The following is a 72089-nucleotide window of genomic DNA, read 5'->3' as shown; positions in this document are numbered from 1 at the left end:
TTTCTTCGGTCATTATATACAGACGAACGGATTAGGGAACTTTATGTTAAAATTTTCCCAAGAAGAGATTATGGTTTACCGCTGTGACCAGCCATGACTAAAAAAAAATACAAGTTTTTGTTTTCAACATCTTTAAACTTTTCTCAAATTAAGCCAGAATCCCTTATCTAGCAACGCTATAGTGTAAATATAGCCACAGCCTTTAATTTAATTACTTATTTTGGTCTCAAGCACGTTTTAACTTGCGCGTTTTGTCGCTTCTACCTTTTTCTAGACCTTTGTTATGTTGACGTGTATTGTGGTCAAAAATAAAAAATAATTTAACTAAACTGAACAAACTAGTTTAAAAACTGATTTGATGGGCAGTTTTGCTTGTATTGAAAATGCGTAAAATTCTTTTCTTTATGACCGTTTTTCATTCTTCATTCATTCAGACTGTAGCGCCAGAGAGCTCTGTCTCTGATGTCACGCGCTCCACGTCACTAGAATTGTATTCCAGAAGATTCTGGCCCTTGAGCAATGAGCACATACCGCGGACTGTTCTTCACGTCTCGAAAATTCAATCTAGCAATCAACCTTTTGTTAGACGCTTTGCCGAATTCCAACTGTGTTTCATCGACGCGTAGATTTGCCGTTGTTTTGCGTTATATGATCGTGTGTAAAGCTCGCAATTCCAAACCAGAACCTTTCTTAAGAAGCTTAAACCATGATTCTGCATTAATTATTTTTACTATTATTATTAGGCTACTAGACTGTTGTTATTGCTTCTATTTCTGCGGCTACTAGTATAACGTTCTTGGATCAGTAGCCTATAGTATTATGTTTAAAACCAGTAGGATATGCTATGATTTTGGTGCAGCAGTAATATGATTTTTGACTCAAAACTCAATTCTCGAGTCAATTCCGGTTGTAATCGAGCTAAGTTAACAATGTAGAAGCGACGACAGATTGTATCCAGTTTTGGTGGTGGAGTGTTAGTCATTCGAGTGTTTTTTAATTTTGGTGCTACTGGAGTAGTAGTAGATGCATGGTAGAGCAAGTAAATGTACTAACCCTTAGTACGAACTGGTAAGACCCCTCGCTTGGTACGAACCCTAGATCGCATCCTTTGTGGTACGAACCGAAGATAAGGTTGTTTGGTCTGAACTTTGTGGTACGAACTTGTAAGAACGGATGTTATGACGTAGCCACCGGTACGAACGGATGTTATGATGTAGCCACCGGTACTAAGCCTAGTCGGTACGAACGGATGTTATGATGTAGCCACCGGTACGAACTTGTAAGAACGAATGTTATGACGTAATGATATGTAAGAACGACCGGTAAGAACTCTATGAACGAACTTGGTATCGAACCCTCCGTGATTCGGTACGAACGAGTGATGCTAATAGGTTATGTATTAAATCTAAGTACGAACTTTAACTAGAAACTACAAGCTTACTTGCTGTATAACTTGGTTTACTTATAAAAAGCAACAAATAAATATTTTTTCGTTTGTGGTCTGTAAAGAGTGATTTTTTTTAAACGCAATAAAAATGAAAAGTTTCATACATTAGATGTCTTGTTGGTCTGTTGGTGTGCATGCATAATCACAGTGGTTGCAATAACTACAAGATATAGAAAAGACTTTAAAACATAACCAGCTTATTTTTATTAATTCACAAAGCAACCTTTTTACCTGAAATTAAAGCGATATGACATTGAAAAGACTTCAAAACATAACCAACATAATTTTAGTAACTCACAAAACAACTTTTTAACCTGAAATTAAAGTTAACAAACTCATTTTTGATTTAACATCATTGTGGGTTATTTTAATGTTGTTCTAACTGTAGACACACAGCTGGGGACCACTGCAATAATCTAACTTCTACCAAGCAAATAACCTAACACTTAGAACCTAACACCTCGTATGCTAGTCAATAGGAAAGTCATTTTTGATGTCACATTATTGTGGATTCTTTGATTTTGTTTAAATTTTATAACTGTAAACGATGTAAAGTTCATAGATCGGTTAATATACAGGGTTTGTTTATTAATGTGTGGGTTAATATGCGGGGTTAATTTTATAAACGTTTTGTTAACTTTTTGTCGGATTGGGTGTAGCTATGTTTTTCGCAAAGGTGTTTGCTTGTAAGAATAGAGTTTTCACTATTATAGGTAGGTCTATTCGCTCGATTCTAGATCTTTCCAAATGCTGTGTTTTGTTCTTGCTGAATTTCGGTAAATCAATGAGGTTTCACTGCTTTTTGGTTTGTATAGGTTAGTTAATTTCGTTATACTTTGGTTCTTTTAATCAGTGGCTTGCTTTTAGTTTATTGTAAGGTAAATGGTCAAAGGGGTGCTTAGTCGCTTATTAGTTGGTTATATATAAGACTTATTATAATCTATGACTGGTCTAAAAGCTTAATAAATACTGCATTTTAGCATCTTTATTTCGGTTAATCTTCGTTTCGGTTTATGTTGGTTTCGGTAAACCTTTATTTCGTTAGGTCTACACTTTGCTAAAGCAGTGTTTTTTTACTAAAACTTTATGGTAATGTGTATTAAATGTTACTAGTCTGAAAAATTAATTTTGTTGGTATAATATCACTTAAAGGTTGTGAGAATCATAGCTTGACCAAAATGACCTAACTTTAAGCTTGTCATGAAGGCATAACATTTACGGTTTTGTTTTATGATCTTTACAACAACTGCACTACTCCATGATATTAACATAAAGGTACAACTCAACACACAAGCAGTACTGTAAATTGAGACATAGAACCTCCTGTTTTGGTTGTGTTCAACTTAGATGCATGTCTCTTATCGTGTTTATCTTATCATTTTGCTAAGCATCCATTTCATAAAGATCGTTACAGCAACGATTTTAGCTAAAACTTTATGGTAATGTTTACAAAATGTAACTAACTTGGAAATTATTTTTGTTGATATAGTATTGCAATGGTTTGGTCAAAACAATGTAACTTTTGTTATTTGTGTTTGCATAAACAACTTTTACGTTTTTTATATGATGCTAATAACAGCTAAACATTTAACGTTGTCTTTTATGGAATGAGAACACCCAAATGAACAGCTATGAAACCAATTGTTGCAACACATAATCACACTTGATGATAATAACACACAAACAAGATCCTGAACACAAGTTTTACTTTGTAATTATGAAACAGAAACTCGAAGGTTGTGATGTTTTGTTGTAGTTTCTATAAACTTGTAAAAAAAAACATAACATTTGTTAAACTATTTTTCAGTTTGTGAATTATGGAACATAAACTTTGTAGTTAGTTAATAATATTTTTTGATTGTTGGTTAGTGCAATAAAAACTTTGTGATTTGTTGAAATTATTGTTCAGTTTGTAAACAAAAATTTAAGTTGTGATTTAAAATAATTTTTTGTGTGTATGTTATTAGAATAAAACTTTTAGTTTAAAATTTGTCAAAACTACTTTTTCAGTTTGTAAAACAAAGCTTAACTATTTTGGTATTTAAAATAATTTTTCGTGTGCATGTTATTAGAATAAAACTTTTAGTTTAAAATTTGTCAAAACTTAACTATTGTTTTATTTAAAATAATTTTTCATGTGTATTTTTTTAGTAAAACTTTCATCATGTTTCCTTATTTCACATTTATTAACTTTACAAAATTTCATGTTATGTGAATAATTATGTATATAATGTAAACTTCATATTTGATTTAACTTATAAATTAATTAAGATAATAATAACTCAAATTGATAGTTTTTTTGTACATAGTTTTGTTTGAAACAAAAAAAAATTATGATAATGTTTAGTTTACAATAACTTATTACTACTTATTGTGAATAAATGTGAGTTATTCTCAGATTGATATTTTGTTTTCTTATTTCTAAAAAATAATACATCGGCTTATCTATTTTTTATATGTTGCACAATTCAGTTTTTAAAGTTTTAGAGTAAGAAATCAAGATGAGGTATTCCAGCAACCATATCGGAGCGCCTGAAACCATAAAATGTATAGCTACTCAAAGCGCACTTATAATTTGCAAACGCTTCAAACATTTTCGATGTGTCACATTAGACTTTTAAATGGCAACACCGTTTTACTTAAGGTTTCACCTCCATTCTGTTCTGAAGTTTTTATTGTTGAGCTGTTGGTTCCGTGATCGATCCCATGCTTCCATTTGTAAGAAGTATTAGTTGTAAAGAAAGGAGCGTTGTTCCCGGCTATCAGCACAAGGCTGAGCACTCACTAGTACAGCGAGCAGTTGCGATTCGCTAACCATATCGGTGTAGCTTTCACGCTTGTTAATACTTGGGTCACAGGTATTTTTTCACATTTTCAACCCTCCTGTTATTTTTTGTTAAACACAAGCATGATTTACTTTGTAAATGGTAAAATTTTCATGCTGGTAGTTTTATCAAGCATATTAGAATATAGTACAATTCATCTGTAAAGATAATGATTGCCTAAACTTACTGTTTTAATATAGCAATGTAATATTTTTTAAATCGTGGTAAGTTGTATAGTGCATAAATCATTTTTTAAGGCCTTTGTGTTTTGCAATCTCCGGAACCACTGTAGGCTACAAGATTCTTTTAAGAAGCTAAGAAAGTTATGTTCTTCAGCTTTTTGTAATTATATCTAACCTAATAGATAAACATTCAACCTCTAACAGATATACTAAACTATTTTATTGCATTGAAAGATGTTTTCTAGCAACCCATCGTTTTACACGTTCTATATGCCTCTAACTTTATGTAATAATTTTACCATATCTACTTATAGCTTAATTTCAGTGAGGTATATTTAAAACAACAACTTTTTTTTTTACGAGTATAAACCCACAACTAAATTGTTTCACTTCTATTCGTTGGTGGGTGGAAGCACACAAGCAGGTCTTGGAAACGAAAATTTATTTATGCCTGTTCTAATGCATTGTCTTGTATCCAAACCACACACTTGATCTGTTAGCCTACACTGATTGATTTGTATAAAAACGAACCCACATTTCCTTAATTCCTATCAAATTCGTATAACGAAGTGTATCATACAACTTAATCGCTTGCTTTAATTGGATAACACCCTTTAATAAACTGCTAGCACCTCGTGTTCGAATAGCTTAGGCACCTGCTATAGCTTATAATTTCATGATCACAAGTTTTCACAGTCGAATTATGTCTTAAAAGTCTTTGTTTTATCACAGTCAAAACATCTTTTAAATGAAATTACAATAAACTGTTTTATGTTGTTTAAAACATACCTAGTATAACAAGTTTTAGGTGGGTCATGCGTACTGAGCACTTGTTTAGGCCACAACAAACTAGATTGACCGAGTGGTTAAGGTGTTGGTCTTAAGTACCAATGGACTAGCGTCCGCGTGGGTTCGAATCCAACATCTAGTATTTTGATTTTCGGTTATTTTGTAACACATACTTTGATTTATTTTGTTTCTTAACATCACTTCAGTTGCTTGTACACACGGTTGTATTTTTTTCTCAGTCATAACAAGGTTCCTTTTTCGCATAAAAACATAGAAATCTAAACATTTCCAATAAGTCACCTTTTGTTTGCTCAGATTTCAACATAAATAGATGAAAAATCTGTTTACCTTTGATCTATTTGACTATTTTCTGACAAATAATAACACTTTTGCAACAACTTATTAGGTTTTTACGTGTGTTCTAACTACAATCTACTTATCACGAGTTTACATGGCGGATAAAAAATAAAGAAACTCAGCTTAGAATGGTGTAACCTTCGTGATTTGCGATAAGTTTGTGCCTACAAAATGTTAATTTTGAAACTGAACCAAAGTTAAGCACATATAACCATAACATCTTACTTATTTGTATACAGCAATACCAAAAGTAGTAATTATTTCCAACCATATAACATCATCCATTCTGTTAGAATCGATGTAACCTATTTTTTAAACAAGTCTGAACACGATTTATATTAAATTAGCGCTTTATTTTAAATCGATCACAACATCATTTCAAATTGATTCTCTGGTAATTAAGTTTTTTTTTTAGTTTTTGGTAAATGTTTATTTGTTTACATCATGCAAAGGCACATTTTTTATTTCGCTGTGTTATTGTTTGTTTTGTTTTTTTGTAAATATCTCCATCTTGTGTGTAACTTTAAGTGTTTTGTAAGATCTAAACAACACTCAATCAATGTGATACATTTCATGGTAGCTTTTGAACACGTCTAAACCGGTTTTGATGAAAATATGCTTGTAAACACATGATGATGCTTTATTAAATGACCCACGTATATCAATCACGAGCCAAACCAATTGCAATAATTTTGTTTCACAACATCAGAAGACTTTGTTTTCGTAGATTTTAATAATTGTTTGGTCTGTAATCGACTTTACCGGTTTGTTTACCATCAACTTACGTTTAAACATAAGAAAATTATTTGAACATTCTACTTCGTTACATAGTACTATAGCATTTACGCGTGATGATTTCTTGTAAAAACTACAAACCAGCAATGACACCAATTTATTTAACAGAACCATCAAGTGAAGATTTGTTCATCATTACCGCAACTATTTCTAACGCTTTTCTTTTTTTTGCAACTATTTCTATTGTCTTTTCACCATTCACCATTGAATCATCTCCTCAGACTTTCTTTTGTCGTGTGTTATCATCATCATCAGCCGGTCATGCCACTGTTGGCAGATGGCCTCCACATACATGTTTCCACATCATTCTGTCTTTTGCTGTTCTCATCCAGGTGATGCCAATCTTTTCTTCTATGTTATCTCGCCATCTTCTTTTTGGTCTCCCTCTAGTTCTTCTTGCATATCTTGGTGTCCATTCTGTGGTTATCTTGTCCCATCTGTTATATAATGTTTAATTCTTAAAAATGTGTTATTTGAACAATTTTCCGCTTTTATGCTTATCCTCATCTCAAATAGATTGCTTGTGAAGACAGTATATTTTAATTGTTTCCATATTATAGTAAGGTAAAGATTTCCATGTTTCATTTAACTCTTTTATCTTGCTCCTACATCTAAACTTATTGTTTGGTTCCTCTTGAACTGTCTTTCGGTCACATGCTTCTGGTGCTTCATCTTTATTACCCTATCTCACTTAGAATACACTGGTTTGTGGTTAGACTTTGTAATACCGACATAATATGCATATTATGCACTTTGTACTGGTTTTTGCTTCCAGACAGTAGATTCGACCTCTTTATCTTCACTTAATCTTACAGCACAACCGCTTTAATTTATTCCAAACACCTCTTCTTTAGTCTTTCTCTGATCTTATTGGCTCAGAACTTAATAAGCTTACCAACTCGTCTTTCTGTCTTTACATATCCATGGTATTTTACCACCACTCGTGTGTCTTTTCGCAGATATAAATCCAAAGGTAAAGCTTTAATTTTGTGTAACATTTTCAAAATAAATTCAAACGATTTTTTAAGACATGCCCAAAATATCATAAAGTTATGTTTGAACCTAGAAACAAGAAGAAAAAAAATGTATATCTATGTAATACTTTTCACTAAACACAGATGCAAAATTGTTAAATCACCCAGTTTTGATGATGACTGTCTGTTACACAATAACAATCTATCTTTTGCTTGAGAAAAAACGCTTTTCTTTTAGATAAGTCACATATCTGTACACACTTTTCCGCAGTGATTGTCTAACAAAGTGGTGCTCCTTCCACAACACTTACTCGAGATGTTTGTGGTGACGTACTTGTATTTAATATGATTATGTTATGCTAACTGCAAGCTATCAAACAAAATCTAAGACAACGCAAAGCATTCACCAAAGCACATTTGTCAAGAAAAACTAGAATATACTATATATAAAAAAATACTTTAATTTATTCTATATAATTTTTAAAAGGTATAATATGATATATATATATAGTAAGAATATAATAGAAAGATATAATTTTATAGGATAATCTAGTTATAATATGTTTTTCTTGACAAATGTGCTTTGGTGAATGCTTTGCGTTGTCTTAGATTTTGTTTGATAGCTTGCAGTTAGCATAACATAATCATATTAAATACAAGTACGTCACCACAAACATCTCGAGTAAGTGTTGTGGAAGGAGCACCACTTTGTTAGACAATCACTGCGGAAAAGTGTGTACAGATATGTGACTTATCTAAAAGAAAAGCGTTTTTTCTCAAGCAAAAGATAGATTGTTATTGTGTAACAGACAGTCATCATCAAAACTGGGTGATTTAACAATTTTGCATCTGTGTTTAGTGAAAAGTATTACATAGATATACATTTTTTTTCTTCTTGTTTCTAGGTTCAAACATAACTTTATGATATTTTGGGCATGTCTTAAAAAATCGTTTGAATTTATTTTGAAAATGTTACACAAAATTAAAGCTTTACCTTTGGATTTATATCTGCGAAAAGACACACGAGTGGTGGTAAAATACCATGGATATGTAAAGACAGAAAGACGAGTTGGTAAGCTTATTAAGTTCTGAGCCAATAAGATCAGAGAAAGACTAAAGAAGAGGTGTTTGGAATAAATTAAAGCGGTTGTGCTGTAAGATTAAGTGAAGATAAAGAGGTCGAATCTACTGTCTGGAAGCAAAAACCAGTACAAAGTGCATAATATGCATATTATGTCGGTATTACAAAGTCTAACCACAAACCAGTGTATTCTAAGTGAGATAGGGTAATAAAGATGAAGCACCAGAAGCATGTGACCGAAAGACAGTTCAAGAGGAACCAAACAATAAGTTTAGATGTAGGAGCAAGATAAAAGAGTTAAATGAAACATGGAAATCTTTACCTTACTATAATATGGAAACAATTAAAATATACTGTCTTCACAAGCAATCTATTTGAGATGAGGATAAGCATAAAAGCGGAAAATTGTTCAAATAACACATTTTTAAGAATTAAACATTATATAACAGATGGGACAAGATAACCACAGAATGGACACCAAGATATGCAAGAAGAACTAGAGGGAGACCAAAAAGAAGATGGCGAGATAACATAGAAGAAAAGATTGGCATCACCTGGATGAGAACAGCAAAAGACAGAATGATGTGGAAACATGTATGTGGAGGCCATCTGCCAACAGTGGCATGACCGGCTGATGATGATGATAACACACGACAAAAGAAAGTCTGAGGAGATGATTCAATGGTGAATGGTGAAAAGACAATAGAAATAGTTGCAAAAAAAAGAAAAGCGTTAGAAATAGTTGCGGTAATGATGAACAAATCTTCACTTGATGGTTCTGTTAAATAAATTGGTGTCATTGCTGGTTTGTAGTTTTTACAAGAAATCATCACGCGTAAATGCTATAGTACTATGTAACGAAGTAGAATGTTCAAATAATTTTCTTATGTTTAAACGTAAGTTGATGGTAAACAAACCGGTAAAGTCGATTACAGACCAAACAATTATTAAAATCTACGAAAACAAAGTCTTCTGATGTTGTGAAACAAAATTATTGCAATTGGTTTGGCTCGTGATTGATATACGTGGGTCATTTAATAAAGCATCATCATGTGTTTACAAGCATATTTTCATCAAAACCGGTTTAGACGTGTTCAAAAGCTACCATGAAATGTATCACATTGATTGAGTGTTGTTTAGATCTTACAAAACACTTAAAGTTACACACAAGATGGAGATATTTACAAAAAAACAAAACAAACAATAACACAGCGAAATAAAAAATGTGCCTTTGCATGATGTAAACAAATAAACATTTACCAAAAACTAAAAAAAAAACTTAATTACCAGAGAATCAATTTGAAATGATGTTGTGATCGATTTAAAATAAAGCGCTAATTTAATATAAATCGTGTTCAGACTTGTTTAAAAAATAGGTTACATCGATTCTAACAGAATGGATGATGTTATATGGTTGGAAATAATTACTACTTTTGGTATTGCTGTATACAAATAAGTAAGATGTTATGGTTATATGTGCTTAACTTTGGTTCAGTTTCAAAATTAACATTTTGTAGGCACAAACTTATCGCAAATCACGAAGGTTACACCATTCTAAGCTGAGTTTCTTTATTTTTTATCCGCCATGTAAACTCGTGATAAGTAGATTGTAGTTAGAACACACGTAAAAACCTAATAAGTTGTTGCAAAAGTGTTATTATTTGTCAGAAAATAGTCAAATAGATCAAAGGTAAACAGATTTTTCATCTATTTATGTTGAAATCTGAGCAAACAAAAGGTGACTTATTGGAAATGTTTAGATTTCTATGTTTTTATGCGAAAAAGGAACCTTGTTATGACTGAGAAAAAAATACAACCGTGTGTACAAGCAACTGAAGTGATGTTAAGAAACAAAATAAATCAAAGTATGTGTTACAAAATAACCGAAAATCAAAATACTAGATGTTGGATTCGAACCCACGCGGACGCTAGTCCATTGGTACTTAAGACCAACACCTTAACCACTCGGTCAATCTAGTTTGTTGTGGCCTAAACAAGTGCTCAGTACGCATGACCCACCTAAAACTTGTTATACTAGGTATGTTTTAAACAACATAAAACAGTTTATTGTAATTTCATTTAAAAGATGTTTTGACTGTGATAAAACAAAGACTTTTAAGACATAATTCGACTGTGAAAACTTGTGATCATGAAATTATAAGCTATAGCAGGTGCCTAAGCTATTCGAACACGAGGTGCTAGCAGTTTATTAAAGGGTGTTATCCAATTAAAGCAAGCGATTAAGTTGTATGATACACTTCGTTATACGAATTTGATAGGAATTAAGGAAATGTGGGTTCGTTTTTATACAAATCAATCAGTGTAGGCTAACAGATCAAGTGTGTGGTTTGGATACAAGACAATGCATTAGAACAGGCATAAATAAATTTTCGTTTCCAAGACCTGCTTGTGTGCTTCCACCCACCAACGAATAGAAGTGAAACAATTTAGTTGTGGGTTTATACTCGTAAAAAAAAAAGTTGTTGTTTTAAATATACCTCACTGAAATTAAGCTATAAGTAGATATGGTAAAATTATTACATAAAGTTAGAGGCATATAGAACGTGTAAAACGATGGGTTGCTAGAAAACATCTTTCAATGCAATAAAATAGTTTAGTATATCTGTTAGAGGTTGAATGTTTATCTATTAGGTTAGATATAATTACAAAAAGCTGAAGAACATAACTTTCTTAGCTTCTTAAAAGAATCTTGTAGCCTACAGTGGTTCCGGAGATTGCAAAACACAAAGGCCTTAAAAAATGATTTATGCACTATACAACTTACCACGATTTAAAAAATATTACATTGCTATATTAAAACAGTAAGTTTAGGCAATCATTATCTTTACAGATGAATTGTACTATATTCTAATATGCTTGATAAAACTACCAGCATGAAAATTTTACCATTTACAAAGTAAATCATGCTTGTGTTTAACAAAAAATAACAGGAGGGTTGAAAATGTGAAAAAATACCTGTGACCCAAGTATTAACAAGCGTGAAAGCTACACCGATATGGTTAGCGAATCGCAACTGCTCGCTGTACTAGTGAGTGCTCAGCCTTGTGCTGATAGCCGGGAACAACGCTCCTTTCTTTACAACTAATACTTCTTACAAATGGAAGCATGGGATCGATCACGGAACCAACAGCTCAACAATAAAAACTTCAGAACAGAATGGAGGTGAAACCTTAAGTAAAACGGTGTTGCCATTTAAAAGTCTAATGTGACACATCGAAAATGTTTGAAGCGTTTGCAAATTATAAGTGCGCTTTGAGTAGCTATACATTTTATGGTTTCAGGCGCTCCGATATGGTTGCTGGAATACCTCATCTTGATTTCTTACTCTAAAACTTTAAAAACTGAATTGTGCAACATATAAAAAATAGATAAGCCGATGTATTATTTTTTAGAAATAAGAAAACAAAATATCAATCTGAGAATAACTCACATTTATTCACAATAAGTAGTAATAAGTTATTGTAAACTAAACATTATCATAATTTTTTTTTGTTTCAAACAAAACTATGTACAAAAAAACTATCAATTTGAGTTATTATTATCTTAATTAATTTATAAGTTAAATCAAATATGAAGTTTACATTATATACATAATTATTCACATAACATGAAATTTTGTAAAGTTAATAAATGTGAAATAAGGAAACATGATGAAAGTTTTACTAAAAAAATACACATGAAAAATTATTTTAAATAAAACAATAGTTAAGTTTTGACAAATTTTAAACTAAAAGTTTTATTCTAATAACATGCACACGAAAAATTATTTTAAATACCAAAATAGTTAAGCTTTGTTTTACAAACTGAAAAAGTAGTTTTGACAAATTTTAAACTAAAAGTTTTATTCTAATAACATACACACAAAAAATTATTTTAAATCACAACTTAAATTTTTGTTTACAAACTGAACAATAATTTCAACAAATCACAAAGTTTTTATTGCACTAACCAACAATCAAAAAATATTATTAACTAACTACAAAGTTTATGTTCCATAATTCACAAACTGAAAAATAGTTTAACAAATGTTATGTTTTTTTTTACAAGTTTATAGAAACTACAACAAAACATCACAACCTTCGAGTTTCTGTTTCATAATTACAAAGTAAAACTTGTGTTCAGGATCTTGTTTGTGTGTTATTATCATCAAGTGTGATTATGTGTTGCAACAATTGGTTTCATAGCTGTTCATTTGGGTGTTCTCATTCCATAAAAGACAACGTTAAATGTTTAGCTGTTATTAGCATCATATAAAAAACGTAAAAGTTGTTTATGCAAACACAAATAACAAAAGTTACATTGTTTTGACCAAACCATTGCAATACTATATCAACAAAAATAATTTCCAAGTTAGTTACATTTTGTAAACATTACCATAAAGTTTTAGCTAAAATCGTTGCTGTAACGATCTTTATGAAATGGATGCTTAGCAAAATGATAAGATAAACACGATAAGAGACATGCATCTAAGTTGAACACAACCAAAACAGGAGGTTCTATGTCTCAATTTACAGTACTGCTTGTGTGTTGAGTTGTACCTTTATGTTAATATCATGGAGTAGTGCAGTTGTTGTAAAGATCATAAAACAAAACCGTAAATGTTATGCCTTCATGACAAGCTTAAAGTTAGGTCATTTTGGTCAAGCTATGATTCTCACAACCTTTAAGTGATATTATACCAACAAAATTAATTTTTCAGACTAGTAACATTTAATACACATTACCATAAAGTTTTAGTAAAAAAACACTGCTTTAGCAAAGTGTAGACCTAACGAAATAAAGGTTTACCGAAACCAACATAAACCGAAACGAAGATTAACCGAAATAAAGATGCTAAAATGCAGTATTTATTAAGCTTTTAGACCAGTCATAGATTATAATAAGTCTTATATATAACCAACTAATAAGCGACTAAGCACCCCTTTGACCATTTACCTTACAATAAACTAAAAGCAAGCCACTGATTAAAAGAACCAAAGTATAACGAAATTAACTAACCTATACAAACCAAAAAGCAGTGAAACCTCATTGATTTACCGAAATTCAGCAAGAACAAAACACAGCATTTGGAAAGATCTAGAATCGAGCGAATAGACCTACCTATAATAGTGAAAACTCTATTCTTACAAGCAAACACCTTTGCGAAAAACATAGCTACACCCAATCCGACAAAAAGTTAACAAAACGTTTATAAAATTAACCCCGCATATTAACCCACACATTAATAAACAAACCCTGTATATTAACCGATCTATGAACTTTACATCGTTTACAGTTATAAAATTTAAACAAAATCAAAGAATCCACAATAATGTGACATCAAAAATGACTTTCCTATTGACTAGCATACGAGGTGTTAGGTTCTAAGTGTTAGGTTATTTGCTTGGTAGAAGTTAGATTATTGCAGTGGTCCCCAGCTGTGTGTCTACAGTTAGAACAACATTAAAATAACCCACAATGATGTTAAATCAAAAATGAGTTTGTTAACTTTAATTTCAGGTTAAAAAGTTGTTTTGTGAGTTACTAAAATTATGTTGGTTATGTTTTGAAGTCTTTTCAATGTCATATCGCTTTAATTTCAGGTAAAAAGGTTGCTTTGTGAATTAATAAAAATAAGCTGGTTATGTTTTAAAGTCTTTTCTATATCTTGTAGTTATTGCAACCACTGTGATTATGCATGCACACCAACAGACCAACAAGACATCTAATGTATGAAACTTTTCATTTTTATTGCGTTTAAAAAAAATCACTCTTTACAGACCACAAACGAAAAAATATTTATTTGTTGCTTTTTATAAGTAAACCAAGTTATATAGCAAGTAAGCTTGTAGTTTCTAGTTAAAGTTCGTACTTAGATTTAATACATAACCTATTAGCATCACTCGTTCGTACCGAATCACGGAGGGTTCGATACCAAGTTCGTTCATAGAGTTCTTACCGGTCGTTCTTACATATCATTACGTCATAACATTCGTTCTTACAAGTTCGTACCGGTGGCTACATCATAACATCCGTTCGTACCGACTAGGCTTAGTACCGGTGGCTACATCATAACATCCGTTCGTACCGGTGGCTACGTCATAACATCCGTTCTTACAAGTTCGTACCACAAAGTTCAGACCAAACAACCTTATCTTCGGTTCGTACCACAAAGGATGCGATCTAGGGTTCGTACCAAGCGAGGGGTCTTACCAGTTCGTACTAAGGGTTAGTACATTTACTTGCTCTACCATGCATCTACTACTACTTACTGGATTCTATTCCTTGAAAGCGCTATTCAGTCAAAGATTAAAATCAATAAACAAATGCACTTGTAAGCAAGCACTATTCGGTTGAATTTGAATCAGTGGACAATACAGCAGTAAAGACGACTTCATGTCCGATCATTCCTCGCCGACTTTGCCCAGGAATGTCGCCGTCCTACTGGTGGCTATGTATGAGCGTGTATGCTGAACAGCAGCGTCCGCTGCACAGACCGTTTTCCGTCATTTTTCAAATTGGCGCAAACTGGATCTGGATCGCAAATGTTCAATTTTGCAATCTTGCGCTTTTTTTTAATCGTGCTTTTTCTGAATTTGCTGTGGCAGCATTGCAGCAAGGTTATCTAGTTGGTCGGCAGGGTATGCGCAGTGGCCTCCAACCTGTGGGTCGCGACCCCAAGTGGGGTCGCCTTAACTTTTCCTGGGGTCGCCACAACTCACCATATTCAATTTGTTACCGTTTCAATTCATTACCGAAAAAAAATACCGATACTTTTTGTTGTAGTTCGCATCCTTTGCCGGTGTTTTGGAGTACAGCTTGCCTTCTCATGTCACAAATAAACCATTGTGGTGCAATAATCAAAAACAGAATAGTTGCGACAAGTAGGACAAAGCAAAAGCATTCGCGATGCTAGTTTAGACTAACTAGTTATTATTCAAGGCATGATTCAAGTTGACTCCAGAACGAGCGAATAGGTATTTATGCACGTGCAGTGTGCAGACATTTCATCGGCTGCTTACGGTTTGCTTTGCATGTAGTAATAGTAATTTGTAGCTGGTAAGTATAGCTAAATATTATACAAAAATAGCAGCAAAAAATACCAGAAAAAGAACTTATGACGAGGCTTTTTCAAAACTTGGTTTCACTGAATTTAATGGCAAACCAAAGTGTGTAATCTGTCTTAAAGTTTAGCGGGTTTAACATAATGTATTAAACACAAAACAAAATGTATAACATAATAACTTAAACGTTTTCGACACGTACGTGTGTCCTCACCAGGGATTCAATCTGCAATAATATACATAAATGAAAAATTGTAAGATAAACTTGACTTTGCACTACAACTGTAAGGACACTCTGGACTGAAAAGCACCTTTTCAGTCCAGAGTGTCGTTACAGTTACAAACAGTGCAAAGTCAAATTTATCTTACAATTTTGGGAAAAACAAAATGGGGTCGCAAGTAAATGTTGAAAAACATTTTCATTTAAATTGGGGTCGCTTCTTAAAAAGGTTGGAGACCACTGGGGTATGGGATGGAATGGAAGACGTTTTTTTCCATCTTCCATCCTGAGATTTTCTTCCATTCCATCTCCATTCCATATTAGAAATCTTCCATTCCATCGCAGAAATCTCTTCCATCTTCCATTTTCACATTTTGTGATCTCCGCGTTTAACATGCCACAAATAAACCTAAAAACCATATCTCTCTGATTGGTCAATTCTGCCTAACGACAGTAGGTTTGACAAATACGCGTCAGGCAACAGCCCGTTGGTTTAAAACGAACCGAAAATCGAATTATTTCATCAAGCAACGTAATATTTTGCATTTCTTGAGAAAGCGTTAGAAAGTTAATGATGGAAGATTGTCTTCCATCCCATCATTAAGATCTTCCATTCCTTTCCATCCTTAACATTTGCCATCCTCCATCCCAAAATCTGTCTCCCATCCCATGTTGGTAGGCACTTTAACACAGGACAGTTTTCCGTGCGAACCAGCTACCACCATTGCGCCGCGGCACATTGGTTAAGAAAGGTAAGACAATTTTCTTTATAAACTCAATTAATTACAGTCACTATACGATCCTTCTTGCACTCAGTTCAGTTGCAGAAGAAACAAGAGTATTAGCAGAGGGTGGGAATCGAACCCACGCAATCGAAATGACTATTCTCTTAACCCATTAGGCCACGCTGCTTGTGGCGATACAATATACATTCACGTAATTTTCTTTGTATCAAAAATCTTTCAAGTAGATCGGTCAGAATATCACGTGCTGAGTCACATGACTGAAATCAGCTGATTCGCAGAGAAAACTGTCCTGTGTTAAAGAGCCTACCTATCTAAGTTAGTTGGAAATCTCGTCCTTTTAAATATCTGAGTTAACGGTTCATTTTTGCTAACAAAAGGTCATAAAAACCCACTACAGTTGCATTATTTCAATGTCTTTCAAAACTTCCATCAGAAATTTCGGCCGATCAAGTAGCCTACCTATGTGTGCGATGCTCGAAACAAGTTAATGGGACTTAAACCTATTGTCAAAGAGTTGTAGCCTATGCCAGTGTGGAAAAACTTGTAAGATTGCTATTGGTCATTGGCCCTTCTTCTGCAGAAGCTGAAAAATCGTTTAGCTGGCTGCGCCGCTTAAAAACCTGGTTCCGAAGCACAATGACTGCTTTTAAGACTCAATTCCATTGCCATGTGCCATAGCCTACCCATCAAGTGTAGGCTATTCGTATGAACTAAGTGTAGATCAAATCTGCAAAGAATTTGTTTTCAGCAATGCACAAAGATTTAAAGTTTCTGAGGTCTTCTGACTGTTCTGCTTATAATAGAAGCAGAGCGCACACAGTGTTTTGTTTGAGGTGTTCGTTCATAATGTTATTTCTTTATAGTTTTTTTGTGAGATTTTGGTACAAGGTATTAGCATTTTTGTTTAGTGTTATTTCTTACACGGCGCAAATAGTAGGCCTTCCTGTAGCATCGATCAAGATGTCTCCCTATTTTCAGTTGCTGTAAACGTTAATGCATTAATTTTAGTTTTTATTTTTTTCTGAGTTGAATGTAGGCCTAGACAGTGCTGTATTCGAGGGTATACGGCGGTATACGCAGTTAGTATTTTGCAGGTTGTGTGTTCTTTATCCTTTTGGCAAATCTGACAGTATACCCTGCGATTTTTTTACGAATAGGCTACAGCACTGAGCCTAGACCCTAGAATACTGTAGATGCTGAAACTTTTCCTTTCACTGTGTAGGATATGTTATGGCACAGTTTATCGTGTTGTAGCCTATTCATGTAGGCTAATTGTAAAAGAAGCTATAGATTATACCTTTGACCTAAACGCTTTTGACCTATTAAATCTAACCTTTTAGCGTCTGAAGTGCAAAATTTGAAGGACTTGAGTCAAGGAAGAATACAGAGAGGGATTTTTGCGTACGTCCCCTCTTCCAGTCAAAATTGTTTCAAAACCTCAAAAAATGTGGCAAATGTTAAAAATCTTTTGCTCGCGATTTTAGATTCGTTGAAACAGTTCTTCCATCGTGTTTAATCAATTTAAATCGAAAAATGTTTGATCGATTTAAATCTTGCTGAAAGGCAAAAATCTTCGAAACATGCCTCCTAAGGCGCTGTATAAGAAACTGAAGCTTTCAGTAATGCGAAAGGGGGTCTGGAGGGCGACCTCCTAGAAGTAGACTATGTATGATGCGATAATCCAATAAGCCTCCTGTCGATGTCAAAACATCGTTCCCACCCCTGCTTAAATTACAACTCCCCACTCTCAGAAAGTGTCCAGAGCCCCTGAGCTAATGTCATTTTCATACAACAAAGCTATGCCGTTTTAAGTATTTTGTTGTGGTCTGTAGCCTACATATCATCACCGGATATAAGTTAGGTTGCATAAGTTATCAACTTTACTATCAGAAATTAACACAGAACTTTGTAAAACACAGCTGAGTTAATGTTTAGGATAAAATTGATGTCTTGATTTCTATACCCAGGTCAAGTCTGGTTCGAGGCTAGTGATAGACAAGCGTAGAATATCACATAGGTGGGAGTCGCTCAGCTTTGATCTCAAGCGGTTTTTGTTCAAGTTCGTAAGCAAGAACGTTTACTCACACAAATATGTGAACCGAACAAGCTCAACATTTTCTTTGTAAACTTTCGCATTTCTGGAAATTTGTTTATCCAGCTGCTGGTGAAAAGGAACGAAAAAAGATGTTGCTGTTGGCTTCGAGGTCGCAGAGAAGCTCAGTTAGCTGCAGGTGAACTAAAACCTCACCAGGGTTCAAGCAAAAAGAAGTGAAAAGCAATAAGTCTTTTACATTGCGCCAAAATCTCGAAAGCGGTCGTTGATTTTTTAGCAAAAAAATAATGAATGCTCGACTGTATCACTCATCATTACTAGGCCTATAGCCTACTCTCCAGGCAATAATAGTTGATTTAGCAATTATGACTCAACAATGATTCTAACTTTTTTCGCCTCGCCTTTGTCTGTGAGAAAATATTGCCTTCATTAATTTAAAAAAACATGCAAGTTGAATTTGTATGATTTCTGCATCTGCGAGCCAAAAATAACACATTGTGCAACTCGTGCTGGCCATGCAAAAACGTATCGCTGGCCAGATTTGGCCCGCGGGCCGGACTTTGGACACCCCTGCTCTAAGTCATTGACACCATATGCAAAGGATTTGAAAAGTTAACTTTGGCCCAAAAAATATGAGATCCTCTGGCCTTTAAGTCAAAATACTTCTGAAAAAACAAGATAGGCCTACTATTTCACAAAAAAATCTTGAAAGAAAAAAACTAGTAAAATTACTGAGCTAAGAAGTAGGCTACGGTAGTTTTGGTCGTTTGTTTTAAAGCAGTTGTTCTAAATGCATTTAGTGCAAACGCAATGTATCAACAGTACCTACAACACGGTGTTTTTTTTCGGTATCACTACCATTCAAAGCAGACAATTCAAAGCCGACAATTCAAAGCCGATGATACAAAGACGAAATTTTAAGGCAGCAGGGATCTCTGAAAGACCTCTGTTCTTCAGAGATCCCTGGGTTAAGGTTCAGTTTAGGGTTAGGGTTATTGTCTTTATCGTAAATAAATTATCGGCTTTGAATTGACCGCTTTGAATTTACCGCTTTGAATTGACGCATAACCGTTTTTTTTTCAAGCTACCGACCCCTCAGGAAAGGTTTTGGGCCTTAAACTCATCCTGAACTGGAATAAAAAATAAAACTTCTGCCGTTCCTTCAACCCTACTGATCACGTGGTGGAAGGCAAAAATAGCCAAGTCTTTGATTGCAAAAGTTATACAAGAAAGACAATGTTGAAGTTTATTTAAAATCATAAATTATTAATTGATCATTTACTTTTGCGACTGAGGAAGAGTTTTCATAGGTTTGTATTTAAATTTTTGCCAAGCGTTGAAAAGATGGTAATGGAATGTAACGGCAACAAAACCAATGACAAGTAATGCTTCTCAACATTAAATCTGTGAAGTGCTGTGTTATTGAGGAGGAGGTTAATTTTTGAAATGTGCAATATGATCACCATTCGCTGGCTGAAGGGTTAAACTTGCAAAGAGACATGAAAGTCAATCCCATTTTTAATATTAATTATTCACTAAGCGTGAAAAACTAAATTAGATTTTTTAATCTTTCATGATGTTTTAGTGTAACCTCACGTTATATTGATGTAAAACAAACCTCAATTTGACGTTAACTCTGAAGCAAAAAGCTTCAGATAGAAACGGCTTTCGTTAACAACCGAAGTAAGGTCCAAGTATGTTACCAGCCGTAGATCTTTTGTAGAATCCTTCAAAGGTTAGTGAGAAGATAGCCATTAGAGTTGCACGGGGCTTGTTTGGTGTGGTTGAACACACTTTTATCTGCTGTTTCACTCCTTTGTGGTGTAGCCTGGTGCAGACACATAACGGCCTGCAGATTTTATAAGCAAAATTAACCTGTTGAAGTTGGAGTCTTTCCAAAAAAGAATTATTTACGGTTTTCATAAATGAGAAAAATGAGTTTAAAAGAGAAGTCCTCAAAACATGACAATGTGTAATTTATTGCATAGAATTAGGGCGATTGTGATGCAGAACCGGCTGAGACGTATTGGCGATGAAATTGCGTTTGCGAAACACTCATAACATCATCAGTTGGTTTACCCTAGGCCTAGACAGCAAGTTTATATTTTTTGTAAATTTTGTAGATTTTTAAACAGTTACACTAACTAGCAAAATTAATCTTTCTATTGGTTATGATTCTAAATTAAAAACAAAGAACATGAAGTCTATTTCATAATTATCCAATAAACAAATAATTATACACTTAAATTTTCGATTAAATTAAAGGTATTTTAAAAGACTTAAAATAATGTGCAGTAAATCTGTGCTTGGAAATTTAAAAGCACAATTGTTTCTTTCCCATCCATGATTATGGGATCACGTAGGCTACATACGCTGTGTAGTTGAATCATTGTTAGTTTGTCAAATGGTTGCAGAAAATTCAAAATCAAAGCTGCGTTTGAAAGTGAAACATGAAAGCAGGTTTATGTGTTAGATGTCACTGTCAGTCAGTCCTCTTTTGATATACTGTAGCCAGCGCCAGATTTAGCTCATGGGGGCCCGGGGCACTTTTAGATCGGGGGGCCCCCGTGCAAAAAAAATTCGCGAAAAATCACCTCTACGTCTACAGTAGCACTAATCCAGCATTGCACTGCACAGCATTTTGCAGAAACTTCAAAGGCTGAAGGAGAAATATAATAACACAAAAAACATTTTTTCTACGTCGGGGGGCCCGGGGCACCTGCACCCTCTGCTTCCCCCACCCCCCTAAATCCGGGCCTGACTGTAGCATGCGATAGATAACTGAATCCTTTTGCTTAAAAATTTTAAATTGGATAGTTTTGATTGTTATTGCTTTTCTTTTGTTGGTAGGCTAACCACTTTGTTTTGTCTTTTCCATACTATCATTTAAATTATTCATCGTACGCTAAATTATCCTTTATGGGAGCACCATAACGTGGATAACTGCTTGTTTTTTTTTGGTGCCTCTCCGGCGGAGAGGCAAGTCTCCGGTGTAGCTTTAACATGAGCAAACATAATATGTTAGCCTATGTTTTCTGTTAATGCACATTAAAATGGATGTGGAGCATAGGCCTACTGAAAATAAAGTTGACTGATTGGATAGAGAATTTACAAGCAATAATCGCAGTTGAATAGAACATACCAGATTGAATCTTTATGGAAAGATACTAAATCTAAATCGATAAAAAGCGTGCATGCAGTATGTTAGCACTTGTATTAAGTGCAAAGAAAAGGAAGTGCACTTTGTTATTTGAATATTGATCGCTAAATATATCTCACTGTTAACGAAAGATGCGGTCTATCCGGCAATTCCCTCTGGTTTTATTCGTTTAGTTTTTTGTCAGGCTATTAGAAGTGCCTTTAAAATGACAAGTAGAATTAGTCGACGAAAGTCTGTGGTAAGATTACAAAGACTTGGAATTGATTTTTCCTTAATTGAGCGAAATACATGGTAGCGTCCTCTGCCCATAGTCTACAAATCCAAATCACTGCAACAGTACATCAGCTTTTTTAATAATGTTTTAAGCAAGAAGTTTTTCAGTTGTTCGGCTGCTTTATGTCGCAGTCTTGAACTTCCAGAAGTCAAGTTGACAACCGATTTTCGAAAAGGAAAGTTAGTGTTTTCCATTTATAAAACTGTGAATGCAGTGAGAAGATAGAAAATTGCTTTTGTCAAATCAAAATGTAATTTTATTCTGCAAAGAGCGGCTCGAAATAAAACAAAACTAAATGTTTCAGTTTTCTTTGTTCAATAGATTCCTCCAGCATGCTTTTCAGTGTCCTGTAATCTGCTTGATTATGTCAAAATATTTCATTTTTTGTTCTCCTTTTGTTGGTTTGCCTTGCACCATCTCAGTCATTTGCTAATAAGTTAGTTCTTGCAATGTTTCCGAAGTGTCGTAGTTTTCTGTAGTCGATGCTGTTAATTAAACTTCAATCGTTATTTATTTGTTTGGTGACGAATTCACTTCTTCTCTGAGAAACTTAATGAAACAAACCAAAGCAGACGAATGTATTCGTGCAATTCAGACACTTTGGAAGATAAATATTTGTAGAATTTTTTAAACTTTATTTTTATGTAAATCAGTAAATTATGTTAAAATCAAGTTATGTTTTTTATTTCGATCTATAAAGTTATACTACGTATAAGACTGGATTGTCTCTGCAACTATACATCGTCAGGTCAAACCAAACAAAAAAAGTGTACTATTAGTATCCACCATATAAAGTGAGTGGAAAACTCTAATTGAATGTTAATCGGGAGGTCATGCAATCTGCCTCGGATTTAACCTAGTAAAGAAACAGATTTAAAGATGAAGAGAAGATCCAAGGAGAAGAGACTAAACTACATAAATTAAACGTTATTTTACATAAACACACAACATATTCTACTGTGGCCTAAGTGATGAATCTCCACTGTAGTAAACCAATCAAAAAAAAAAAACTTAAAAGTATCGTTGAAAAGTTTTGTCTTTAGAACTATTAACGGGTTTTCAAGACGTTACATTGTAATATGACGTCACACGCCATAAATTAAGAGGAACTTCGTTATGGGCTAAAAACTTTTCACATTTATGCAATTCCGAGACCTTTCCAAGATGCAAGTTTATGCTTGTGCGAGCAACATTGTCGAAAGAGTGCAGAGGCCATTGTTTTTTTAGCTCTTATAGCAGCCTAAGACCAACTGTATGTTTGCTTGCTGTTAAGATAAACCTACAGTCGACCTACTAAGTGTATTTAGTCTATTGCTTTAGTGGAGAGTGAGAAGACAAAAATAAAGATCTCAAATCGTTCAAGCCCATACAAGGAAACACATCCATAATAATGTCTTGGCATTTTCTCGAGCGTTGGCTGCAGAAGGTAAGCAACAGCAACAAAATTGTGACAAATTTTATAGAAAAGCTTTTTAAAGATAAATAGGTTCTCAAGTCACAAGTAAGTTTCATCATTTCATTCAGCTCCGAAAATCAGCTTTAACCTGTTGAGGTCATCCAATCGATTTTAAAACGTTTGTCCTATCCTGATTATTTTTCAAAGATTGGTGAATGTACCGTATTGCCTTTTGTCCTTTCCGACAGCTGTCGGCGAAATATGGCCGTTTTACGTATGTATAAATGTTCTAAGACTCCGAATTTGTTTGAGATTTATGTGCAAATATCGACTTTCTGCACAAAATCAGTGTTTGTTTACGCATCACTTTTAAGACGCTAAGCTGTGTCCGGTTAAAGTTGTTTAGTCACTCATGATCAACAAGTTTTAGTATAAAATATAATTCAGTTTGACAACAGACATGCCTTAGAAGTTAAGAAGCAATCTTTAAACCTGTGAGTATGTTCGGATTCAAACTAATTTAGATCAAAAAAGATAAAGTTTTAGATTTGGCTTGTTGCGGATCCAGATCCATTTTATTCCGGACAGATTTCTCCAGCATCATGTATGTCATGCCACGTGTATTTGTTTGTCCACAAAGCCTTAACAACCTGAAGAACCACGAACTAGAGGATGACTTAAAAACAAACTTGATAACGTTCATCAGAAATTTCATAAATTTCCGAAGACCCCGCAGTCTCAGACACAGCACTGCTGCAAGCTTTCGTTTTGTCCGCGATTTGCCTTCAACTGGGTATCTTTCATAAAATCTCGAGAATAGAATAGCCGTGTTTATGAGAAGGAACCCCAATTTCTAAATCATAAATTCTGATAGTTCAACTGGGGCGCAATAAATATATATTAGAGCTTAGGTTCCACAAATGGGAAAACGTCACACGGAGGTATATATATCTCCGTAGCCATACCCAGTGTACCAAATGCACTAGGGATACCAAAAGGCCGGAACGGTGTGCACTGTATTCAGCCTTCCACAGCAAAGATAGGCCTACTGACATTTTATGAACTTATCATTCTAATGCAAGATTTACACCAATACACACCAGCAAGTGTGTAATAACTCTTCCTGGCGTTTGTAGCAAAGTGTGATGCTATATTTTCAAACTTTTTCAAGTTTAAGCTGCTGATCAATACGAAAATTTGATAGATTCTTTGCAGTATTGGTACCGTACTTTGGAAATTCAAATGGTAACGTTTAGTTTACATTTTTGCAGGTAAATCAACATTCAACTTTGATTGGAAAGTTCTGGATAACTTTTTTGATTGTGTTTCGGATTGTAGTCGTTTCGAGTGTTGGAGATCGTGTGTACTCAGATGAACAAAGCGAGTTTAAATGCAATACCATGCAGGCAAGTTAACCTGGCAATCGGTAAAAATCCATACGGAAAATATTCCGGCTACTGGAAAACATTCATTATAGAAAAAATCCCGATTGGAAAATATCTACCCGGAAAATATACACTAGAAAATATCCATTCAGAAAATATCTCCTTTCTCAAAAAATAAGGCTGTTTTCGGTATGGATATATTCCGTATGCAGTTTTAGTTTTTTACCTACATTCCGTTAAACTATGAGTTTGATTTATGAATGTTTAATTTCTGTTCTACTTGTACGTCCATTCATCTGTTAAAGGACGTCTAGTTTTGCCAAGTTTGTGAGCGATAACACACACGTACTCGAGAATGCAAGAAGGCTACTCGTAACCTGTATGCAGGGGCGCCGGAACGATTTTTGACTGGGGGGGCAAGATTACGAAAAAAGGGCACTTTTGTTTACTAAAAGGCCAATTTTTTTTCAAGTTTTAAGATAAAATATAGCGATAATGATAATCCGGTATACAAAGAAGGGCGCCATGCTATGTTATGATGATGTAACCTACTGTCAAGCCTTAAAGCAGCCTGCGGCCATGGCCGCTAAGTTGTGCTTGAATAAACCGCCGGTGCTACCTCCTCAATCGGCCAAGCTTGGCCGCCGGTCTCTTCTAGCCAATTATTTAATTTCGCAATAGAATGATCGTGGATTAACTGAAGAGTGATGCAAAATTAGGTCAGCGAGTCATAATCGCCACTGTTGCATTGTGCGGGGAATATTATTTTGTTATTGATGGAATATATCCATCTGCGATCACCAGCGCTGTAAGTCTTGTTTGTAATTCCCGACGTTTATTTTAACAAAGTCTTAATCCGAAGTGCTAATTTACATCGGCTGGCAATATTGTCGTTTTTATGTCGAGTCGATGTTGTCGGACATTGAGTCGTTGTTGAAAAGAAGAACTAGGTTAGTTGACATTTGAGGGGAAAACATTTTTTTATCATATTTTGCAAAAATCATGTTTCTTTTAGTAATGTCATTCACATCATTGAAATACTTATTTTATTACCTTGCCGTCATCGTCAACACATGTTGAACGTTGTTTTTCGTTGCTAAAAAGAATTCTAGGGGAGTGGCGAACTTCTATAAAATCAGCCACATTGGAGACACTCGTGCGAGTGTCGTTTGAATAGTACTGGATTACAATCCCGATAAAGCAGTTATTGCGTGGTGCAACGATTCTATTGTAGGACGTCGCCCAGGCCCAGACTTCAACAACGCTAAGTGATCATTTTAGCATTGTTGCAAGTTTAATTCTATTTTCTTGTGCTATCGTTATTTTTATTTTGTATTTTGGCTTCCAAGCACGCAGATTTGGCCGCCGAGAAGGAGCTCCCGGTAAGCCACGATGGCTGCCGAAAAAAAAACGAGTTTTAAGGCCTGTAGGCTACTGTGTTGCAAAATTTTGTGCCGTAAATATTATTTTGAGGCAAAAATGAAAGATTTTAATTAAGCTAAAAGCGAATAACAGAAATTATTATATTGCAAAATGTGCAGTAGCTTACATAACTTTAAAAGGGCACCATTGCCCCCCCTGCCCCTCCATCTGCAGAAAATTTGAGGGCAGGGGGGCATTCGCCCCCCCTGCCCCCCCGCTTCCGGCGCCCCTGCCTGTATGATGGATTGCTGGAACTGTATGGTTTTCACATAGCCTGTATTGAAGATGTCCAAAATAAGTTTCGTTGGTGGAAACAAAACATATAAAAATTGAACATTGCTTCGTCTCCAAAAGGAAATGAAACTTGTTTTTTTCGAAATGAAATAAAACGAAACAAAAACAAAAAAAGCTTTGTTCAGAACAAAATATTCAAGAGTTTTCTTTCAAAGTAAATTCGCTTTCAACAGCTTTAATCTGCATTAAATGGCGAACTGCCTTGATTGACTCAACACAGGTCTACTTGGCAATAAGCCTCTTATGTTATTTGAGGCGTTTTTATTGTAAAGCCGTCTGTTCACTGTATGTTTCCCTTTTATGGTAGAATAAATGTGAGCTTGCAAGCGTTGGTACAAGTAAGCTTTCAAAACCAAAACAATTAAGAAATTCACTGTGCATTTGGTCACAGCAGCATGTCTTCTGAGGGTTGAGATTGATTTGTCGTTAACCTCAACAGCTGTTGCAGATGAGTGATAACCAGAAAAAAACAATCATTTTAGCATATTGTTGAACTGCCTCTGTTGCAAAGTCGTTTTTCACACAGCACGCACATTTAAATTTTAATAATGCAGCAAAGTCAAGAAAATATTTGAATTGAAATGATGAAGTTTCAGTAAAAGCATTACGGTTTTAAAAATATTTTACTATCATGATAGAATCGACTTCAGCGCGAAAGATGGCTACAAATTTGTTTATAAGTTAAAGAAACGTTTTTGAAATATGAACAAACCTGAATGTGTGCCTGCTCATCCTCGTTATTTGTAGGAAAATTAAGTCATCTCCACGTGACGGCTATTACGTGACGCTATCGTCACGTGACATGACGGTAGCCTGTGATTGCATAGGATATTTGCTAAAGAGCTAAAAGCGGTAAGAAGGTTGGAAATAGGCCTAAAACAGTTCAACATTTATTAAAGAAAAAAAACGATCTTTTGTTTTATTGCGGCTTGAGTTTGTTTTTGTTTCGTTTCGAATGAAGTTCCTTGGCAAAATATTTTGTTTCGAAGCTCCTTCATCAAGAGATGATGATGCTGTTTCTGAGAATTTGGGATAGATTGTTGAAGCTAAAAATTTATGTTTTTCGTTTAGGTTGGCTGTTCAAATGTTTGTTTCAACAAGTTCTCTCCAATATCTCACATTCGCTTTTGGTCATTTCAAATCATTATAGTCACCGCTCCGTCTATCGTCTTTATAGTTTATTCAGCGCACGAGATAAAGAGAAAGCCACCAATGACAGGAACTTCACTTCAAAACCAAATGGAATCACCTGTAAGTGAACCTAGTCTGACCTGTCTTTAGCGTTTTTTTTTTTTAGAACAACGCTCAGAGCTCAAGGGTGATACCCCGGGGGTTACACCACGGCCCACTAGAACACTGTTCTAGTAGATCGTGGTTACACGTTGCAGGTTTGATATTTTTTGCTCCATGCAAAACAGAATTTGTTACCTGGTTAATCATTAGTGTTGTTCTAATGTAAGTTGAAGTTTAGGTGGAATAGATGGCTACTGAAAGCTTTTTTTAAACTGCGTGGTTTACAAGTAGCCTATATGAGACGCTAATGAGCCTGATGAGAAAATATGCACCAAAAATATCCTAATAAACATTAATTATTATAATACTTATAATAGACTGCTACTGATCAATCCATTAATATTTAAACCGATCGATATACGTCAATTAATAAAGTAAGCTGTCTACATTGGAAATAATTTAAAATTATGCTGTCCTGTCCTTGATTGCAACTCTTGGGATTGTAAAGACAGAGAATAAAATTTTTTATTAATTTTTCTACAAGATGTAGATATCGCCAAACGACTTGCTGACTTGAATGAAAAATGCTGAACAACCTAACTGTAAGACTATACAAGTTATATAGCAATAACAATTTAATGGGCTGCAGTGCTATGCACCACGCCTAAGGCCAAGACAGACAAAAGGCCTCGGTGGATTTTTTTGACCCTTGTACCATTTATGATCATAAAACAAAAGCATGTTTTCAATTTATAATTATGTTTTCATGATCTCCTCGACAGTGGATTAATTTCTTCCAATATGGTCCTAGTTTGAAATATCTTACTTCACCAATCTGTCGATTACTATTGGCGATTTATGATCAATTTCATTGTAATTTCAGTTTTTATTGCATATACAGTATTGTTTTTCGTTGTGATAGTCAAAACACTGAACTGAGGCTACTAAAAAACAGATTTTATACATGCAAAAGCCAATGAGATTGCTACACTTTCTTTTAATTAATTGGCGAATTTCTTTAAATTATTGTGCTGCAATCTTGCAACATTATAACGATGATAAATTTACATCTCATTAGTTACTATGGCAGAACTGACTGAATGAATCGCCATGATAATTTTAAAATGGTATCTCAGTCTAGAAATTGACACAATTAACAATGTATATTGTACGTTGTTTTTTTGTTGTTTAGAACAAGAAAAATGGTGACAGAGAAGCGATTTTGAACAAAGAGGATACTATTAAACAAAAAAGGTAACATAATGAAGTCCCTAACTAAATACCAACCCTGGAAAAGTAAAAGGATAGCCAACAGAATTGTAAATTTAAAGAAATGTTTAAGTTTCGCTTGGCCAGAGCTGGAAATTTTGCTTTCCTTACAATAGCCTATTTTTATTGTAGCTATAGATAGGCAACCGCTACAGGATAACGTTGGTTGGTTAAAGATTTTAGATTAAGGCAAGAAAGCCAATCTTTGTAGGCCTATCTACCTTAAGGCATGTTAAGCGTTTTGCCAAGGACCCAGTCTTGTGCTTTCGACAGAGAACTTAACTACTTTACTACCGAGATAAATTGAAATTCTGGATTTTGTTTTTCATATTACTTTGTTTCATGTTTTATCTCGTCAAAAACTGCAACATTATTGTTAGTCATGCAAGGCCAGGTTAATAGGTTTTATTTGCCTTTCTTGCTCTTTTGTCTGATGAGCAAAACGTGTCATGATGTGTTCTTCTCACGGCCATCAACACTCTGGATAACACACCACTGCCGATCTTCATAGCAGTTGTCTGCTATTCATACAAATCTTTAAAATACACTGTATTTGATTTTACCATTTTTCTTTTTTTTTCAACCTTGAATTTGTTTGAAAGTGTTGCCATCAATAATTTGCCATCGTATCAAATTATTAATTAACGTATCTCGGCGTCAAATCAATACAGTATTAACGTTCTCTTTTTGTCGCTCTTCCTTTTTCTAAACCTCTATTACGTTGACATGCATTGTGTTTGCTCTGATGTTCAGATATAAAAACAATTGCTGGACTGAATTGATGTCGAATCAACACCCCTTCGAGCTCAGCTTAGGGGCTCTCATCACTAGCCTAACTCTCAACCTAATTGATCATCACCATAAATGTATTTTCATTTTTAGTACCGTAGGGTAACTTTCTATCATTTTTCATGTTCTTGCTTAACAACTTGCACACTTAAGTGACTGATTCATGTAGGTAGGCTCCTTATTGTGCAACAATTAAAGAGGCTTTGAACTCTTGCCTGTTTATTCATCATTGGTTGCCTAACTTGATATTTTACTTTCTTCAGATCAGATATAGTTGGGCTTACGTCAGCCTCTGATGGCATTGAACAACAAAAAACAGTCCTTCAAGAGTTGTTCGGGGATGATAAGTCGGCCTATGTGCAGCATTATATTTTGTATGCACTGTCAGTGATTATGAGAATTGGCTTAGAAATCTTGTTTGCGTACTTGCAGGTAAGCTATAGTAAAATACCGTACTCTATTATACAGTAGCCTACACTGCGTTATATATTATAAACAACTGTTCTCAATACAAGGAGACTATTTGCTTGAAGCTTTTTAGACAAACACATTACTTAGACATTAGACAAACTTTTTATGCATTACCATATAACCATTAGGCCTAACATGCATTATTGCTCAAAGACCAAACGACTACCAAATAGTAATGTTTAAAGCAAAATAAACAGAAGAAGCATTATTTTGTTTCATTTTTGAAGTAGACTAATGAAAACTAATATAATTTCCTAGTGCATAATCAATACATGCATGCACTCTTGCCTAATTTCTGTAAGTAGCCTACTCACAATCATAGCATCTTTTCACAAATTAGGACTTGGATTAATCACAAATTAGGATTTTCAGGATTTTCACAAATTAGGACTTAACTTGGATCTAACTCAAACAAAAATTAAGTCTTAAAAATTGCCCACCTAGTTTCAAACTAGGGGGCAAAAAAGGGCTAGGGAGGCAAGCAAAGGGACTAGGTGGGCAATTGCCCACCCAGTTTATATGTGGAAAAATGCTATGCTGTTGCAATGCTACCACAGGCTCTACAGCAAATTCAGAAAAAGCACAAGATTTAAAAAAAAGCACAAGATTTGGATACAAAAGCACAAGATTGAAAAATTGAACCTTTTGCGACCCACTTTGTGCCAATTTGAAGAAAAACATCTCTGAAATCAACAGCTTAGAAGAGAAGATACATGCTACTAATCACTGTTCTCTTTCGATTCGTGGTTTTTAATTAATATCACAAATCTTACAAAAGGTTACATATCAAACAGTTTTGTCTTCTTGTATCCAACTTTTAAAGTCAGGATCATTCAATCATTGACGATTAAAAAGCTTCCCGTTCATTTTAACGTGCTGGTAAATCTAATCGACTATTGTAGTTAGTAGTATCTTTTTCCTCCTGGACGCATTAATGCCGAAAAATAAAAAGATTGATGATTGTTCATAGGCCTACCACTTTTTCTTTTTGGGACTTGGTGAATGATTGTCATTATTCGATGCTGATGTACTCTTTTTGTTGCTTTTGTTATCTTGCAACACAACCTCTGAGTCTGATGACGAGCGCATACCGTACTCTCTTCAGATCAAGTTTTTAGCTAATCTTGTCAAGCTTGATAACTCAATGTGTAAAATTGGTAACTATATGCCTAAGTACCAGAAACCTTTTAGCTCCAGTCCTTAATTCTCTACCAAACTCAAACCATGGTAATTGGTAACAACGATTAATTTGACTTTGATCAAAAACACAAGATTTAGCCAAAAATCGATCGGAAAGAACAAGAGCACAAGATCAATAGTAAAAACACAAGATCTTGTGCTAAAACACAAGCTGTGGCACCACTGCCTACTCGTGTGCACTAAGACTAAGTAAAATGCATTGCAATTATTCACATTGAGCTAGTCGAGATAAAAGCAATAGGCCTATTTTTAGTTATCACTTCAAATAAGCGTTTGCAAAAATAATAATCAGAAAAATCAAAGAATAGCTTTATGAAAATAGGTTTCTACGACACCATTGCCAGCCACGCTGTTACGTGCGGGCGCGGCCCGCGGAAGGTATTAGCGTACAAGTAGGCCTAAAGCCCAAAATACTTTTCTTGAGGAGTTAAGAGCATGAATGTCTGCAAAATATTGTGAATCAACAATTCTTGCCAAGCTGATAAGCACAGCAAGTGACAGTTGTCTAAATTAATCAAAGAAAGACGGTTTTATAGACTCTCACCAAAAGGATGAAAAACCAGCTCATTGCTTTTTTAAAGGGAACACTGTTCATGAGTTACGATAGAAACGTTTTTTCGGTGATTTCCACAAGCGTTTGTTTCATGGTGCCTGGTTTCTTTCTCCTGTTATTGGAGCCTATTTTTCGCTGATATGTTTGCAGGTCACTATTGTTGCCTGTATTGCGATGTGTCAAACGTTTCCTTGTTTACTGAATCTGTTAATTGCAAGATATCTTTTGTGAAGCGAAGTGGCAACACCAATCTTGCTTAGCTATGAATATTCTGATGAAACCGCTCGCCTCGTTATAAGTGCGCACTGCGCAAGACAAGTGGCCTCGTTCATTAGGCATTGTTAAAGAAGTCAAAAGTGCTGTATTAAAGGAGCTTGGCCTGGCAGTAGCGTTGTTCAACTAACTGTGTTGCTGCGGCATTCTAAGATAAATATTAATAACATGTAACGCTGGATACTGGGTACGAAATGCGTTCTTTTCTAGCATAAGAGTCAACCTACCTAAAATTTTATTAGTGTGGCCCGCCACAGCTTTCCATGTACTAAAGTGGCACGCATGCAAAAAAGGTTGGTGACCCCTGGGCTATAGAGTATAGACTACTACTTGAAATTAAAATGTTACAATCGGTAGTTTGAGCCGTTTCTTTCTTGGTTACATTTCTTAAAGAAGAAAGCATTTCTCATTTACGATATTTCGTCTCACACTTTTCACGAAAAGATAATCTACTTTCTTAACTAAACTGGTGTGAGATTTTTGTTGAGTTAACTTTTCTTTTCAGTTTGGTTTATGTTTCGCAAAAAGTCAGTTCAGTAAAATTATTTTATTAGTTATTTTAATATAAAAAAAAATGCAAATTTTTAGGACTTTTTCCCAAGTAGGCTACATTTAATCTTCAGGTCCAAACGGCAAAAAACGTAGGTTACTTGTAACCTAGTCTATATGCTGGGTCAAAATTATATTTGCTTCAAGCTATCTAGTGCTCATTTGTTTTCGTAGCATTCCTCCGACTAATAACAGAAATCAATAACTTATTAAGATTTGTAATCGCTGCAAGGCATGGTGAGTTTTGAATGAAAAGGCTTTTAAGAATTAATAAACTCACTGAAGGTTAAACCCTGCATACAGGCCTGGATTAACCATTGTGCTAGGGTGTGCTAAAGCACAGGGGCCCCGCAGACAGAGGGCCCCACTTTTCCTAAAAATGAAATAAATAAAATAGAATAACAAATTTTGAATAACAAATAACAATAATTTACAAAAGAGTTGCTAAGAATTTCTCGTTTTTAATTGATCTTCATGCATCAAAGGAACAGATTTTACAGAGTGTCATGAATTTAGCGAAAGAATTTCCTACTGATGTTGATCTCTGTCTTGTTGATGAACTTTTGAATTTCTACCTGTATTTTAAAAAGGCTTATGGAAATAAAGCAAGTTTTAGTCATGAAAACATGTACCAGATAATAAAGAATGACAAAGTTGAAGCTGCTTTCCCTAATGTAGAAACAATTCTTAGATTGTTTCTTTGTATGATGGTCACTAACTGTTCTGGAGAAAGATCATTCTCTAAGCTGAAAAGAATCAAAAACGTACTTCGGTCTACAATGAAACAAGAGCGGTTGGCTAATCTGAGCCTTCTCAGCATAGAGTGTGATAAACTGCGACTTCTCAATTTTGCTGCTATCCTTACAGACTTTGCAGCAAAGAAAGCCAGAAAAAAGTCGTTCGACTGAATTTCATGTTAGTTTTCTAAATCCTATTGGTAGTTAGTAGTGAATGGAAGAGCAGTTTAGAATAGAAATTCAGAATAACCTTTCATTGCAATTTGCAGTGTAGTGTGCAGTACTAACAGTGGTCCCTTGCTACAATGTTTTCCCTTGCACGGTTTCGTTGATTTAGTGTGTGTGATGTTGCATCCATTATAACGTAAACATTGTTGACTTAATTTGCACATGCTTATTTAATCATCGATCACGTGCTATTTCAAAGTTATCTAACTTACCTAAGCAAGGCTCGGTTTCCTCTGCAAGCGAAACCAGCTTACTTCCATTACGCTCCACGTAAGCTGGTAAAGGCCCCCATAAAATTCATTAGCAGTTTAGCACAGGGGCCCCGTTTGACCTTAATCCGGGCCTGCCTGCATAGATAATGATAAACTGTGATTTTCCGTCGACCTAAATCGTCAGACTGAGTGACCTGTAGAGTAGGCTATATGCCAGTATCTTTAAGATTTACCATTTTAATAAATCTCAATGTTTTCAGTATGACCTTTTTGGATTTAAAGTGCATGAATTGTACCAGTGCAGTTCGGATCCTTGCCCAAATGTGGTGGATTGCTTTGTGTCCAGACCAATGGAGAAGACAATATTTATTTGGTTCATGTTCTGCATTGCCATTATTTCGTTACTGCTCAATGTAGCAGAATTGTATTATCTGTTTTGGCAGGTAATGTGAAATCATTGGGTTTGAAGCTTATTTTTCGTCTTCTATTTTCAGTAGAATCAAAAATGTTTTGACATGAAAATTTTCTATATCTAGCTTCAAGTTTGTCAATAGTTTAGTGTAGCAGATAAAGTTGTCTTCCTGTACAAACAGGGGCGGATTCAGCGAGTAGCCTTAGTGAACACAATTATGTATAGGTTAGGTCTATATTAATCCGACCATGCAAATAGGCCTACACCATGAATAAAGTTACTTTCCTGTGTTTTAGTGCAAGTAGCCTAATTGAGTTATTTCTTCCTTGTTAGGCCTACATCTTTTTGGTTTGGCGTTATTTAAATGCAATCACGTTTTAAATCCTGCAATTAGCCTACACTCTCTTTTACAATTTAGTTTATTTTTATAATTCCTGGTGATTACAGTTTTGCTTCCGCCGGATGAAGTTAGAGAGGAAACGAAGGAGGTTGGAAAGGAGGAAGATTTCAGAGGCCATGAAGTCCATGGATGTTGCTAATCTGGAGATTAATGATAACAAAGCACTTGATGTTTCAGCAACATCTTTAGTGTGTGGAAAAGGATCAAGCAAAGAGGACACAGGAGGATCATGTCCAACATCACTTGCGGTCGAAGGAAATCCGTTGGGAATATTATTTAATTTGAATGATGCAGGGTTTCCATTACAAAAATTAGAAACCCCAACTTTCAAGTATAAGAATTGTAAGGAAGACTTTTCTAGTTTTACAAAACATTCAAGAAGTCATGATTTTCTTGCTTCTACTTTGGAAAATGTTGTACCCATAGAAAAACCATACGTGGTCCGTTTACGATCGGAAAAGTCCATAGAAGACTTCAGCGGTTATGTTTGAAAACGCATAAATAGGCTTTAACTATGACCTGCTACAAATTTGAAAAGGCTTCTTTTTTTATATTCAACTGCACAGTTTAAAACAAAAAATCTTCGTTTTGTCGCAAAACTTCTTGTCTTGATTTTAGTTTTATTTCATTTCACGGTTTTTAAGGTATCATTTCGTTTAGTTTTTTGATAAGGGCAAATTCCTTTCATTGTTCACTCGAAATGCACGAGAATCCCTTAGCGCAGAAAACACATTAGGCCTATAGCGTAAGATGGGTTGGCTTGAAATTATGTTCTTTAAAAAATAAATAAGTTTTCAGGTATGGTCTACAATCCAGATCTTGTGTAGTCTACGAAAATATTTCGAAGCAGAGCATCGTTTCATTTCAAGCAAAAAAAATCTTTCGAGCAGCCTCAATAACAGCACAATGAAAGTGCAAATGTAATAGCCTTATACGAAAACGTATGAGAACTACAGCTGTATAAAACACTGTGAGCTGCGAATTGCGTAAAAAGATTCCATAGGTTAGAACTTACAAGTACTCTAAGAGTAATCATGTCAATCAATTATTCAATTTTAGTGAAATTGGGAACTTGGTTTGTTCTTAAGTCTGCTGGTTTAAAGTAGGGATAGCAGAAGTAGTATCCTACTTTTGCTGCAGTAGTATCACAAACATTCAGAGTATTTACTTGTTTAAATATTTTGTTATTGACAAAGAAGTAAAAACGACTCATTAGGAGACCTATTTTGCAGTTAGTAATCATCACTAATTTGTATGGACGCATACAAGATCAAACATTAATTTATTTTAGCCATATTAACAAATTGTTAAGGCGTAAAAATTTTAAATCAATGAAGAACAAACAAGAAATGAAAATCATTTTTAATTCGTAAAATAAAGTGTGTACAAACATCTTCCGGCGTGTTTTTTTTTTTGTAATGGAGGTGTGGAAATATGTTCTGTTTTTTAATGTTCTCTTGTGCATAAATAGGGCCTCAGGGGTTTGAACCTCATTAAGCTAGACACTTTTCAAAAATTTGTGTCAAGTCTAACTTCTTTCCAGTATTAGCCTATCCACGTTTTTCTTTTCGGTTTGTTTTTGAGTTTTGTGGCAGTGTTTTAGCTAAATAGCCTACGTGTACAGTAGCCTACCTCGCTACCCAATCACCAACTGTTTAAATCCTACAACATTTTCCCACCTTTTCCGTTCATTGACGTGCTAGTATACTGCAAATCGCAGACCACTATTTTTTTCGTTCCAGGAACGTTGACTACAAAAAATAAAATTTGATACAACCGTCACTCCTAGAAAAGATGGCGCTAGGGGGAAACGAGAGCTTTTCATTAGAAAGTAAATTTGTATCCTGCTCAGACTCGATCAAAAGTCGGTTTCAGAGACAAAATTTAAGAAAGCCAAAACGGCCATCAAAAATACCCGCAGTGTATAAACGTGTGAAATTCACGAATTAACCGATGGAGCAAATTAAACAATCAAGGAAGAACTCGGCCACCCCCACCAGCGGGGACAAAATCGAATTGGGTAATTAAAAAAAAAAAACGGAAGCCTAGACCAATGGCAAAAATTTAAATGTAGTTTCATAGCCACAATCATTTGGCCATTGGTCATACGGTATCAAAGTGAATTTTAAACCTGAGGAAATTTCTAAAACTTCGGTGACACGTCGATCTTTTCTCATGACTTCGATCAGTTTTTAGGTTATGTCTGAGAAAGTGCACAAGGACAAGTCCACCTTTGAAAATTTTTATTCGTGAGCAGCATCAATGCACAGACACCACGAAAACATTCTGCTCGTTTCACGTCGTTTTTACGCCACAAAGCGCAAAAAAGATGAAGAACGTCGCTTTATTATGCATTAAAGAAAAGCAAATGTGGGAACAAAAGAACCTGAAAATAACTAGCATCAAAAACAATACTATTTTACGTTTTTTGAACGTATCTAAATGTTGAACAAACATACGTCTGTCTACATCTTTCAATCACCAAAATACTTCTCCAAACAGCAAATTTCACCATTTTGACATTGATTCAACGTCTACGTAACAATGGCGGAGTTTGCTGTCTGAGTTGTGCCTTTGCAATGAAATATCACGTTGAATTCTAATGACGTAATCGCGTCAAAACAGCAATGGATTAGCTTGCTTTGGTAAGGCATGACTAAAGTTTCAAGTCTTGAAACTTTTCAGCTTAAGATTGGTATCAAACTTAGCTAGTTCAAGTTTGAAAACAATGACATCATTTGAAAAGAAAACTTCTATCGTTTTCATGAAATCAAATTAAGCAAAAGTTGTTTCTTAATCAAGCGGTTAAAAAAGCAAGTAGGGTAAGTTTCAAATTATACAAAGTTTTATAGCAAAAAAAAATATTTTAAATCCTTGACGTAGAATAAATTATTTTTTCATCAAAGACGATGCTGTTAACATTGTATTTTTGCAATAACGCAAAAGTATATTCGTTTGGTCACTGACACAATCAAAAAGAACAATTACGATTGAGCCTTTTTGTTTGTTTGATACAAGTGAAAGTTTTCTTGTTGCCATGTACTGTACAACAAAGCGAAAGAAAGATGCAGCAAAATGGGGAGAACTGTTGCTGCTGCTGCCATTTCACTTTGCACAGGATTTTAGGATCTCAACGTAGAATTATTAGGAAACGAGCAACTTTGGCTTATGAACGTTGTGTGAAGTCAGTTACGAATTGGCAAGTCGGATTTACTCCGGAAAGGAGCCAGAACACAACTCACGATAAAACAACGATTTTTTTCATCAATTTAATGTCTAGAAACTTCGCAACAATAGCTGGTTTCGTTGAATAAGTCAATGCATTAGCTTGTTCACTAATTACTATCCACGTCGAAGACGACGAATGCTTTTTGTGCAGCTCAGACTATAATACCCATTATCCATTGACAACGAGGTAATTTCTTCATCTTCATTTAAAACTTGAAACTTTGAAGTCAATTTTACTCCACAAAAGGTTAATTTAGACCAGAGCAAGTGACTACTTTCATAAAAGTTTTATTTTTAAACAAATTTTAAAATCCTACGTCTTTAGGTAGCCTACGAGAACGGAGATTTTCTGGAGGTCGCAAACTTATTCTGAAGATACAAAAGAAGATTAAGATCAACTTAACGTTAAAACAGGAGTTCCCAACCAGACAAAACTATCCACAGAACAATGGAGTAAATTGACAATGGGCAGATTCTGATTCTAGCATAACTGACGGAGTGAAATTACTTCGAAAAACTTGGCAAGGGAGAAACGAGAGTAAAGAGGTTGAAAACTCTTGTAAATAACTTTAAGAAGAATATTCATATTTTTGCTTGACAAGTTCACAAAAACAAGTCACTCCATAACACCTTTGTCCATGCAAAGCAAGGTCAGCCGTTCACCAGGCTGTAATGCGGTCTTTAAACGTAGAATCAACACAAAAAACATTGTTTTCCTGCTTAGTTTCACATTGACGGTACAGAGTTTCGTTGTCGATGTTCTGGCCAAAGAGAAGTAGGTGTCGGCAACTTGGCTCTCACCCTCCGCTGCATGACGTCATACATTTGCCGACAATAAAACATGTCCCCAGGATCGAGCGGAGATTCTCCCTGGATATCGGGCCGCTTAAACTGGCAAGGCTTGGTACGAGGCACGATGTTGCGAATGTCGTGTTCCTTCCATAACCTGTCGCGCCGCAACGAGGCCTGAGCCCTGCAAAACAATATTCCTGGTTGAAAAATTTGTCCTTTTTACATTGGTTTAACATCCCCATACGGCTTTTTTTATTGATGTCGGTCCATCTGCGCACGTTGGATAAAAGTAAAAAGGCTGATTTTGCTCACTGAGCTAATAGACTGAAGCGTGATCCGGCAAAAAATAAATCGAAATCATGACGAAATGCGATTGTTACCAAGATGATTTGAGTGCGCACTGCGCAACGCATTTGGCTTTGAATTGTGCGACTCTAGTCCAACAACTTGCAAAATAATGGCTAATAAACACCTCGTCTCTGGACAGAAAGCCAAAATCAAAATCGTAGCTGGTGAAAAAACGGTCAAAAAAGGAAGTCACTCTCTTCCTACATTTGCGTGACCCCAACCAGCAGCAAAAGGTACCTTACGTAACAAAAAACACAACCCTTCATTTACCTAAAGCTCAATTTAACAAGCTAAAATATTAGCCTATGTTCGGCCTTTCAGTGTTCCATTGACCAATCCAGTGGTGATTAAAAACAGAAAATTGATGAATTTTGTTGACAGGTTAATTTACATTAAACTATGATTCAGTTTCTGTCATGTGATGGTGTCGTCTGCAAAAGCGACAGTGAAATTCGACAAACTATTACTGCAGTGGATGATGCAGTATTTCTCAAGCACACTAGTTTTCGCAATTTTTACGTCAAATTGCTTTGACCTCACCAGTCAGCGGTGGTTTTTCAGCTACAAAATTAATCCTTTTTACACTGATTGAATGTTCTCAGACGTTGACACAATGTAAAAAAATTGATGTATTGAGTGGGATAGCAGTCGCAAAAAAACTGTTGCAATGTCTAGGAAAAACAACAAACAAAGAAAAGAAAAACAAACGCTTTGGACCCATGCTTTAGACCAGTGGTTCTTAACCTATGGGTAATTACCCACATGTGGGTAATTTGAAGATAGCAGGTGGGTAATCAGCTGAACCAGAATATATAGAATTATAGATGTAACAAACAATGTCACAGCTGTAAGTGGTAAAGTTGCTTTATTACTTACACTTTTTTTGATGTTTTGAGTCCCTTCAAAACAACCAAACAAGCACAGTGATATTTTATCATTTTTAAAATTGTTTCGTCATAGGAATTTATTTTCTCATCATTTTTGTCGCCAGTTTTATGTATTTTATTTTTGTGACATAATGATAAGATTTTTCTTGTCTAATCAGTTCATTTACAGTTGTTTTATGAGCAAGCTTGATGGCTGCGTTGCTGTTTGAAGTAGTATAGCCAAGTGTAGGCTACATTTAGAGTTAGTGTTGAGACGAGCGAGCTATAGGCCTATTCTTTTGAAGATGAAAGCTTGGGAAAATTCTGGGGAAAGCATATCCAAAAGTTGCGCAAAAATCACTAACATTATTGACTATGTAACCTATATATATTCTACTTATCTCTGCGAATCAGCAATTTCAAGTGTTGTTGCTTTGAAATCAAAATCCCGAAACAAGCTGTTAGATCTGGAGTCAGATTTGAGTTGTGCAGTATCCAAAATCGCACCCAATATTGCATCGATTGTACACAAAAAACAAGAACAAATGTCTCACTGACACTATTGATGTTGTTCTTTGCATTAAATGTTATTTTTGTTGAATAACGCTGTTCTATATCTTTAATACGGCAAAATAGATAAAATTAGATTTTGGGTAATGGGACTTTGATCTGGACAGAAATGGGTAATAAGGGAAAAAAGGTTAAGAACCCCTGCTTTAGACCCAACAAAAACACGTTTATGTTAAAATGCGGATATGAGCTGTGCATGATTTTGATCAAATAAACGACGTTTTTCGGTTGTGAAATGGATAAAAAGATTAACAAGGCAAGGAGGTATGATTGCAAAGAGACTTATTTGCTGGCAGGAATGCTTCTACCCAATAGAAACAATAAACATTTATATTTGAAATCAATGGCAAACCAATTTCTCTTTCTGTCGCAAAAGGACAGGTGAAACAAAACTTTCTTCCACATTTACAAAAGATCATTTACAAAAAAGCGGACAAAAAAAAAAACAGAAAAAGATTTAAAAAAAACACTTCGAGTAAAATCAGTCAAGACATTGTGAAAGCCAACTTTGACTAAAATGTCGATATTTGAATTAAATGGAAGAACGTACGAAAGGTTACACAAATGAAGGGTTTCGACTAAAAGCTGCGACAAGGACGGTCGCTTTTTGACCAGCAGTTTATGCAAAATCCCAAAACGAAAAAAATTAAAAGTTATCCAGAAAGAACATTTTTCTATGCAATAATACCACTTTGAAATAACGAGAAGAAAACCAAACCAAACCGAAAATGGTCCCTTTTCCCATCATTTCTACGTCACCAGGCATTGAAGCGGTGTAAACAGGGTACATAGGAATAACTGTTCTTCTGTGCTGTCAACCAACCCTAGCAGATGTTCAAGCAGCGTTATCGCTTTTAAGTGACGTCATTTGTAATACCAGTTCGCACCACACAAATGACGTGACAGAGTGCAGTAGACTTTATTTTATTGTCTGAGTTGTCTGATCTGAAAGGTTTTCTTTTTAACGTGCTATGTTCATCTCCGATCTTTGTAAACGTGGTGTGATTAATTTGTTTAGTTTTTTGTTTTTAGAGAAAATAAAATGATCCATACAAAATAGATGTGTAATTTTCCATTTGGGGATAGGGAGAAAAATGGATCTCATGTAATAGATCCGGTGCGACTTTTACCAACCTGCAAAATTGTGTGTAAGTCAGGACCCTGCATCGCTCCTCGACGCACGCCACACTTATTTCATCCTGGTGTCGGGAAAGGAATAATTCATCTTCGCACACACTCGCAAGTTTGGGGTCTTCAGTATGTTCGGGTCTGCAAAAAGAAAAGAATTCAGATGTTTCATTTCCGTAATTTATAAAAAAAAAAGGCCAGAATTATATGAATTGAACGTTGAGACACGTATCGTGTAAACAAACGTTTTTGTTTATCATTAAACTGTCAGAGGATAACCCTACAGTCGGGAGAACCTGGGAGATGTCGAGATTATATATGGGGGTATGTTTTACGAGCGCTATTAGAACAGACGATCAGACAGATCATTACCGATAACTGATTACGTTTCAAGTAAGACTTCTTTTCGTTTATGGATGCTACGATATTTTGTATCTAAAAAGTGGTTGTAATAATTTACATACATGTGTTGTAACATCAAACCATACATCAAACCAATCAGAAACCAATTAGAAACCAGTTAGAAAAGCTGGTATCATCTACCAACCTGTAAAACCAGACCAGGCTGAGCATCATTTCTTTGGTGTCAGGCTTCTCCCAAAGAGCAGACACCTTTGCGATGTAAGGGAGCTCATCCGAGCCACCAGCTAGGAGGAAGACACAATCTCTGACTAAGACCATGGAGGTGCCGTCCTTGTCCAACCGAGTCATCCCGGGATAACAGCATCTTTGGACATACTTTCCATTTGTCTAAAGAGATTTAAACTGTATTGTTTTAAACCAAAATAAATAAAGACTAAGTAAACAACCGATGGAAATTTTTTTTAAGTTAATAAAAATATTCTTTTACAAACTTCACTTCTAAATTTGCATCATAGAACAAATCGAAGACATACCTACGCAGTTTAGAAATCTTGGTACATTAATATGGTACTGCACAATTGTACAACCTAACTTAAGCATTACGTTTAAAAAAAAAACCAACTTACAACAGAAAAAACGAATGAAGAATAAGGTTTGCCGGTCCATTTCCATCCATTATTAGACTCTTCGGGAGTTTGCGGCTTCAACTCTGGAACTACAAGAGGTCGATCCTCATCCAGATCTTTTAGAACCGACTTCACTTTTTTCGCTTCCAGTTTCGCTTTGGCTCTTGCTTTTGCTTTTTGAGCTCGTTTAATCTCGGCAAGTAAACGTCTTTGCTGAAGAAAACAAGTTTTATGATGTTGTGACAGCAGTATGGCGTCGTGAAATTAAGTGGTGTTTGTTGAAACCGAAATGCAGTTAAAACGTTTTACGCCTGTAAACAGTAACGTATCTTGAGGTTCAAGTCTTCACTTTGAAATGTTAAAGTTAAAAACAACGCCCTTATGTTTGTAATCAATAACATTTTTTGTGCTCAACATGATGAACATCACTAGAAATCACTTAATCGTTTCGAATTCCTAGTAACATTACACAAAACACACGTTAAAGCATTGGTGTTTTTTTCACAAGTGTAGTGCAGATACAAACGATATGTTTTAGCCTGGTGCTGTGGGTTCGCTGTAGTGGTAGCGGTTTGTCGCTAGCTTTCGGAACAGCATCAGGCTAAAACAGGTCCATGTATCAACACTTGTAAAATAAACAACAATCCTGCTGCTAGAAGCGAAACTCAATCTTATCATATTGGTGTTTCGTTTAACGTGTTTTCTTTTCTTTTTTTTGTCACATGCAGGCTTGTGCCTCAGTGGCTAGCTGTTAAGTAAAACTTTATGATGGAAACAGGAAAGCAAGGTAGCCACTTTTTATATCCGCTTTCATACATCGCTATGAGTATATCACTAAATCATAACTGCTTGCTCTCAATAAGCGATAACATAAGGTCCTTTCGACCTGCCACACGGCCAACATCGTTTAATTTTCGACTAGAACATGAACAATGTTCATCAAAAATAAACCCAAGTTCTCCTCACCACTTCCACCGACTCCTCATACTCCAGAGTTCCGGGAGGAGGAGCAGCTTTGTGTCGGAGGTTGATGCGTTGTCGCTTGCAACTGTGCCGCGGCTCCAGGTGGACATCATCTACATCTGGTGATGAGCAAACGTAATCTGCATCATTGGAATACATAGACCGATCAATGACTTTTATTAACTGTTCTTTTTTCTCCATCCAGAATTTAACCAAGAATATTTCAAATTACTGGCCAATGATGTTTAGAATTATCTTCAGCCGAGATACACATCGGTCACAGTGGATGGTTACTCTTTTGGACAACTAATGAGACACATAAATACAATCAATAGTCCCAGGGCGTATATCAAGCGAATTACAAAGCATGATACAAAAGAGTATTGCTATGACCATTGACCATTTGCATAGAAAGAATGGTGTTCTCCAGCCAGCAAGGTTGTCCTTTTTCACATTGATTCAACGTCAGCAGACGTGAAACAAGACTGGTTCACTGGCTGGGTGCATCACGCACAAAAGAATGATAAAAGTTGTGCTTTTACAACGTTTCAACGTCTGAAAAAATTGCCAGATTTTCAAGCTTCCCAAACACAATTTCCAACAACAACTTGCAGTGAACTGAACAATGCTCCATCTATAATATAGTTTGGAATAGAATGTCATTTTAAAATCAGTTTCTTGTAAAATTACCCATTAGTCTTCTTGATATTAAACTTCAAAACAAGTTCAGAAATACTACAAAAGGGTGTCTAAAATAAATTTTATTAAAAAAACGATAACATGAAAGAACGTTGCACAAATTTGGTTTCGTTAATTCGATACCAAATCTTGCGAAATCTTTTTATTTTGAACAGCCTCAATAAAGAATGAACAAAGTTTTTCACTGGAACGTGCGTTGTCCCATCATTTTTTGAAGACACGGTTAACTTTCGTAAAAAACTGAACGAATGTGCTCACTAAACATAACGCTATCCGTTGGCAAACAAATACAAAGATAAAACGAAACAAGGTCATGAGGAAACAAGAGCAAACATTTCGGACTACTACTGGGTTTCTGCTATGTCATTTATAGCAGTGGTCTCCAACCTTTTTAAGAAGCGACCTCAATTTAAATGAAAATGATTTTCAACATTTACATGCCACCCCATTTTGTTTTTCCCAAAATTGTAAGATAAATTTGACTTTGCACTGTCTGTAACTGTAACGACACTCTGGACTGAAAAGGTGCTTTTCAGTCCAGAGTGTCGTTACAGTTACAGACAGTGCAAAGTCAAATTTATCTTACAATTTTTCATTTATGTAAGTTATATTGCAGATTGAATCCCTGATGAGGACACACGTACGTGTCGAAAACGTTTGAGTCATTATGTTATATATTTTGTTTTGTGTTTAATACATTATGTTAAACCAGCTAAAGTTTAAGATAGATTACACGCTTTGGTTTGTCATTAAATTCAATGAAACCAAGTTTTAAAAAGCCTCGTCATATGATCTTTTTCTGATATTTTTGCTACCATTTTTGTATAATATTTAGCTACATTTACTAGCTACAAATTAGTATCATTACTAGCTGCAAAGCAAACCGTAAACGGCCGATGAAATGTCTGCACACTACACCTACATAAATAACTATTCGCTCGTTCTGGAGTCACCTTGAATAATAAAAAGTTAGTCTAAACTAGCATCGCGAATGCCTTTGCACTGTCCTACTGGTCGCAACTATTCCGTTTTTGATTATTGCACTACAATGGTTTATTTGTGACACGAGGTACCAAGCTGTACTCCAAAACACAGGCATAGGTTGCGAACTAGAAAAAAGTATCGGTCTTTTTTCGGTAATGAATTGAAACGGTAACAAATTGAATATGGTGAGTTGTGGCGACCCCAGGAAAAGTTAAGGGGACCCCACTTGGGGTCGCGACCCACAGGTTGGAGACCACTGAATTATAGGAACCGTTGTTAGGGGAATTATACTGGTAAAAAGGCAGGAAAATTAGTAAGTACTGTGGTTGTATGGGTGAGTATATTTGCATAACTTTTGGCCTCTCTCTCTCATACAAAAAAAATATCTCAAAGTAATTGTTCTTCACAGATAAACCTTAGATGAGTCCAATCGTAATTCACTGTCACAAGTTTCTACACTGAAAGATTTGTCAAACTGTTCGTTTTCTATATTTGCCATTGCGCCCGTGGTCAGGGACTTGTATGCAAATTATAAATTCTTGTGCGCTTCAGCTTTCTTGTAAACTTATTTAAGGTCGACTATAAATGACTATTTAACAGCAAATTTGTTGTTTTTTACATCAAATGAATAAACACATCGCTGTATTGACAATACAAAGCAAAATTAAAATAAATCAAAGAAGAAACATGCGTAGACAAGAAATCATCAACTTACCGGGAGAAGGAGACTTGGATTGTTTCTTGCCGACTCCTAGACTTAATGATTGTTTTGATGATGGAGCTGGAGCTATCCGAATCTTCTTTCCGATACTTTTGAACTTGACAGTGATCAGTTTAGACGACTGCGGCTGTTTGCTTGATGTTGGAAGGCTTGAGAACTTCTTATTATCCGCACATGATACCTTTGGATTTTCTTTTTTGATCAAACGCGGGAGGTTATGATTCTGAGCAATCACAGGCTGAATGGGTGCTACAGTCTTTGGTTTCGAACTAGGCACGGTCGTTTCGCCCATTTTCAAATTCAAAGGTTCAATCTGTTGGGTGACCGGCCCTGTTCGAATTGTTTGGGTTTTGTTTAAGTTCCTGTAAGACTGAACTTGTTGCCGAGCCAAATTGGCCAGCACTGTAGCTCCAGTGCTGCCGCTGAACCTAGCTGCAGCATTAAGAGAGGCTGGTGCTTTGACAGCTGTATTCCACTGTTTACGAGCTTGATTAGAGTTCTCAATAGTTTTGTTGAAACCAAAACATTTGAAAAGATCTTGCGACGCTTGAAGAGTAACCAAAGATAAACCACCTACGTTTGGGGTGTCTCCCTGACCGACACCCTGATTAGCTTGCAAAGATACAGGTAACAATAAAATAGGGTTGCCATGTGGAACAGTCGTGGCTGGCCGCTCCACAGTAACTGTAGCTGGCTTCGGCAAGATGGGCTGAGTATTGACCAATGGAGCAACAGAAGCGGTTAACTTTTCGCCTGGTTTTGGTCGTCTGATTTGAAGGGGCTTAGTGATAGGAAAGACATGGCCGCTACAGCCCGGTGAAAGTTTCTTTTTCTTGCTGTCGACTGGTTCTGACATAGACGCGTCCGGCTGATCTTTTATAGTTGGTGGTTTGGCGGCGACACTTCGCTTGCGACCCCGCTTTGGTTTTTGGAATTTCTTGGTTGTTTCTTGTATTTCTTTTGAAGCAGATAGTTTGTTCTCAGATCTGTGACCAGTTAAAAACATGATTGAAACTTGCCAGACTGTGCGAGTCATATTTAGAAACTTTACACATTCAACAATTCAGCAAGTGAAATTTTGCATGCTTAAGATTCATTGTAACAGTTTGTCCTCCTTTGATGAATAACAAACAACATTATTTATTATTGAAGAGAACTCACTGGCCACAGCATGAAAATTACAGTTTAATAACAAAAAGGCAATGAAGGTCCAATGCCTTATAGACTCACAAACAAACAAGAAGCTGAAATCGAGCTTACAAGGTTGGTGTTTTCGTATGAACAGGCTTGGCATCGTCTTCAATTTGTATGTTCCAAAGAACTTCAGCAGTCAGACTTGCCGCCCTGCGACTGCGGCGAACCGGACCACCTTTTTCCACCATTTCTTGAACGACAAACGCAGATGTCAATTGAAGAGCAATCTGACGATTAGTTCATACCATAGCAACATAAAATACTCAACACGTTTCAAAATGGTCTGAAATGTTGTACAGTAGAAGAAAAAGCACAGTGGTTTAGTCCAATAACAGCAAAAAGTCTTAAGAAAACATCGCAGAAACGAAGTTAAAACAATTTAATGGTTATCCAGCACGTAAACATGCAAGCCCTTCTTCTGGCTGGGCTGTCACATGTGGTAGCCTACATAGTTTTAATTTTGGCATTTGAACCCTGCTAACGCAACGCCAGAATAACACTTTCTCATGTAGCTAATAAAACCAGTCCGTTTTAAATCGATTCTGCGCATGCAGATGTTGTAGACGTTGAGTCAATGTAAAAAGAACCGATTTAATCAGCTTGGTGCACTGTGCTACGCTGACAATCAGTACAAATATCTTGTCGCGTAGGTCACTTGCAGTACACTGAGAAGAAATTCCAGCTTATTGCTGATATTCTGCTATGCCCATGACTGTAAAACCTTCCACGAAATGTTGATGATTGTCGTCCGTTTATAAACAGACGTGGGAAACGACACTGTTATAATTTAACATTTAAAACCCTGATGTTGTATACAGCAGTCTAACGTTCATCTTCACGAAGTGCTAACTGAGTGGCAAGCAGTAGGCGTACGAGAAGCAACACTGAATGCTAAAACGGAAAGCAGTAGGTCACGCATGTTATAAAAATATGCGGTTGTGCAAAGTATGCATTTCTTCGAACATTACCCGAGTTATTTTCGCTGGGCTAACTAAAATAAACTTCTCCTACATTCAGCCGTTTGCTCACGGAAAACGACACTTCTCAAGTACATACCTGCAGTTATGTGGAATTGCAAAAGATTGTTGTACCAGGTGGAAATTTTTGCTTCCCCCGAATGGATGTTATTTCAAACGTGCCAGCAGCAACAAATTAGCTCAAACTGAACACATAGCCTACAGTGAATAACTGAATATCCTGAAAAAAAAATGATGACAGATTAGCAATATGCATAAGACGTTAAGAACACTGAACTTTTTCCAGGCTTATTATCACAAAACTTATCGATTAACTTCACGGACAGTAAATTCTTTGTAACGTCTTTGTAAACGTACAATTTGGGTAGAGAGGTAACTCTTTTAAACCATATATGTCTGTTTATCTTTGTAAACGTTATTAAAATCTTAATTCGATGTCAAAATAAAATGGGGAGTCATCGTTGCAACATTATGCTGCCATCTCAGCAAGTTTTTTTCTACTGTCGCTTCAATGTTTATCAGTGGGGGGCAACCAAAATTCAGCCTTGTTTAAAGTATGATATATGATATATATGTCAAAAAATAAGGCTGATGCGATAAAAAGTCTCAAAGTCAGTAAGTCAAGAGGTGTAGCATATTTTTCCTTTCTTGGATATTGCATCAAACTTAAACACACAACAAACGTTGTTGTGCTGTTGCAATTCGCGGTACGATTCTGAATTCTTGACATAACAATCTCCTGACTATAAGCGGACGATTAAACGCGTGACTTGGTAGTGAAGAAAGGCTGGCAATATGGCCTCTCAGTGGAGTGGAGCCCGAAAACCATTCCCCACAGCGTTGAGTCTGATAGCCTCACGATGTTCTCAAATTTGTCTTTAAACTACAGTATGCTAAACTTCGTAGCATAGCACTGTAAATATGCTGGTTAGAATCGTCAAAGTATGGATTGTAGCAGTTAGGGTTTTTGTTGAATCTTTGATGTAATGCTTCTTTTAGCATTGTGCCATTGAGTCTTCACTACAATTTACAAACAAGAATAGAACATTTTTCGCTGCAATACCCCGCACTTCCTTAGTTTTTCAGCAGCGTTAATACAGTGCGACAGATTTGGCAGCATGCTCGTCTTTGCTATGTATTTTGCTATTAAACAGGAAATTAGTACCAAAGTGCCTTTTAAAGCTGAGCTGTTAGGCCACAGAAATAAATATAGAAGTGTAAAATGCTGATGATTAGTGCAATACATATATACACACAACGGCACTAATTTAGCTCGCTCAATGAAACAAATATGTTCAAACATGCATATTATTTCCCCTTTCTAAGACCAATGAATAAAAAGTAGGCTACGTTACATGAATCGAGGCGTGTGATAGTTGCCAGATCCTACAATACAATTTCATTCAATCTATCCTTTCACAACAAAGCAGCTTTCGAAGTAAATACCACTGTACAACAGGCAGTTAGTGATCTATAGCTGCGTACAGAGGTACGAGTGAAAGGCTACAGTTTACAGACGAAGGGCTACAGTTTACAGACCAAGATTACAGTAAATCACTCAGACAAGAGGAACCATTACATGTACTCTATTTTCATACGACCTTTAAGCTGACTGCTAATTAAGAATCAATTATATCAATACTTTTTCAACAACCAGCTCAAAATAAAAACCAAAACTTAGTTCAATATCATCGCTGTATGAAATGAACAAGTTTCTAACGTTGTTTACAAAAATTAAGCTGACAGGGAATGAAAAGATTAAATTCTTACTAAATGCTTTTTGAATCGCACTGCAAGTTGTAGTCACATTTCCAACAATTTACGTGGCTTGATATACAAAAAAAGGTTAAAATCTGGCATCTTAAAACAGCAAGCTGCATCTAACTGTGCCTTGAGAGCCTCCCAAATGCAACTGAGTCATACAAAGCTTGGTGACTGAAACGGGAAATTGTTGACGTTCGTTAATTTCCGGGCGAGTATTTCTGTTTGAAGAGCACGTGCAGTCGAGAAATTAAATTCTTTGGAATACATATTAACTTTGAAAAAGCTTTTTTTTTCTTCCTTGAAACCGTTCACCAATCGAAATGGCAGAACATGAAATAAAAGTGCACAATCTGCTTCTTTTCGTAGAATTAGAAGGTTGTGTCTGCACGCTACGCGCTGTAGTGAACTACTCTGTGTACAATGAACGACAGTTTCATAAAATGCAGTCTGCAAACTGGCCCTTGGTGATACTCCTACTGTGTGAGACTTGCATGCAATAAAAGCAAAGCATCGTACCATTTTCAAAAGAAGAACTGAAAGCAAAAGGGCAATTTAAACTAAACCACAACAGTTTCGTATATACAAAACACTAAACTTATTGCTATGAGCGATAGGCTACTGTGATCTAGCGTTTTCATTTTAGAAAATGTGAAATTGTTCATTTTCAAAAAAAAGCTACTCGCACAACTAACGTAGGCTAAACAACAATACATTTACAAGTAAATTAGCTAGTTCAGAAAACAGTGTAGCATTCTCAAAGTATACTATATAATCATAATGGTAAAAAACATGGATTTTGAAAAGGTATTGCACGTAAATTCTGCACTGCAAAAGTAAGACAGTAACAGTTCTACATATCAAGACTTTGTGGTACAATGACAACTTGCCAAATTTTCAAGTTAACTGTGACGTAAAACATTTCCGTATCACGATCACTACTTTTTGGCAATAACCTAAATATAGTGATGCTTCTAAAAGCCCTTCAAAAATAAACAAATTTATCTATGGTTCAAGAAAATCACCTCTTTACCAAAATTGCTTCACAAAACAACCAGGCGATGTGAACAAACTAAAAAATGAAAGTTCTGCAGATACATGAGATCAAAAAAGAAACTACCGGTAATTTTTTGTCGTATCATCTTACTTTTCGTAATTAAAACGTGGCAACAACGAAACAGTACCAGCTACAGCATGCAATAATTACACTGGTCAACACAACTTTTCTTGTATGGAGTTTTTCAATGGATTTAGGGTAATTTTGGGGTGCTGAATCTGAATCTGACCTCAGATTTATCCTATCACGTCAGGTTTGTGAGATATGATAACAGCAAATTGTTACTTTTGTCAAAAGTGGAAGATTTGACGTTGCGTTTATTGCACATACACATTGTGCTATATCCAGAAATCCAGGCCATGTAGTACATAAGTAGCTGAAATACACCCACCAACTATAATTTTGATATCAATTTGTTTTCAAAGCAACTTATTAACCATGCAGCAGTAACAAGCTAAAAGGGAGGCTAAAAGTATAACTGACACCCACCCCCGTCAATGTTTTGCATGAAACCACAAAGATTTAAGCAGGCCTATGGCAATGCTTGTTTAGTAACCTTATTTAAGCTGTTTTGGCCTTTCTAACACTAACCTTTCGTTATACCACTGCATATGTTGGTGGTAAACGCAAAGCCTAATCTTCCACTTTTGACAAAAGTAGCAATTTTCTGTTATCATATCTCACAAACCTGACGTGATAGGATAAATCTGAGGTCAGATTCGGATTCAGCACCCCAAAGTTACCCTAAATCAGTTCTAAAAGCCCATGCAAGTAAAAAAAATTTTTTTTTTGTTGACCAGTGTTATTAACATATTATATTAACACACTATATTTGATAGTAACACTAACAAATTAAAAAACATGTCATGTTTAAAACGTGCTTTAACGGGTATTCAGAAATCTTGAAAGTTGCATGCATGTAGCAAATGTAGCTACTGGCACTGCCATAATATCGAAAAACTAACAAAAAGACAAATGCTCTGAGCAGAATGAAGTGACAACCACACGTGTTTAACGAGTGCTTCAACCTACCAATTTCACCGCTGAGCCTTCATTTGAATGTTCGAAAAAAACGTTATCCATAAATTTCACACGTACTGGAGAAGCCAAGTGCGTTTGGAAAGAACTCCACTCATGACTCCACTTAATCAATACAAAAATGTGAAACATAGAAATGACGACCAGTGACGTTTTACCGTTTTGTTGGTAATTTTAGCCTGATGTAAGTCGCTGCTGGAGTATCCATACAGTTTCCCCATTAGAAAATTTAGGTTCTTAACATCATTTGTTAAGACGTGTTTTCATACTTGTTTCTCAGTAAACCGACTTTCCAAAATGGAAAGGATACGTTAGGAAGTAATCGACAGTCTTCAAGTATCAATCGATACTTCAGCGGATTTTTGGCTACGGTCGATTTCCGCTGCGTGTTTAGCAAGATGGAAAGTTCACAAATCGATCAGTGTGATTGTGTTAGCAGTAGCACCTTAACCTACAAAAACTAACAATCTAAATAGTCTTGAGGCAATCAACAAAATGCAGTATGAAGTAACCTTAATATCGAAAGAGAAAACTTTTGCCTGTGTAAACATCAACTTTTATAATTTATCAATACCACTAACTGAGTCAGCGCTAATTTATTTATTGCAAATAGCTGTTGTCTAAAAGTAATTGGCAAATACATTGCAACGAGTGACATTAAACTCGTTGTGTAAAAACAAACACAGTAACCCATCAAATAGCCTGAATAAGAGATTACCAAAACTACTACTACACTAAGCCTTGCTGCCAAGACCAAGCGGACCCAGACATTAGCCTGTGCTACCGCAGACAGCCAAATTCGCCATTTTTACATTGATTCAACGTCTGTATGACGGATATTACTGGGACGCTTATCAAAAAAAGTTACAAACCAATTTTCAAACAAGTAACTGGATAAAAGCTTAGGTATCTTGTGCAGCCAGTAGGCGCTCGGCTGGCAGTTCCATTTCCCGTAAAGCAGCATCAGTTATTTTTACAGCGGTATTTAGCCAGAAACTACTTGCAAGTTAGCCCAGTAACCGAAGCTAACAGACTAATATTAGTTTGTGCCTTTAATCGGCTAATTTGATGTTATGCTGGCAAACAACACAACCACATAACAATCAACAACTGAGAACAAACTATGATATGTTTAGCAACGTGCATAACTTGCAATCCGCTGTTTCAACCACTGTCTCGTTTTCAAACGATTGTGCAAAGTGTACCCTATTCTGCAAAAAATACCAGTACGTTGATGCGACACTGGGGATATTCTTTGGGAAACACAAGTTGTAAATATGGACAGAGGCAAACGATGCAACATCTCCTCGAATGCCCTGTCCTAAAAGCAAGATGCTCTGCACACGATTTAGCCGAGTTCAACAAAAGAGCAAGAGCTTGCGTGGTGCTTTGGGCTACGGCCGTGTGACACACGATGAAGAAGAAGTTTTCAAGGCTAAGTAATGACAGATGAAATACAAAATTTTCTACGAAATTTTATACAATAATTCAGTAAATGAGTAAAACTGTCCTAATTTTCAGACAAAAACTCACGTTTACCAAGAATGAACATCTTAAAATATAAAACTACTCGAATGGTACGGAAGCACTCTCACACCATTTTTTTTTTTTTTAAACAGCGCTTATACCATCAAAACTAGCCAAAGTGGTCTTTATGAAAGCCGAGACTAGATAGCCATGAATAACAAGTAGAAACCGAAAAATAGTGGCCTGAGCCCAAAGATTACATAAACGTTTTCTCTACCAATTGGTTTTGCTTCAATACATTCCTCAAGCACACATAAATTTATCATCACTTAACGTCGGAATAACGTCGATTCATCGCGTGTATAACGTCAAAGGGGCGAAGTGCACTTAACTATTTGATTTGACAATCATAAACCCGCACAACATACCCTGCTAAACCTGCTGCAAGCATGAAGGCGTCAAGTCAAGTCAAGTCAATTTGTAGCTACGGCTATTTTTATGGTTTATGGACATAATAAGATGATTGAAGGGTTTATTCAGAAAGTTAGCAATAATACAAATGAAACATGCAATTGAACAATAAAATGTGTGATAAATTTTAAGCAATGTTGATGGCAAACTAGAACTGAACACTGCTCTTGCACTGCTCATTTAACGACGTATGGAAAATACAATCAACAATAACTTCTTACTTCGCCAACGTTTCGTAGTGCATCAACATGCCTCTCCTACAACATACGCATTTAATCAATCTTTTTTTTTCTCTGACTACGGTAACTAACTTTTGTATATGCAATAGTAATGTGGACTGTAAAAAGTTGAACAACACAGCCTTTTCCTACAGTAAGCTACATGTATTTTACAGCTCCAAGGTGCATGAACAAAGGATGACTAACCGGGTGTACAGATGTACATAAATAAGACGATATCATAATCTCTTGAAACAAATCTTGGCTTAGAATTGCATTCATAAATCGAATTATTGCCAGCAACAGCAACACAAACAGTAGGCTATAGATAAATAGAACTATTGCAACAGAAAGCAATAACAGCTAGCCTGCCAACGGCAAAAAAGTGGAATTTATGCAAAATAACGTACTTATTAAATTAACGTTAAGTTTTTACACGTCAAACGATTTCGTGTTGAACTGATATTTTTCCTTTCTGACAGCTCAACCTTTTAACGTTTTTTCTACACTTGATGACGTTAAAACAATGAAAACAGAGAAAGCAGCTGATCTGAAATCAAATTCTGCTTCACAAGAAAACCCATCAAAACTGTAAACTGGAATCAATTTCACAAAATTCTCAACAAAACTGTTGGCATGAGTGAAACAAGAAAATGATTTCAAAAAAAGGCGAGGCATTGGGTTTCTTTTCTCAATTTCAAATCACGTGACAAGTGATGAAACTAAAGAGAATTGAATGAAGCCATCACGCAAAGGTCATTTCATCTTCAAGCGAGTTTTGAAACTCTTGTTTCATATCAACAAATTTAATCCTTAAATGAAAGATATAAGTATGACCCAGACAGCAAATAAACCGTTTTTTACATTGAATCACTGTATAAAAAACGGTTGATTTGCTGTTTGGGGAGAGGCACAGCAAGACCACAAGTTTTGTACTGATGAAAAGGTTCGAATATTCAAGGGTTAACTGATTTCAAAACTTCGGAAATTATTGGGTGACTTCGGAAGTAATTTAATTGCAAGCCAACTGGGTTGCCTATCAAACGAATATGCAAAGAAGAAGAGAACCACGTGTTGTATTTGCTGATGTTACTATTTACAATTGCATTAAATAAATACAATTGTAATAAAAATAAGCCCATGGATCCGTTGTGACAAAAAATAGAATTCTTCGTTAATTTATTCAAGTTTCTAAAACAGCACCGAACTCTCTGCTTCAACGTTACCAAATCACGCCATAATGTCATGGCTTTATTTATTGTCGGTCTACATCTACAATAACATAGCTACTAGATATTAGCTAAAAGACGTTAAGGTCTTTTAGTGACAGTGCTAATTTTTAATTTTATATCAAGTTGACAATGTCATCACATCATTACTCGACTTATTTTTACTTATTACTCGACTTATTCATTTTTGAAGGAAGAACACAATAGGTAGCGTTTTTTAAAGTCTTAAAAATGTTCGGGTTTGACTCGACCTAGAATCGATCTCAAATATACCAGCCCTGGAGCCAAAGACGAAACCACTCGACCACTGAGCTGGTTACCAACCACGTGCCATACCTTTGTTGCTAGGGCTCCGGCAGTATGAAGCCACGTCACGTGACGACAGCCTCTGAAACTTATGACTAAAAAGGAATTGACCTTTCGAGACTAACATGGTGGTTTGCAGTTTCTTCATCCTTCGCCTTTGAAATTATTCAAAACAAATAAATTTATTTTCGATTTAAAATTTCGTGTTGGACTATCAGCCAAATTGGTTTTAAATTTCTAACTTTTACGTTTGACTGTTCCTTACAAGTAGGCTACACTACTGAGAACACAAATACTGATTTACTTACATAGTTGTTGCTGCACACTGAAATGCGTTGCAATATCTGCTTCTTTCAGATAGATACGAATATGAATATGTTTGCGAACAAACACAAAACATATCTCTGTATGAAGTAAACTCACAGTATATTCGGAACGAATGTTCAAGTGTGGAAAAAATATCATGAAACAAAAAAGCTATTATAAGATATACTGCATCTACGCATCAAATTACGTAAGATTTACATCAGATGTGATTTGAAAAGAAGAAGCAAACACACCCCTTTCAATATTTAACTGAAAACTAGCCAAGCTATTTTAAGTTCTGGTTACTTCAAACGCAATTATTTATGAATCGAATGGAAGTATGTAAATGTGAAGAATTGCATTTTTTTCGCCATAAAATTTAAGCAACTGGATTCGTTTATCTGAGGAGGGGGACAGTGTTGACCAGAAAATGATCGATTTACTTCTTCACATTAACTGGTTGTGTACGTGTGTTTATGCATACAATACCGAAAAAGATTATCATTCAAAGCTGGAGACAATGTTTGCTGTTCTTACATTTATTCTACGTCGAATGACTTCAAATTGACGTGAAATGAAAACTGCTATTTGGAAGAAATTCCTTTCCAAGGATACAGAACTTGAAGAGTGAAAACTAAAGTAAAACACAATCTATCTTGAAACCAAAACGCGGATAGCATCTCCCCAAGCAAAACAAAGAACTAACAGAAGAAAATGAAGGGCACAGTCACACCACCAGTCCACCAGCCTGTGCAAAGTTTGTATCAAAGCCAAAAGCACAACCAGCCGCTAAACGGCTAAACGTTGCTCCCGTTGTCTTTGTATTGCTTCAAGGTCTCACAACCTTGAAGCTACTGTATATCAAACAGGGTCTGCTACTATTCGGTGAGTCCGATTCGGTGAGTTCCTAACCTGTAACCCCTAACCCTAACCTCTAACCCCTAACCCTAAAACGGCAATGATAATTAGGCTACGGTACCCGATAATTTAAAAAAAAAATTGAAAATATCACCGAATAGGGATCGGACTCACCGAATCGGACTCACCGAAACGGGCAATTCCGATCAAAGAAGCTATACGTTGCGTGGCTTTTTTCAGCAATTTGTGAAATGGAAAGTCACAGAAGTTTAATTTCGTATCTGTACGCTTATAGACATCAGAATTCTATAAATTTCCATCATAACAAAATTATTTAATTTTTTGCCTGCGACATCAACAATCGATAGATTTCAAGTGATTGTCAACACAAAAAAGCACAATACTTTGACCGGTCTGACAATGGCTGACAATCAGAGTTGACACTCTGACAATGGCTGGTGTGTTGTAAAATGTACATTGCACTGCAAGAAATTTAAGTTGCAGTATTTGTGAAATATCAATCCGCTGTGACCTGTGAGTGACATTCTCTATCGCAGTATTTCTCAACACCCATTTAGCCACGGAACACTGTCTTCCCAGATAGCAAATGCTGCGTAATGGAAAAACATATGACCATAACACAGCAGTCTCGGGGCTACGGAGTTGTCTTCCCTGTGAGAAGTTGCCCTTCTACACACCAAATTTCAAAAATTCGACACACTAACACGGGGCTCACATCAGCTAACTAGTGAAAAACGAGTTAAACATTCTTGAAAACTACCTTTTGTAGACATTGCAATTGGATATTGAAAGATTTAACTAATAGCAGGCTATCCAATCTAAACACCCACGCTTCCTTCTGAAGACGTTGGGTATTAAAGCATCGCTTGAGAATTTCCGTGTAGGCTTATACAGAACTTTAAATGCACTTTAAATAGATTGGTTATTAAAATAATTCAATCGGACTATGGGTTCACAATTTGCTTTAAATGATTGTTGCAATTCAAATGGCTAATACTCAACAAAACTACTTCATATGTGAAAAAGTTAATTTTGACTGAAACATGCAAAACTCTCTCTCTTGTCATATTTCAGCACCCTTTGGCTGGATTGATCCCTGCTTTAAGAATAACTTTGCAGAAGTTTTCATAATCCCATTCTATCCTCTACAACGTTCTTTGTCGTGTGATTTGTTGCGTCTGTATATTGTATTCTGTGGCATTGGAGTGCTTGCCTAACTAGCAAAATTTCTACCTTTATCTAGAAAAGCTGTAAAAAACTAAAAAGTGTACTTGAAAAAGAGTCTGCCGATTAGGTTACTCAATACTTCGTAGACTGACAGGACTGCTTAACAGGGCTTGAAGAGATTTCTTTTGTTACAAATACGTCTTTCATTCACACTTCTTCCACCTAAACATGATATGTACACAACTAAAAAGTTACAAATACAATACACTCTCTGCCACGTTGTTATGTCGCCTTGTTGCATTTTTCTTGTGTTTAATGCATGAAAATAGTGTTTAGAAATAAGTCAAATGTTGATGAGTATAACCACCTGATTGTCTTGCCTCTTGGGCAACACTTCACGCCTTTCCAACGAACTGAAAATCAAACTGCACCTTTCAACCAAAAACAAACAAAACAGAGCAATCCACACCATACATCTGTTTGCTAATTCTATAAACTTCGACTGCGGTGTGTGCCGTGTAACCACTAATCATTGTCTAGTCTTAAATAACTTACTATCCTATAAAGTCACACAGGCAAGATGTTCTATTGGACTATGGCTACACATAAACTGCTGTATTTTTAGGAGTTGTAACAGAAATGTTAAAAATAATTTTTAAGAGGTGAGTAATACAAGTGGACCGACATAACTCATCGCATCAAGTAGAAGAACTGTAAGTCTTGGTAAAACGGGACTTTTCTCAAAGTCCTCAAAAAATATCAAAACAAACCTTGCAGTGTTTGTCAGGTTTTCATGCAAAGCTCAATCGATTTACGTAAATCACAAGATTAAATTTACAGACAAGAAGGATTGAGTGAAAACAGTCACTCAAGGTCATGCTCAGATGACAACAGTTATTAAGATGATTATACAGTATTTCAGACACCTCAATTATTTTAACCCATTAAAAGCCGCCACAAGTTCCCATTGCTCTTTTTAGGAAATATTTCAGCCACAAAGTTGTATTGCCATAACTTTTTAATTAGTTTAAAAAAATTTGATGATTTTTGCTTTTTTATTGCATTTTTTTGTTTGCCTTTTAAAGGGACACCGGCCACATAGTCAAATGTAAATCTAGCGATACCTTAACATAGGAAGGTGTTTGTTTCGGTAGAAATTTGTCAGATCTTTCTTGAAGGACGCTTCAAAGTTATTGTATGAACATATTATATTCACGGTATTCATTGGCGTAGCTAGTGGGAGGGTGACCCCCCCAGTAGGCCAGTCTCCCCCCCGTCAGAAGCTTGTGGCGGCGGAATATTTTTAAACCTAAACAAAAAGCATAGTAAAAATCTTTTTTGAAACGGATTTGGCTCGAATTCTATTTTGCTGGTTCCTACTTCACGCGTTCAGGGGTGCAAAATCATGGTCCGCTGCGGGCAGCACAAACCATAGTTATACGCCACTGACAGTCGTCGGCTCCAGCTCGTGACCGAGCATTGGTTTCGTCATCAAATCGAATTTGGCTTTGGATGGTGATGTCATATATGGCTTTGGAGGCCAGTCTATGATGGAAAAGAAGTGGGCAAAAGTCAAATTGTATGGAGGGCTATGGATTGTATGGAGGTAGGGACGTGGTAGTTTTAGCTTTTCTAGATCTAGTGTTCGTTTTTCTTGGGCTTTTTGTATCCTTTTTTTTCGAAAATTTCCCTGCCTTCCTTAGATCTTTTTCTCCAGAGTAATCTGTCACTAGCAAGGTTTTTCCATGAATCCAGATCAATGTTTACATGGTTGAGGGAGACTTTCAGCTAATCTTTGTATCTCATTTTTGGTCTTCTGGGGGGGCTTTTACCTGTCTCTAGTTGTCCCTCCTCGTTGTCCCTTCTCATGACATGTCCTGTCCAGCGAAGGCAGTGTTGCAATATGTTGGCTTCTGAACTGGGCAACCTAGCGCGATCAAGGATTGCATCTTTGGTGAGACAATCTTCCCAACGAGTGCCTAGAATTTGATCCAGTTTCCTCTGCTGAAAATTTTCAAGACGTTTGATGTCACGGCGGTATAATGTCCAGGTTTCACAAGCATAGAGAAGGGTGGATAGAACGACTGCCCGGAGGACCATAATTCTTGTGCGGATAGATATAGCATGGTTGTTGAAAACACGATGGTTAAGTCTTCCATAGGCACAATGTGCTGCTTTTACACGATGTTGAATATTCTTTGACAGTGTTACAAACAGCCAAAAAAAATGCTGCCATGTGGCCGGTGTCCTTTTAAAAGGCAACAATAAACATAAAGCAAAATAAACAAATAAAAGAAGCAAAACCTTACACAAATTAGAGTGTAGTGGGAAGCACAATACTATAGAGTGTCAAACTCTGAAGAGACATAATTCATATCTATTACTAATAGGCAATAAAACATGCATGTACCTCATCACTTCACTTCATCCGGCTCTTCTTATTTTTCAACAATTTTCAAACTTTTACAAAATTCAGAAAAAGTACGTTGTTCGCAAATATTTATTAACACCTTCCAAAACAGACCCCAAACAACTACTAGCAAGTCCAAAATGATTCAATCAAAATAAGATGATGCAATACTGATGTATCCAAAACGATGTCCTTTTAAAAGGACACCGGCCGTAAATGGGTTAAAAGAAATAAAAAAGGAGTCAAAAGTCATGTAAATTTCATTTTGTGTGGAGCTACATGTACTGGAGAGGTTACTGTTATTTTTTTTATTCACCTCAATATAACTCAAAGAAAGAATGGCATTTGAACAATCAAATGATTTCAAAAAGGTGCACAGATCACAAAAAAGTATCTGCAAATTAGCAACACCCATGGCGCTCGGAATGGCCCGTTTCGGTGAGTCCGATTCGGTGAGTCCGATTCGGTTAGTCCGATTCGGTGAGTCCGATCCCTTAACGGGGGATTTTTTCAATTTTTTTTTTTAAATTATCGGGTACCATAGCCTAATTATCATTGCCGTTTTAGGGTTAGGGGTTAAGGGTTTGGGTTAGGGGTTAGAAGTTAGTAACTCACCGAATCAGACTCACCGAATCGGACTCACCGAATCGGACTCACCGAATAGTAGCAGACCCCATGGCGCTTCGCAGTCAAAATATATACAGTTCAAAAAAAGATTTACACAGAGTGCATGAAACGTAGAAGATGAAGTCAATTGCCTCCGTGACTTTGAAGTGGTGTTCTTTCTTTAAACAAATGTACGACAACTTGACGCAGAGTTGACATCTTCATGTGAATTCAACGTCGATTGATGTAAACTCAATGTAAGAATGACGCAATTTGCAGAGGTCGTAATAGGAGAGTAGTGGTTGCGAATCATTTCAACTGACAATGATGAAATTTACATCAATGATATTTTTAGTCATTGTTTGAAACCATGACAACTGCTTAGCCTACAAGAACATAAAAAGAACATTCAAGTCATAAAAAGCAGAAACCAAAGGCAAAGATGGACATTACAAACAAATATGAAGTGTTTCTACGCATTTATTTCACTGCTTTTCTGCCCAAGGCCATCCGTGAAGTGTTTATGTATAATTGCATAATAATCACCATTTTTGGACATAATTATCCATGAAATTGCGCGTGATTTGTACCCTTAGTCAGCCAAATGTGACATAGAAATAATGAAAACAACAAAATAACAAAAACGGAACCATGTTTTAATATTTAAAAAGATTGGTCATAGTGCTGCAACAGCTGGAAAAGTGAAATACTAACAAAACTGGAAGGGATAGTAAAAACTATGTTGGTTCACTGAGTTTATGGTTACGGCCACAAAAAATATCAATAGAAAAGCTTGATGGAAAGTGATAGAAGACCCCAGAAGAAGGACGTTACAATTCTGTCAGCAGGTTCAGTAAAACACCAGGCAGTTACTGTGTGTCTAAACTAAAGTCACACAATCAAACTTTGACAAAACAACAATGCGGAAACAGAACATAAAAACGTTGAAAGGTATTTTGCAGAAGTATCATCACACACGGTTGGCTGGCTTGTGTGTGTTTAGTTACAGCATCGTAAGTTAACAGCAAATTAATATGTGAATAAACTGATCTTGCATAAGCAAAACGCAACAAGCAAATCAGGTTATTTCTGCGTCCGTTACGTCTAGATTCGTGGCGCGAATCTATTCGGAGTAAGGACTACTAAGTGATCACTCTTTAAGCGAATTGTGGGAACAAAACTGTAGCTTATAATCTAATTCTACAATCAATCATCAAAGGCAACAATGGTGCTGCATGGAAAAGTGCTACCTTGAAGTAGCTGAATGCGGATGACCCCTCAGTGTCAAAATCGGCTTCTGAGATAAACCGGAGACATTTCATCTACCAAAGCCGGATTTGAAGCTACAAATTAATTTAGACTAAGGAATTATAAGGTATTTATAAATGGTAAGATAAAATTATCGAATTTGAGAACTTTAAATTCTTTCTGGAGAAGTTTCATCCAAGCGAGCAAACGTTCTTTTTGTACGTCGCTTTAACATTTAGCCACACAACTACTACAAACGTAAAGTTACCAAATTTACATTTACAAAAATCTGCTGAACATGATATATTTACAACATCAGCAGACAAGGAAAAGAGTGCTTTGGTCTGTTACATCGCGTTGGTGTTTGCGACAATTTCAGTGTTGCTTACTTCCACAGTTTACCTTCAAACAAATCATAATAAGCAGGTACTGCAGCATGATAGGACCACGGTTGCTAACTTCCTGTCCTTTAGTTTAACTCTATAGTCTATGTCCTCTGTCAAATAAAATCACAAAAGCAACATTATTTCCAACTTCGCAAAAAACACTGTTGAAAAAAGCTGTAACAAAAATTTAAGTAAACTTTACTATTAAAGGTAAAAACTGCGAACTGATAGACCTACTAAAACATTTATAAGCTCAATGAAAATGTATTCTTTTACTAACCTTCATACCCTTTAAAATGCTGTGCGGTAAGCTACTTTGAAACTTAAATTGTAGATAAAATATTGCCATGAAAAATCTTAATGGGATAAACAACTGACTCCAATCTTCATACCTAAAGATGAACTTACTGATACAAAACTACCATCGTGAAAAGTTACGTCACTTTCACATTGATTTATCGTCTGCAGATGTTGAATCAATGTGAAAAAGAACAAGTTAGTTTGCTGGGATTTAACACAAGTGAGCAAATTGAGCACTACACTCTTAATCTGAGTAGTATCCAACTGTCGAAAACATACATGTGTTCCAAACTGTCTAATACTGATACCAATACAAGCGGGCATTTGAGACAGGGTAACACTGTAGCTAACTTGGGCATGTGCTGAATAGCTCGCCATAATGCCCGCGATGACGTAATTTGGTTCAGATAATTATGACCACATGGCTGTTTGATCATTGTTATGCAACAACACTTGTTAGCCTTTCCTAGACAAGAGCCTTTTTTTTGTATAACTAAACAGGCAAGCAGCTTTGACCATACCAAAAATAGGATAAGGATTAGAGTTAAAACAGTTTTATTAATTTAATTAACAAGAAACCATGGTAAAATTGGACAGCTATTGAATTAGCTTGTTGTCTAGGTCTACTTCCCAACTACTCACACCCTGCAAATATCAACTTGATACTAAGACGAAAACCATAAACTTACATCAAAGACTTCATTAGTAGCCTACTGCATTGAAGGTCACAGCTCAACCACAGCAAACCTGCACAACCAAAAGACATGACAATTAGCGCTGCATGCAATTAAACAATGTTGAATCAACGCAAAAAAACTGCAGTGAAAGCAAATGCAGAGGAAGTGACTGGTAAAGGTGGTTTACCACATTGCATCACGCTCTTAATTAAGCTGCGTTACAACACAATGATAAAAAGGGAATTAAAGCAACTGTTTACTGACAAACAGACAATTAGAAACTTAATTGCCATGTTAAGCAGTTTTCCAAGTTTTGTAAAGGTGACTTGGTAAATTTACAAACTTTGCCAGTCAAAATGTGGCTGTTAGATACGAAACGGATAAGATTGAATTCTTCGATGCAATTATCAGAGCATAACAATTGAAGTTGACCTAACCCTTACAAAAAGGATTTCTGTATTTTAGAAAAAAAAATCATGTTGTTGTTATTTATTTGCTTTACCTAACATGGCTTTCAAAAAAAAACTGTAACGCTCCTGGCAAAATAATGCATGTAGACAACAACTCAAGAAGTGTAAACTTTGTTTTCAAAAAAGCACAGGCCACCGCGTTTAATTGTAGGCTATCCCACCATTCAAATAACTACTTCTGACATAACATTGCATCGAAAAGTAATAAGTACTTTTCGGGTGATATGTATGTGTAATAGTCATGGACTCAACGAAAATGAAGCATATTTCAACTAAACCTTGCATCACCATCATCAAATATATATGCCATTTAAAGTGTCTTTTCGAAATGAATTAACCTGCTTTCGATAAAAATCAGTCAAGGGGTTGCCAGTGTCTCTTCGACGCAAGACAGATTGTCAATTCGACCATCTTTGAAAGCACACGGCTGTGTCTTGGACAGGATGTTTGGTGGCATGTTTGAAGGCGGACACAAAGATTGGCTTTTATGTACATTTCAATCATCACTCATGAGAAAAAAATGCAAAAATTGTAAATTAACTACCTCATTGGAAATTATGGATTCAGTTTATATGCCGATTCATTCGATGTTTTGTGACTTATTGGGTGTTGAACTGGTACAAAAATCGTTAATTTTATGACAGGCCGGAAAACTGTGTACTCTTTTGCAGCGTCTGCCGTGTTGTATGTCTAACTTTGCTCCTTCACCGCACTACGCATGGTATGCGATTTGTATACTAGTTGTCGAAGTTCTAAGTATTTTTGTTAAAATAATCTTTTAACAAAAGCAATTTTTACCTTTTTCGACATTGAAGTATAGCTAGAATTGTCCAGTCTCGAAGAAAGCTTTAAAAGTTTAAACAAAAATTGTCTAACAACTCTAACGTTGCTCACTAACTCAGGGTATTGATGAGTTTAAAAATTGAAACTTGAATGAAGAGTTAATACTGTACCGGTTCAATAATTTAATCTGTCAAAAAAACGGGATTTTTAGCATAAGTCACTCAAACGCTTTGTTACCGTAATTACGCACTGTGCTCTTCGTGGGTACGTACATCTGTCCAACTATGGTGTTTGCTGAACTAAACTGAGCGTCCAAGAACAGCACAATTCGATTGTATTCCAGGCAGTCGAGAGCGTATGGCACAAAACCGTGGCTACAAAATAGAATCCCAGTCGCATAGCTCACTGTTATGTGACAAACGCACTGTTCACTGTCACTATGCTGCAACTTAGACTCTAACAACAAGGCAAGACTACTGTATGAGGAGTAACCTTACTTTAAACCACCAAAACATTTGTGTAAAGCCGCCAGACTTTACCGAATGTACATATCATAATTGACTGCGACTGCCTATCTGTCGACAAATTTATCGTCTTGAAGCAACCATTTCTTTGAGGTGAAATCTGAACGGGTAGGCTACAGCCACACGTCATATCTCCATCGCACGGCAGCCAACACATTATAACAGTGTGCTTTAACGGCGAAGCAGGAAGTGAAACCACTTCCTGACAAATAATTTACACCGCTTTGCTGCTGTTTCAACGTAGAAAAAATACGTCCGTGTTAGCTTTGTTGAAGGATGCAGTTGCTCACATAAATGTGAGAATGCAACCTCACACTGAGAAAGCCTCATTGGAAGCGTATTCCTGGCAGTTCCAAATTCTTGTGGGTAGCTTTGAACCACTGACACAGGTCCATCCCCGAGTCTGACGAAGTCAAGCTGAAAAGTGACAGTTCACTCTTCTTCACATCGTAAGAGTTTTTTTTACTTTTTTTTTTATAAATTAATTTGTAAGCGAATCGCTGCAAAGCAACAGCTTATCATCGATAAACTGACTGCATTTACAAAACGTAATCCTATGATAAACAAACTACAAGAATAATGTTGTTATGCCAAGCCAATTTGAAACCATTTGATAACAGCAATGTTGGAATGGATGATTAATTATCAGATTATATACAGATCTGCAAAACTCCAAATTCAAGAGCTTTGGCCTGAGTGCCATTTTCAAGCGAAAATGGTGCCAAGAACTGCATGAGCTGAAATCTGTATCGATTAGTAGTCCTGACTAAGATAAGCGTGGTTCGAAGATTTAAATTCTAAATCACACCAATACTGTAATATGCTGCTGTTTTGTAAAATTCTGATGCAATTCGTTCATCTTATAAGCAAATGGTTGGAACGCCTTGTTAATCTAATCAAAAAATAAAGAGCCGAAAATGTAGATAGTAAACTCAGTTCAGCAAACAAACGTTTTGAAAACTATACTGTCTTCATCTTCAGTGCTATAAATGTGAAGTTCATCTTATTTTGCTAATCCGGAGTATTAAAAAATGATTTAACGCCAATGTTGATCAAGAAGAATGCTGTTGCATTGACTACACTGACTACACGACTACACTGCAGCACTTGAACATCTTAAAAACAAGGCTTTGAAATCAAATTTTCCCCAAAAACTTATCAAAGAAAAAATTCAACTTGCTGAAAAATGGACAGAACGGATACCTAAACCCACAGAAAAAAATGCAACCAAAGCCCACAGAGTAATCTGGCCTACATCTTTTCCTAATTTACTCAAGACCACCAACGCAGAGAAAAAACTACAGCCCAATCAAATGATGACATATAAAAAGCCAAGCACGCTGGGAAATTTACTCACAAAATACAAAAAAATTGCCCTGAATACAGTAACACCAACCAATGGCTACTCCAAACCATGCGGCAAATGTGCACTGTGTGGTAACCATGGAGCGCATAAGCCTATGGTAAAAGAATGCACCTCTATTAAATGTAAACTCAACAAAACATACAGTCTCAAACAAAAATTAACTTGCCAAAATTACGGGATATACATTGCAACGTGCACCATATGTCACGAACACTATGTAGGACAAACCATGACAAAATTTTCCACACGTTGGGCCACACATAGATCTATTTGGAACAGTTTTAATTACTTTGATAAATCCGGTGACAAAGCAGCATTATTGAAACATTATGCGAAACTCCACAATATTGAACTCAAAAAGAAACCAGCTCTGGCAGACTGCTTTGTCGTTACTTTCGCCGAACAACCCAGCAAACATTATTTAGACATCGCTGAAGATAAATGGTTACATACAATCAAAGCCACCATAAACATACAGAAACTGATTCGACCAACCACTTAAATCCCATGTCATCAGCAACCTCCGACCCCTGTGGTGTAGATTCTTCAACTATGCCCATTTAAACGTATTCTTTTTTGACGCTTTGTCTATGTAAGCTTATGGCAATGGACTGAAATTAAATTGCGTTTTTCTTTGTATTCGTCTTGTTGAACTGTTGTAATTTACTAGATGGATGCCCATTTACACTTATTCTTTATTGACGCTTTATCGATATAAACTTACGGCAATGGATTGAAACTAAATTGCGTTTTTCTTTGTATTCGCCTTCTTAAACTGTTGTAATTTACTAGACGGATGATCAGGTTAATGTATTTCTTGAATTTTGTATCAGAATATTGTTGGAAATCGTGGGAGAACACCAGTTAAGATTTAGGCTTGCAGGTTTTGATTTTAATATTATGTAACCATCTATTTAAAATATAATTTTTATGCGTGTTGATAACATCGGAGTTTGCTTTATTTGTTCGTTTTACGTATTTTTCAAATTTTCTTCTTTTTTTACATGTGCTAGCTGAAGATGCTATTACTATAGCGAAATCGATTCTTAACTTAATAAATTACACTAAGAGGTTAGATTGTTGTGCAAATGCCAGCATTTGATGAATGCAAATTAGCATTGAGTAGGCTACTGTAGTTCAATACGTCACTAACTTTTAACGCTCATTGCACTGCGTTAAATATTGTTTGACGTAAGCATAGTCAGTATTGATTTGCTGTGTACATATAAAACACCACACTAAACGAAAGTTAGTAAAGGTCAGCTAACACATTAGGAGCTTGGCCAAACTAAATTAATCCTTTGCGTTGCCATTAACAGTCAATACGCCTGCTGCAAAAGACCAGCAAGCAGGCAGAATATTGAATTCCACCCAGCCACTGAATTTTGCCAACCACAACCACTTGCCAGCATTTTGTCAAGACCAAGGATTCTCGGTACAAAAACATGCTTTTAAAACTACAGTGCACCACAAACAATGGAATAACGTGTATCACATGGACTCCCATTAGAAGCAGAAAATAGGCATTCAATTTAATCTTGAACCACAAACGCCCTACAGTATCCAAGCCATTGCTGTCAAACATAGCTCTTTGTCAATGTTAAAAGGAAGTACTAAGAATTTTTTTTAAGGAAGTGATTGTCGCAGCAATCACTTCAAAGCTTTTTGTGGATATGAGCGTTCAGAAAAGCATACAGTAGTTAATTACAAAGAGCACTTGTACGCAGAAAAACTAAAGAGTACATTTACCAGCAGAAAGACGGTTAGAGATAGAAAAAAAACCCATAGCCCTACAACAAGTTAATAAACTCGTACGATAAGCTTGTTATACCTGAACTGCATAATCAAAATCAAGTCATATTTACAAAAGAACAGAGTCGTCCATGAAAATGTCATTGATATTTTTGGATTTCAGAGTTACAACAGGATATGTATGTACACACATGAAACTATTAAATGTCATACTAGCGTTATTACGTCGGATTAATGTTTACAAATGTGAATAAAACCATTAGCTTGTCCATGAGTCAACATATTTCTACCATAGGCAAATTTGCCAGCCCACTTAGCACTTTAATAGATGATGGTTTTCAAACGTTGGTTTGCCGTAGAAGAGTTTTTCGAGTACAGAAACTGTTGCTAATGACTTCATTGCATTCCGTGCCGTATTCGTTTCACGTACTTCCAAAAGTAGACACATTACTGACAAACATAATACACAAGACTTTGCACAAATAGGCTAAAAAAGATAACTTTGTGAGGAATAACTACAATTAAAAACTGGTATTGAACCTTCTTGAAATAAAAAAAAAAACATCTTCGCCATGATGTGGAGACAGCGAATTGCTGGCATAATATTTTTCAAGAAATTGAAAAGGGAGGCCATACCATTGCGGGCTTATGACACCATGTTTTTACGACGATGAAACTCAACGCCCAAAGCGGTTGTTACCATATTCAAGCCAATTAATTTTCAAAGACGCAAGAGTAAAGATCAGAAACTAGCATATTACGGTAGTCATATTGCGAATATATTTGGCATTTTACATAGAAGTGACAAAACTAAAACTAGAGCACTTCAAAACGGTTTTTCTCACGCAAAAACAACAGAAAAAATGAAACGAAACCGCATGTTTTTCGAAATGAAATGACAACACAAAGAATTTTGTGCTGAAACGAAACTTCTTCCTTTCTAATAGTCTCAACTCAAACGTTAAAATTAAAGATAGTTTCAAACTAAAACTATGATCAACTTTTCACGACCACAATATTATTTCCACTCCTGATTGAAATCTCTCGTTCACAGAATAGCAACAACCCCGTCACACAAAAAGGAAACATAATCTCCATAGATAGAAAGATTGAATAAAATTGTGTTAATTTTGCATTCAATTACATCTTTTTGTTTCAATAGTCTGGAATACTTTGATGGTCTGTCCATACTGCCTACTTTGAACAGGTCTGCCTGCAAAAAAATGCCCTATCCTGTCCCTGTTTTAGTTAATACTAACAAAACTTTTTGTGATAATATCAGTAAAAAATACAGAGCAAAACAAATACAGTTTTCGAAACGTTACCTCGCTGAGTTTTCTATTTCAGCCTTTGAATGTTTTTCTTAGGTTATTCAAGCGTTCCAACCATTTTTCTATTCATAATACGGTAATACAAAAATGTACATTAGACAAACAAGCTACTTAACAACAAACCTGCACAGAAGAAAATCCAACAACTTGGGCGCTCAAATGCAAGCAGCAGCGACCAGCGAGAATCCCGGCGAAAACTAATTTTTGATCAAATGTTTGCAGCTGCATGTGAGGTGCAGAAAGAAAAGCAATGCTAATCAACAATTCTATTTGTTTATTCTTGTGACGTCACACAGGAAGGCCAACCAGCAACTCAGAAAAGTTTCTTGGCATAAGGTGATCGAAAATTGTCTTTGTGTGGAGCCAATGAATTGTCGATTGATTGATGCCAAGTGTGGCAAGAAATAAATACAGGCTACAAAAAGATTGCATGCCACATAAGTTGCAACTTCAAATTCTTGCGAATTTGATATAGCTCTTTTTAGTGCCAGAATCTCAAACAATGCAACCCAGCCACCTAAATAAAGTCGTCTTCTTCACAGATCTGTCTGTTGTGAAAGTTGTTCTATAGTACCGGTGCTGCTACAGCCTACAGTGCTACAAAAATACACGTTCAGTATGCATATTGGGGCTACATGTTTTTTAATAAATGCTTTCGCCATCCAAATTAGGTTTTCTAAAAGTTCTCTTTTTTGAAAAAGTTAGAATAATGGGGCGACTGATGAAACGGCGAAAGGAGCTGAAGCATGCAGACGTTGAATCAATACAAGAAAAGAAACAATTTTGCTATCCAGAATGGCAGTTCAGAGATGCCTGGTCTATACTCAAGGCAAATCTTTTTTGACAAATCTAGAGGAAGAACAAAAAGTATTACCTAATGGAATATCCTGTATTAGGAAGAGTTTTGAGATTTATAGCTTCATCTATTTTACAGCTGTCGCATTGGAAAAATTGAGTTGTGTTTTCTACATTCAGGCTTGAGTTATCCATAAACAAAACAAAAGAGGCCGCATTACATGCGATGCGTTACGTACATACAGTAGACCAGGGCTACTCAACTGGCGGACCACGATCCGAATCCGGACCTTCTGGGTGGTGATGGTGGGTCTTGAGCTTTTGGAAGAACAACCTCATTACCACGTTTCAGGTCTTCTTTAAACAGATTTCTACTGACAGGAAACAATTTTTACTGTGATTATCCTAGTTGTCGGGGGGGATTCGACTCCCAGACTCCTCAACACTTTCTCAGAAATCTAATTCGAGTTACCTTTTGCCTAAAAAAGTGGTTTGGTACAGATAGTTTAACTTTCGTGATTGTGTGTGAAATAACTTATTCACCGGACCATTAAAAACAAGGATGCCAGACCTTGGTTTTTCCACCTAGATCTGGGTTTTTTTGACCAAATCTGGGTTTTAAGTTTTTTTATTTCAAATTTAGGTAAATCTAGGTTTTTTTGGTTTTTAACTTTGTACAGAGCTTGCACGGTATTAAGGCACTGGGATCTTCGATAAATGGTCCCCACTGCAACACAAAAATGATAAGGTAGCCTACTGGTAATGTTTTTTTGCATCAGCTACTGCAGTCAGTGAGGTACAGGATGCTAAAGAAATGATCCAACTTTATGAAAATGTGGATGACTAAAAATTGGAGTAGTACAACTATTTGTGTGACTGAACATTTACTTATTGTGAATTTGAGTTATTCTTTTCAACATTATGTTCAAATGAAAAAGGCTAAGCAGGGTTTATTGCTAAGAACCAAGTTATCGTAGTTGTACACCAAGCAGTAAGCAGGCATGATGATTCTCCTCAGCCGCAGTCTACAACTCACACAGCAAAAAGTTTAGTTCAAAAGTCAAAACTAACCTTATTGGTTTTGTCTAGTCAGTTTTAGAAATTTTGGTTAAACACGCACTGAACCTTGCTAGCTAGACGCTTTACCATAAAGGTAATTTTGAACCAAAATCTTTGCTGTGAGCCCATATAGGCCTACCAAGCTCTTGTTTTTGTATATAGTTATATTACATATATATTAACTACCATACCAACATAAGCATGTATATATATTGTATAATTAAAACAATGAAA

The 72089-nt window shown here is 35.9% G+C and overlaps 2 protein-coding genes and 2 non-coding genes across 5 annotated transcripts; 2 read left to right on the top strand and 2 right to left on the bottom strand.

Moving 5' to 3' along the window:
* The first annotated feature begins 5302 nt into the window (after positions 1-5302).
* On the top strand, positions 5303-5385 carry Trnal-uaa (transfer RNA leucine (anticodon UAA)). The gene has a single exon. It is a non-coding gene; the product is annotated as a tRNA-Leu (tRNA).
* A 4961-nt stretch (positions 5386-10346) lies between these two features.
* Positions 10347-10429, bottom strand: Trnal-uaa (transfer RNA leucine (anticodon UAA)). Its single transcript has one exon. It is a non-coding gene; the product is annotated as a tRNA-Leu (tRNA).
* Positions 10430-23357: 12928 nt separating this feature from the next.
* LOC145773864 (gap junction delta-2 protein-like) lies at positions 23358-35281 on the top strand. Its single transcript, XM_082584986.1, has 7 exons — positions 23358-23393; positions 24635-24769; positions 27536-27715; positions 28890-28951; positions 30019-30187; positions 34239-34421; positions 34838-35281. The coding sequence occupies exons 1-7, from the start codon at positions 23358-23360 to the stop codon at positions 35279-35281; spliced, it is 1209 nt and encodes a 402-aa protein (XP_082441112.1).
* Positions 35282-37018: 1737 nt separating this feature from the next.
* Positions 37019-70227, bottom strand: LOC145774192 (uncharacterized). 2 transcript variants are annotated; one of them, XM_082585363.1, is made up of 9 exons: positions 70125-70227; positions 48329-48469; positions 47339-47462; positions 46073-47064; positions 43678-43814; positions 42712-42924; positions 42270-42472; positions 41729-41863; positions 37019-38991 (listed from the first exon to the last, which is right to left on the bottom strand). In XM_082585363.1, exons 3-9 carry the CDS (start codon positions 47458-47460, stop codon positions 38745-38747), a joined length of 2049 nt encoding a protein of 682 aa, XP_082441489.1. In that variant the 5' UTR covers positions 47461-47462; positions 48329-48469; positions 70125-70227; the 3' UTR covers positions 37019-38744. The 2 variants fall into 2 exon arrangements, with proteins under 2 accessions (XP_082441489.1, XP_082441490.1); XM_082585364.1 differs by having other exon boundaries at positions 43678-43793.
* Between the last annotated feature and the right edge of the window lie 1862 nt (positions 70228-72089).

The sequence above is a fragment of the Aplidium turbinatum genome, chromosome 7 (assembly GCF_918807975.1).
Source record: "Aplidium turbinatum chromosome 7, kaAplTurb1.1, whole genome shotgun sequence".
NCBI lineage: Eukaryota > Metazoa > Chordata > Ascidiacea > Aplousobranchia > Polyclinidae > Aplidium > Aplidium turbinatum.
Note: the sequence above shows the minus strand (reverse complement) of the source record. Positions and strands in the feature narration are given on the sequence as shown.

Excerpts from the sequence above, each read along its gene's own strand:
- LOC145773864 (XM_082584986.1), top strand. The coding sequence starts at position 23,358 with ATGTCTTGGCATTTTCTCGAGCGTTGGCTGCAGAAG. Across the intron at positions 24,770-27,535 it reads TTAAATGCAATACCATGCAG|GTTGGCTGTTCAAATGTTTG; the intron begins GCAAGTTAACCT and ends TTTTTCGTTTAG. Across the intron at positions 34,422-34,837 it reads TGTATTATCTGTTTTGGCAG|TTTTGCTTCCGCCGGATGAA; the intron begins GTAATGTGAAAT and ends TGGTGATTACAG.
- LOC145774192 (XM_082585363.1), bottom strand. The coding sequence starts at position 47,460 with ATGGTGGAAAAAGGTGGTCCGGTTCGCCGCAGTCGCAGGGCGGCAAGT. Across the intron at positions 43,815-46,072 it reads ATCCAAGTCTCCTTCTCCCG|ATTACGTTTGCTCATCACCA; the intron begins GTAAGTTGATGA and ends CCAATGATGCAG. Across the intron at positions 42,925-43,677 it reads ATGAGGAGTCGGTGGAAGTG|CAAAGACGTTTACTTGCCGA; the intron begins GTGAGGAGAACT and ends TGTTTTCTTCAG.